This window comes from Nicotiana sylvestris, chromosome 2 (genome assembly GCF_000393655.2).
Source record: "Nicotiana sylvestris chromosome 2, ASM39365v2, whole genome shotgun sequence".
Classification (NCBI taxonomy): Eukaryota; Viridiplantae; Streptophyta; class Magnoliopsida; order Solanales; family Solanaceae; genus Nicotiana; species Nicotiana sylvestris.
The window spans coordinates 73,324,717-73,396,805 of record NC_091058.1 but is presented as its reverse complement, the minus strand read 5'-3'; the positions used below and the strand labels follow the sequence as shown (position 1 = coordinate 73,396,805).

Genomic DNA, 72,089 nt, shown 5'->3' with positions numbered 1-72,089 from the left:
TTTTGTTTTTTGTTATCATTTTTCTTTTCTTTTCTCTTTTTTTCTTTTCTCTTTTTTTTCTTTTTCTTTTTCTTTTCTTTTCTTATCTTTTTATGTTTGTGTTTCTACTCTTTTCTACTGATTCCGAAGGAGGGGTATGAAAGAAAACAAATAAGGCTCAAAGGGTTAACGAAGGATAAAGTGTTTAGATAGAAGAATAAAATGCCTTCGTCATTCCAATCTTCAAAACATGTCAAATGCAAACAAACACAATTAAACAAAGATTTGTAGCCTCTTCTGATGGTGCTGGACTTGACATTTGTCATTTCTAAAGCACCATTAGGCGACACTCTCACTCTCATTATCATGAACGACCCTCATGTCAATTTGGCAAATCTTCCTTTTAACGGTTTTCTTTGTGTTTTACTTGCCCTAGTTCCACATGACTCGAGCTCCGAATAATCTCAAACCGTCCTTATTTCCTTTAAATGTTCTGATCACCTTTCCGGGGTTTTATGATTAACTTTTAAGATTAGGCCCAAACTGTGTGCGCATGTCATGTCATTAGAATCGGCGCTGAACAAAATGATAAAAGAACTAAACGAAAAGATGACTGGAAATAATAAAAGACCGGATTTGCATTAGACTAACGGTGAAATGGTTTGAATAACAAAATAAACAAAACAAACCAGAATAAAATCCTAAAACAACCTGTACAAAACTACACAAACTGCTATGACAAAACATGGAAAGATAAGGGGATTTGACACAAGACAATGTCCGGACTACAACCCTACAAATAACCTGGACAACAGAAATGATAACAAAATGAACCATCAAAAACTCCACTCCGGCGGACCAAGGAATGGAGTGTCTTTCCAATTGCCAAGCTCGGCATCTTAGCCACCGAATTCGGCATCAACCTTACTGGGATCTCCACCAACTTTCGTCTCACCGTTCTTAACAAATTGCTTTTGGGTTCCCTTTGCGGGCTCGTTCTTAAGAACAACCCCTGATAGCACTGAAAACTTTGCCATGCGCGGACTTCCAAGGATCTCAGAAGAATTCTCATACCCCTTTTCAAAACAAATCATATTCGACCTATGCATCTCATTTTGAATAGGCGGTGGACTTTGGCTGGTATCTGTTGCATCCTAATTTTGCACGACAATGTCACCTGCATCAATAAGCTTCTGAATTTCTTCCTTCAGCCTCCAACACTTCTCTGTGTCATGCCCCGGTGCATCTGAGCAATATGCGCACCTTCTAGAAAAATCAAGCTTCTTTGACAGAGGGTTTGGCATGTTTATATGAATCGGCTTCAACATGTCCAATTGCTTCAACTTTTGGAACAAACCGGCATATGATCCTCCAATAGGGGTGAAAGCCTTTCTTTTCCTCAGCAACCTCTCATTCTTGCATGCTTGACTGGGCCAGAAACCTGATCCAGATGGATTTCGGTAGGCTTGTGAGGGTGGATAGGCATTTTGTGGAGCCGGGCACCTGGAAAGTGAAGTATGGTTTTTAGGGTCACTGGGAGAGAAGTGGTGTTGGGGATGGGAGAAGCATTGAGAAAACATAGCTGGAGGGCGAGTGATGGAGCTACTCGGGTGGCTGGGAAAGCTGTGATAGGCGGTTATATATGGAGAGTGTGGGGGAAAGTCTGGCCTTGTGCTCGGTGTTCGGGTAAGTACAGATTCCAGGAAGCTATGTGGTGGCGGGGGTGGTGCTATCCGAGCCACCCACGCCCGATACATGTTTGCCACATGGTGTCTCAGCATTTTCACTTCTTCTACCAACCCGTTGTTCCGTTCGACCAGTTGTTGTCGGTCGTCGGTACCGACCCACTCGGTTCTGAGGTTCTGTGCCATTGTCCTTTTTTGCTTTGCAGGGAGGAGTTACCACAACCAACCACTTCTCTATATATGAACACATCAAAGTGAAGCCATTACGTTAGTGTTAGAGCATTTGACAGATAATCATATATCAGAGATGCAACGCCCCTAGGCAGTTAAACCGTTCTATCAGAGATGTGATGCACCCGCGCTTTCCTTTATTTTTCTTTCTCTTTTTTTTTATTATCATTCCTTTTCAGTGGTGGTCGAATCTTATGGAGATTGCCTACGTATCATGACCCCGCATGAATCAGACCTGGCGTAGTTCGGCCACAATAAAAGATAAATAATAAACATTTTTTTTTTGGAATTTTCAATTTTCTTATTAAAACAAACTGGGTTTCAAAGGTTTAAAGATGACCTACAAACTCTAAAATCAAACAACCCACATATTCTAATCAAAAGATTTACAAACTCCAAAAACAAACGGCCAGCTTCCTTTCTCCGTTTGACAAATGCAACCAAACGGTTATTTTTGCAAATGTGGCCCCTTCCAAATTTCACGTGAATTTTGAGGCCGGGAGGATTATTTTCTGACACTCTACAAACTTGTCCGTTCTTTTACGAAAATAGTCTTTCGACAATTGAAAGATTCTCTAAGGCTATTTCAGCAAGAACGGTTTAAGACACTACCGAAGCTGGCTCGGCTTGTTTTGTCTAAAAATCCAAACGGTATTCACCTGACCGCTGACTCTTTGTTTTTTTTTTCCAAATTACAATAAAAACCTGGTGTTGTAAACACGGCCCTTCAGCGCCTCGGGGACGAAGATTTTTAAGGCTGTGTGGGTCAACTGGACCAAATCTGAAACAATGACCCAAAGGTGGCTGTTTACGCAAAGTCAGCCCTCCGGTGTCCCTTTCGGGAACATTCGGCTATTTTTGACAAAAACAGCATCACCCGACTTATTTATGACTCTTTTTATCGTTTTTCAAAATAGAAAACTCAATATTGCAAACACGGCCTTTCAACGCCTCGGGGATGAAGATTTTTAAGGTTGTCTGGGTCAATTGGACCAAATCTTAAACATGACTAAAAAAGGTGGTTGTTTATGCAAAGTCAGCCTTCCGGCGTCCCTTTCGGGAACATTCGGCTATTTTTGACAAAAACAGCATCACCCGACTTATTTATGACTCTTTTTATCGTTTTTCAAAATAGAAAACTCAATATTGCAAACACGGCCTTTCAACGCCTCGGGGACGAAGATTTTTAAGGTTGTGTGGGTCAACTGGACCAAATCTTAAACATGACCCAAAAAGGTGGTTGTTTATGCAAAGTCGGCCTTCCGGTGTCCCTTTCGGGAACATTCGGCTATGTCTTGACAAAACAGCGTCACCCGACTTCTTTATGATGAAATTAAAATTTGACATATATATATATATATATATTGCTATTTTTTGCAAAAGGGGAGGTGGGGCATCACCCGACTTATTTATGACAAAATTAAAATTTTGACATGTTTTTTTTTGTTTGGCTATTTTAGCAAAGAGGAGGTTGGACCCGATGAGGGTTGCTTACGTATCTCACATCCGGTGAGAATCAAACCAGCGTAGTTCGCCCGATCATGACTAAAGTAAATAAACTAACTCTTTTTTTTTTAAGGAAAGACTTATAAAGAAGAAAGGGAGCATTTTTGCAAGAAGGATTTCTAAAGAAAAAAGATTTTAATTTTTTTTTTTGAATTTCGAAATAAATATTTTCTAAAGAAGAAAGAAAAATATTTTTCGAATTTTACTTTCAATAAAGAAATGCTTCTAAAAATATTTTTGAATTTTGAATTTTCTTTTCAATTTTGAAAGAAAAATTTAAACATTTTCGGATTTTTTGGAAGAAATTAAAAGAAAATATTTTTATTTTTAAAAAAAAAACAATTAAAAAGACTTTCTAAAGAAATCAATAATGGAAAATATTTTGGTTTTTTTTTTTTTTAAATTGGGGGTCTAAAAAAACTTTTCTAGAAAGGAAATAAAGAAAAATACTTTTTGGTATATATATATATATATTGCAACAAATAAAACCACGTTCAACGCATGACTCTTTTTATTTTCATTTTTGGTATTTTCATAAACAAATAAATAAATAAAACCATTTTAAAAACAAGACTCTTTTTTATTTTCATTTTTCATGGCAAGACAAACTATTTTTCTTTTCTATTTTTGAAAACAAGACAGAATAACGACTCTTTTTTCTCTATTTTTCCTTTGCTTTTAGTAAAACAAACTAATAAAATATTTTTTTTTCATTTTCTCAAAATTTCGGCAGAGTTTCGACAGTATTTGGGCATTGGATTTTTTCAAAAATAAACAATTAACTCCCTAACCGTCATTTCTCTTTTTTTTTCTTTTCCTCTATTTCACAATATTATTCAAAAGCCAGTCAACACACAAGTCCGAATCAAATAAATACACCAGTAGCTGCAAGCAAGATGCCTCAAGATGGTCATTTTTATTTTTTGGTACACCTGTCCTAGACAGACCCAACCCTTGTGTTGAGCCTCCAAAGTCAAATGCACGTGATGCAAACAAACGTTCCTACTAGGGATCCGGCATGAAGCTGAGTTATTCTAGGTTCATAACCTGGGTATTTGCTCTAGACTGTGTACCCGAGCGGACAACTCGAGTCGAGGATGGGAGCTGTGTACCGGTAACCAAAAGGCCATCCGGTTTTGCAACTCCTCCGAATCCTCGTTCTATTTTGGTATATGACACTAACAGAAAGAAGTCACGACCAGCGTGCACTCCTCAAGAGAGAGAAGAGAGGGGTTTCGGCACAGTTTATATATACAGTCCAAGTAATATCAAAGCGATAAGAGCAACATTTTGCACATTTAGGCTAAAACATGTAATAAAATCAGATAATAAATAAAGCCAAATAATAACAATTATTCTAAGCTCGAATTCTTAACCCTGAACCAGAGATTTTGGGTTTCAAATCCCCAGCAGAGTCACCAGAGCTGTCACACCTCCTTTTTCCGCCCCCGCAAGGGGTGAAGGAGTTTTTCCAATTAAAGGCAATCGAAATGGAATTTGTTTGTTTATTTTAGAGTCGCCACTTGGGAGATTTAGGGTGTCCCAAATCCCCAATTTAATACCGAATCGAGGAAAAGAATGACTCTGTATTACAATCCGCGAACCAGAAATCCGGACAAGGAATTCTGCTAACCCGGGAGAAGGTATTAGGCATTCCCGAGTTCCGTGGTTCTAGCACGGTCGCTCAACTGTCATATTCGGCTTGTTTATCTGATTTTATACAATTATGAGCTCATGTGCAAATTTTAACTTTTAACCGCTTTTGTCATTATTATTATATATTTTTTTATCAAGAATTGCAATATCGTGGAAATACATCTCCAACCACGTCACATCAATGCACCCGTGGTTGTTGGCACATTTCAACTCTATTGAGATTTAGATTTGGGTCACATAAATGTGCACCCGAGTTTTAAGAGAATTAAATTATTAAAGGCGCGCCTAAAGCGACTAGCGTATCATTTACTTTGGGTAGGGCCGTGAAATTTTGCTAAACAGTCCATCCCGAAGTCTAAGCAGTTTTAAAGCAAATATTTACCGAGGGCCCCGCAATTTTGTATTTTTATTCGGCGAGGCTCATCTCATTCTTATTTTTTAAAAGGAATTTGCAACGTCATGGACATGCATCTCGGACCACGTCACAATCAATGTACCCGTGATTAGAGACACATTTCGACTCCGTTGAGATTTGGATTTGGGTCACATAAATGTGCACCCGAGTTTAAGAAAGTAATTTAATTAAATCGCGCCTAAAGAATCTAACGCGTTATTATCTTTGGGGAGGACAGTGAAATTCACTAAACGGTCCATCCCAAATTCTAAGTATTTATTATGACCAATTATTGAGGGCCCCGCAATTTGCATTTTTATTTGGCGAGGCTCGTCTCATTTTTTTTTTTAAAAAAAAGATAATCTTAGAATGACTACATTTTCTATTTTTTGTTTTCTCTAAAATAACCGAAGAAAAGGTCCTACTTTATTTACATACTTTCGAGTTATTATAGTTAAGTTTCGAAAGTGAGACATTTAAAGAGTTTACATGGGCAGCGCATAGAATGTTCTACATACAGACAGTAAAAGAAAGAAAAGACTACATTAAACTACAACTTCAAATCTTTCTCATTTTTTGCATTCATGCTTCGAGTAGCTTACAAGATGAACCAGTGTATCAGTTTGTGTACCTGGTATTTGGAAAGCAAGGAAAGAAGATGAAGATCAGTAGAAGCAGTAGTAGTGTAAATACACAGCAACAGCAGGTTTAGCAATACAGCAAAACCAGTAACGACCAGTAGAATAACCCAATAACAGATTGAAAAATCAGCAATACCAAAATGTAATCGTAGTCAAAGCAGGAGAGAGAGGGATACAAGATGCAGTAGTTTACTGATTTTGAATAACACTCAAGGAAAGACAAACGGAAATTATTCAAGTAAAAGTTCAAATTGTCTTTCTCTTTTGCTCTCAAATTCTGATTTCTCAAAATTCAGTCAACTCTCTCAACTTTTTTCTTCTTCTAAAAGTCTCTTCCTTTTTTTCCTCTAAGTCCGAGTCCCCCAAAAAATGTTCTCTCCAAATCGTCCCCTCTTTTTATGTGAAAGAATGACTCTATTTATAACAAGACTCTTGTCTTGAACCACTCCCCGAAATATTCCCCTCATTGCATGCTTTGTTTCCCACTACCTTAAACAAATGAATTATTTCCCACTATTTTGTGTCTTGTCCTCCACTATATTAAACTAAAGAATTATTCCCCCTCCATTATGTCTTGTCCCCCATGCTTAACTTAAATAATTACATTATTCCCCCACTACATTATGTCTTGTCCCCCACTATATTAAACAATTATATCATCTCCCCACTAATTTATGTCTTGTCCCCCACAATGTACTATTTTAATATTGTTAATGCCTAGTGGACAGAGCACTTAGATTAAATAATTGTTCAAATGTTCAATTCCAAAAATATCCCTCCGACTTACTGAAATTACCATTTTACCAGATTAGGAGGGGTTAGGTCATTTGGGGTTAATGGGGCGGACCGGGTCGACCCGGGTTGAAATGGACCGGGTCATGGGGAAAGTTGGGTATTATTTGGGCCTGTGGTATGAAATTGAAGAAGAGGCCCAATTCCGATTTTCTTTATATATTTTTTTTCTATTTTCTTCTACTTTCTAATTAATAAAACTAAAATTCTAAATTAAGTTATAAACTAAATTAACTTATCAAAAATACTAACTAATTCCTAGCAACATTTATCATACAAAATTAAACACCAATTAAAACAAAATTGCACAATTTGACATTGAATGTTAAAAATGCAAACGATGCATATTTTTGTAATTTTTATTCTGGTAAAACAAACTTAATCACTCCTAATTGTAGAATTAAATCCTAAATGCAAATGTGACATATTTTTGTATTTTTTATTAATTTAACAAATAAACATGCATGGACAAAATACAAATAATTATCCTAAAATGTCACAAAAATTCTCAAAATTGCACACCAAGGAAAATCGTTTTATTTTGAATTTTTGGGAGTAATTCTTTCATAGGGCAAAAATCACGTGCTTACAGATGTTACTTACTCAAGCGAACTCGCAATTTCAGAACTAACCCTATTAAACGAACATGCTGATTTCCATGAACTATTTGAACCTGTTTCGTGGCATAACCTATTTAAAACTATTACACAACTATTGAAAAAAAGAATTAACTACACTATATTTCATAACTAGTAATCACAAACTAAGATTAATTGCAATTGATATTCACATGTTTGTAGAAATAGATTCAACGGTCCAGTTTATGCATTCCAAAGTCATTCTAATACATGCTATGCGATATCAAGTGAACTACTGCTTATACATTAAATTAAACACAAAGAAACATGAGACATTCAGAAATCCATTCCAACAACTCTTTACTGCCTTTCCATTAAATTTGAGAGCTTTAGAACATGTACCTGGATAATGGAAATACAAGAAGATGAAGGAGCAGTCAGCAATAGTAGTAACACAGCAAAATAACAGCAACCCAACAGCAGCAGTTCAAACCAAATTCGAGGCTCAGAAAAATTTGAAGAAAACCAAACAAGCTCGATAGAACAGCCCCAAAAGTTTGTAAAAGACTAAACAGCAACAACCAACATCACCACAAACAGACTCAACCCCGCGTGTATTAAACCCAAAACTGAACTCGTAGACCACTGAACCAATTAAGCATTCAAAAAGAAATCAGGTTCACTGTCCCGAATTCGAGTTACTCCTACAGATGCAATGAAAAACCTTCTCTTTCTTTTTGTTTTCCTCTTTTTAAACTCTCCAGCACTCTTTTAAGATTTTCAGAATCTTTTTTCTCCTCTCAAAAACCAGCCCCTTTCTTACTCTCAAATTACTGAACTTTTAAAATGTTAAAAATCCAGCCTAGACTCTAAGAAAACTGGAAGAGAAACGATTTTTTTCCTCCCCAAAAAACCCGCCCCCTTTTCTGTCTTGAAATGACCCTATTTATCACCCAAAAATAGGTATAGGCAACATATTTTAATCAATCCTTTTTAAACTTTTTATACCATTATGTTTTATTCCTCACACTTGCATGTCTTGTCTCCCACTATATTAAATAAATGTATTAGTTCCCACTACCATATATCTTGTCCCCCACTATATTAAACAAATGTATTAGTTCCCACTACCATATGTCTTGTTCCCCACTATGTATTAAACAATATATTATTTTAATATTATTAGTACTTAGTGGATAGAGCACTCAAATTAATCATTTTTAAAACTTAAAATCCCGAAAATGCCCCTGAAACTACTGAAATTACCATTCTACCTCATCAGCTATATCTAATCCTCCTAAATCAATTAACCAAACTATAGCAGCTATAACCAATCTTAATTGAGAAATCCTAACAATTGACTAATTTAAACACATGAAACTAACTTCCAATCAATGACATTAAGATTCATCAAACTCAAATCACAATTTAAGCTTGAAACTCAAATCGGACAAAATATTATCAAAATAAAGATTCAGTGATTAAACTAACACACTTCTAGATTAAACCTACACAAGAACAAATGAGCACTGTCAACATATTGAATGAAAATAAACTGATTTCAATATGCAAGAAATGATGAACAACGACAAGAAAAGAAATAACACAACATAACTAAGAAAAGATAGAAACTAGAACGAGGCAAGATAATTGAAACAAATAAAAAGAACGACAGATTCATGAACTTGTACTGCTGCTCACTACGTTCGATCATGGAAACACGCAGCTCATTGATATCAGTTTAACCAAAAAAACAAGATGAAAAGCAAAAGGAAATGGACCTTCAGTGTTGCCAAAAAATGGATTTTTCCAAGTGATTGAACACAGAAAACTCTTTGAGCAGAGCTGTACAGCAAAGGCAAACAACGAACAAAAGCTTCAAGCTAATGTTCCAAGAAACTCGAGCAAATCAGGAAGGTCATAACAACAAGTTATTTTTTCCTTTCTAATTCCAATATACTACTCCTATTGAGTATTATTATAGTTGAAAGCCAATTCAAGGGAAACTATTACTATCATTATCATCCAGTGAAGTTCTTAGATATCAATTCCAGCAAATTACAACGATAGAAAACAAATAAAAGCAAGAAACACAAAATACAAAATTCAAGACTAAATCAAAATCATAATACAAACAGTCAATGGCAATAAGAGCAGGAATTGAGGTGAAGTGAATATAACACAATGCAGAAAATACCAATTCAAGAAGGATATGAACTTGACTGCTTTCGAACTTGACTGCTTTCGAACCACATTAACGACGCAAAACTCGGACAGACCTGACCGGGAACCTCGACGAAATAAACTCGACTCTTCAACGATAATTGAAACCGGATCAGACTGAATTCAACAACGAGTTCGACAGTCAACAACTGCAAATTTTCGACCTCAACAGCTTTTGGGAACCGATCGCGATTGAGATTTTCGAATGGCAGAATTTCGATATCAGTCGCTTCTGTCCGTCTTTTCTTTAAGTGTATTCGTTGCTTCCGGTTATTGTGAGAGATGGGCATTCCGTTTGGTTTCTATTGAGAAGATGAAAGGCGGTGTTTCATGGTGGTTTCAAGCCATGGCTGCTGGTTTACCAAACTCCGACGGAGGTGGTGGCTGTGGTCGTTTGGACTGAACAATGTCGCCGGAGGTGGTCGTTTGAAGGAGCAAGCTGGTTTGGCTGATTTGTTTTGGGTGTTGAAGGGGTCGTTTGGGGAAGATGAAGACGGGAGGGCAGTTATGGAGGGTGGACGTTTGGACGACGATGGGTGAAGCAGCAGCAGCAGCAGCGCCAGGTCTGCTGTTCGTCACTTGGTTGCTGCTGGACGTGAGGGACGATGGGGACTAAGAAGATGCAGAAGGGCAGCCATGGAGGTGAGGGGGAAGGGGGGGTGGCTTGGGGAAGATGAAGAGGAGAGGGGGCGGGTGGTTTTAGGGTTTTGTGGTTGGAAAAATGAGAAAAAATGAAAAATGGAAGAAGGGGGTGTTTGGGTTATGGGGCGGACCGGGTCGGGTTGACCCGGTGGGGGTTTGGTTCTTTGGGCTGGGTATCCGGGTTTCAAGGGGAAAAAATTGTTTGGACTTTAAATTGATTTGGCCCAAATATGACTTAACACTCCTTTATTTTGTCTTTCTTTTCTTAAACTAATAAAACTAAAAACTCCAAAAATCCTAAATTAGCTTATAGGACTAAATTAATTTTCAAAAGTACTACTAACATTTTTAATAACAATTAACACACACAATCAAATAAAAATGACATAACTTGGACATGAAATGCTAAAAATGCAGAAAATACATTATTTTGTGATTTTCTTTCTCTTAAAAACAAAACATGGTTCAATTAATTCCTAAGTGTACAATTAAATCTTAAATGTGCATGCAACACATATTTTTGTATTTTTCTTAATTAAAGTAAAAATAAACATGCACAGACAAAAATACAAATAAATCACAAATAACACCAAACCATTTTATTTTGAATTTTTTGGGAGTAATTCTCATAGGGCAAAAATCACGTGCTCACAGCTGCCCTCTTTGTCCGAAAACACAAAGAGTTTTCGTGCAAAGATAAAGTGAGCGGATATGAGCGATTTTTGCCCGTTGGAATACTCCGTGCGAAGCATTTTTGAAAAGATTTAACCGAACCTTTGCTTTAAAGGTTTCCTACATATCACTGGCTAAAAGGGAATCAGGTTAATGTAGTTCGGAAGTTTTGGTAGCTGGGCCTATCATGGGACTGCAATGTTACTGTTGTTGCATGTTGTTATTACTGCTTGCCGACCTCCTTATTACACCATGCTGAAAGAAAGCAAGAAGCTAGACTAAACTATAGTCTATGAATTACAAAATCTTATCTAGATCTTCAGCCGTGCTCTTGTATCTCTTGTTGCTTTGATGTCTCGGTGACTCCTCTGGTATTTCCTTACTTCTGATTTGTCTTGTATTCTCCCTTGACTGCCGATCTCGAACTGCTTATTTCCTTCTCATGAGCTTCGCATTATTTTTCCATCGAATCTTGAACTTCCTTCCTCTGCTGGGGATTTTTGTTGTTTCCGGGGGATTTCGGTTGTATTCCTCTGTTTACTAACTTCAACACCAAAAACTTCTTAAAATATAACACCTTTGCCATTTCTTTACTTCTGGCTCGACTTGTGGTCTTCCTTCTGATTTCTGCTGGATTTTTTGTTGTAACCCTTCGCTTTACTGACTTCAAACTTCAATGTATTCCTCTGTTATATGGGCGGGCTCCCAACTTCAAAACTTGAAATGTAAAGACTGAAATGTATTTCTCTGTTATATGGGCGGGCTCCCAACTTCAAAACTTGAAAATAAAATGTCATTCCTCTGTTCAGGCGGGCTCCTGACCTCAACAACAACTTCGAAAAATAAATCACCATTCCGTTCTTCAGGCGGGGCTCCTGACCTCAACAACAACTTCGAAAAATAAAACGCCATTCCTTTCTTCAGGCGGGCGAGACTTCAACAACAACTTCGAAAAATAAATCGTCATTCCGTTCTTCAGGCGGGGCTCCTGACCTCAACAACAGCTTCGAAAAATAAATCTCCATTCCGTTCTTCAGGCGGGGCTCCTGACTGCAACAACAACTTCGAAAAATAAATCGTCATTCCGTTCTTCAGGCGAGGCTCCTGACCTCAACAACAACTTCGAAAAATAAATCACCATTCTGTTCTTCACGCGGGGCTCCTGACCTCAACAACAACTTCGAAAAATAAATCGACATTCCGTTCTTCAAGCGGGGCTCCTAACAACAATTTCGAAAATAAAATGCCATTCCGTTCTTCAGGCGAAGCTCCTGACCTCAACAACAACTTCGAAAAATAAATCGTCATTCCGTTCTTCAGGCGGGGCTCCTGACCTCAACAACAACTTCGAAAAATAAATTGCCATTCCTTTCTTCAGGCGGGCGAGACTTCAACAACAACTTCGAAAAATAAATCGCCATTCCGTTTTTCAGGCGGGGCTCCTGACCTCAACAACAACTTCGAAAATTAAAACGCCATTCCGTTCTTCATGCGGGGCTCCTGACCTCAACAACAACTTCGAAAAATAAATCGTCATTCTGTTCTTCAGGCGGGGCTCCTGACCTCAACAACAACTTTGAAAAATAAATCGTCATTCTGTTCTTCAGGCGGGGCTCCTGACCTCAACAACAACTTCGAAAGATAAATCGCCATTCCGTTCTTCAGGCGGGGCTCCTGACCTCAACAACAACTTCGAAAAATAAATCGCCATTCCGTTCTTCAGGCGGGGCTCTTGACCTCAACAACAACTTCGAAAAATAAATCGACATTCCGTTCTTCAAGCGGGGCTCCTGACAACAATTTCGAAAATAAAATGCCATTCCGTTCTTCAGGCGAAGCTCCTGACCTCAACAACAACTTCGAAAAATAAATCGTCATTCCGTTCTTCAGGCGGGCTTCCTGACCTCAACAACACCTTTGAAAAATAAATCGTCATTTCATTCTCAGGCGGGGCACCTGACCTCAACAACAACTTCGAAAGATAAATCGCCATTCCGTTCTTCAGGCAGGGCTCCTGACCTCAACAACAACTTCGAAAAATAAATCGCCATTCCGTTCTTCAGGCGGGGCTCCTGACCTCAACAACAACTTCGAAAAATAAATCGTCATTCCATTCTTCAGGCGGGGCTCTTGACCTCAACAACAACTTCGAAAAATAAATCGTCATTCCGTTCTTCAGGCGGGGCTCCTGACCTCAACAACAACTTCAAAAAATAAATCGCCATTCTGTTCTTCAGGCGGGGCACCTGACCTCAACAACAACTTTCCTTCTAACTTGAATTATCTTTCGTCAAAACTACTTCCCTCAAAACTTGTACTGTCTACGAACTGCTGGGGATAACATTTTTTCAAAAATATGTTATCTTACTCCTTCAAAGACTACTTCCTTTAAGACTGATGTTTCATTCCTCTGCAAACCGTTTCCTTTTGCAAAACCGGTCTTCCTCTTTTATTTTTTATTTTTTTTGTTATCTTCTTCCTTCAAAGACTACCTCCCTTAAAACTCGTGTTATCTTCCTCCTGACATCGCTTTCCTTTAAAACTTGTTTTGCCTTCTCCGGAAAAACCGCTGGGGATACCGCTTTTCACCAACCTTGTGTTAGACTTCCCGAAAATTTTCTGCCCCAGTTTGATAATCTTTCTTATGGCGCGTCTTTCCATCATCAGTAACATTCCCTATCCCTGTTTCAAATCAAAGAAAATTCGGTCAGTTTAAAACGGGGTGGTTGGTTGTGATACTCCTGCTGGGGGTGCTATCAACCATTTTCCCATCTATGCGTTGTCTGACCATCTTGAACTGAGCTGATACCTTCCGACCTTCTTGACGATTCCTTATTCACAAACCTCTTAACCATTTTCCCAGTCTCCTTATCTGACCTCATGTATTTTTATGACAGCTGATATCACTTGAAGATCTTGCATGTTCATTGCAGACCCAATATCTTCTTTTGTGGTACTGTCCGTGAATTGGAATTTCCCCAACCATTGAGTCTCCTATGAATTTCCCAATTATGTCCATTGCTTTCCGCGTTGTTCTTTCTTGATTTTCCGCTGGCCTTGTCCTTATAACCCTCGATTTCTACTGGGGATATCCTTCTTTACACTGGTCCATCCTTCTGTCAATCTCATCATCGAGTATACCCTTGGTTCAATCCCCCTGGCCCTCTTTTTGTTGCGTTGTCCCTGAATTGATATGGACCAATCTTGGGTATTTTGTGCGAACCTCAAAGCACGTTGACTATTACCAGCTCATTGCGCTTGTTCTTTCCTGACTTATACCACTTTGATATACTAGTCAGATCTCGTCTTGCATAATTGGAAAGCTGATGGCAAATTTTGAAATCATTTCTCGCTTGTTCTGACCAAAGAGACTCAAGAAGAGGAAATGACAACGGTAAAAGGAACAGAGTAAAAGACAAAAGGAAAAGATGACTCCTAATCAAGAAAACTACAAAGTAAAACCTATCAGATATGGATACCAACTCTATTGGCCGTGACATGCACACATGGCCTATCCTCCGTCATTAATCGCCTTTCACAATCTTCGTCTGGTGCTTTCCTGTATGATTCTCAATCTTTATTCGACTTGTAGTGCTCGAAGGGTCTTCACTATCAAGCCTCTCTCATTTTGGTTTTTCTCTCAACTTATAGCCGCCTCAAAGTGCCCGTGAAGATTTTCACTGATAAGACTCTCTCATTTTATTACTTTTCTGTCGTGGATCAGAGTGTTATTCTCGACTTCCATTTGCCTGACTTGGCATCTTTCGAAGACTGGTCAAAAGGTCTTTCTTTGGATCGTAACGTGGGGTTTTGGATAGGGCTAGAAAGAAAGGTTATTAGCGGCTCAAAAGGAATCAATTTGGGTTCAAAATTTACAACCTTCGGAACCAGATTTCTTTACATCGAACACAACTTCTGCCTTAGTTTCTTGCTTGGGAATTTTTGATTTTTTGTTACACTATGACCGAGCCGTGAAGCGCCTATGTATCCTCTTTGAGGAATCAGGTCAAACGTAGTTCCCATTCCTCTTTTTCTTTTCTTTTTGTTTTCCTTTTCACTTATTTATTATTTTCTTTTCTTTTTCTTTCTCTTTCTCATTTCTCCTTTCTCTTTTGTTGTTTTGTTGTTTTGTTGTTTCTGTTGTTTCTATTGTTTTCTTTTCCTTTTTTTTTTTTATCTTCCATGCTTGTGTTTTCTAATCTTTGCTACCGATTCCGAATGAGGGGTATGAAAGAAAACCAATAAGGCTCAAAGGGTTAACGAAGGATAAAGTGTTTAGATAGAAGAATAAAATGCCTTCGTCATTCCAATCTTCAAAACATGCCAAGCACAAACAACACAATTAAACATTCGCCACATCTTCTGATTGTGCCGGACTTGATAACCATATCCACACATTTGCCTTTTCATTTGTCATTTTTAAAGCATCGTTGGGCAATACTCACTTTCGTTACCATGAACGGCCCCTTTTGGCAATATGGCTAACTTGCTCATATGGTTTTTTTTCTCTTTTTCTTTTTTTTTTCTTTTTTTTTCTTTATGTTTTACTTGCGCCAGTTTCACGTTGCTCGGGCTTCAAATGATCTCAAGCTGTTCTTATTTCCCTTAAGTGTCCCGACCATCTCCCAATGGCTTTATAATTAACTCTTAAGATTAGGCCCAAACTGTGTGCGCATGTCATGTCACTAGAATCGGTGTTGAACAAAGACAAAACAAAAAGATAAAAAGAACTAAACAAAGAAGATGACTGGAGGTAACAAAAGACCGGAATTTTCATTAGACAAGCGGTGAAACGGTTCGTATAACAAAACAAGCAAAACAACTGGAGTACAACCTTGGAACAAACCTAAAACAATCCCAGACAACACTAAACAAACAACTAGGACAAAATGGGAGGATAAGAGGGTTTGACACAAGACAATGTCTGGATTACAACCCTGCAAATAACCCGGACAATAGAAATGATAACAAAATGAACCACCGAAACTCCTCCTTGACCAACCAAGAAAGGAGTATCTTTCCAATTGCCAACTCGGCATCTTAGCCACTGGATTCGGTATCAACATTACTGGGACCTCTACCAACTTCCATCTCATTGTTCTTAGCAAATTGCTTTTGGGTTCCCTTTGCGGGCTCGTTCTTAAGAGCAACCTCTGATAACACTGAAAACTCTGCAACGCGCGGACCTCCGAGGATCTCAGAAGACTTCTCATTTTCCTTTTCAAAACAATCCATATTTAACATATGCATCTCATTACGAATAGGCGACGGACTTTGGCTAGTGTGTGTTGCATCTGGATTTTGCATGACAATGTCACCTGCATCAATAAACTTCTGAATTGCTTTCTTCAGCTTCCAACACTTCTCTGTGTCATGCCCCGGGGCATCTGAGCAATATGCGCACCTTCGAGAGAAATCAAACTTATTTAACAGAGGGTTTGGCATTTTTATATGAATCGGCTTCAGCATGTCCAATTGCTTCAACTTTTGGAACAAACTGGCATATGATCCTCCAACAGGGGTGAAAGCCTTTTCTTTCTTCAGCAACCTCTCATTCTTAAATGCTTGATTGGACCGGAAAACTGATCCAAAGGGCTTTCGGTAGGCTTGTGAGGGTGGATAGGCATTTTGTGGAGCTGGGTACTGGGAAAGTGAAGCATGTTTTTGGGAGTCATGTGGAGAGAAGTAGCGTTGGGGAGGGGAGTAGCGCTGAGAGAATATAGTTGGATGACGAGTGATGGAGATACTCAGGTGGATGGGAAAGCTGTTATAAGTGGGTAGATATGGAGAGTATGGGGGATCATCCGTTATTGTGTTAGGTGCTTGGGTAAGGACAGAGTTCAAGAAGCTAGGTGGTGGCGGGGGTGGTGCTTTCCCAGTCATCCATGCCTGATACATGTCTGCCATATGCTGTCTCAACATTTTTACCTCTTCTACCAACCCGTAGTCTTGTTCAACCAACCGCTTTCGGGCATCGGTACCAACCCACTCAGTTCTATTGTTCTCTGCCATTGTCTTTTGCCTTTGTGTTGCAGGGAAACGTTACTTTAGAATCACAACCAACCACCTTTCTGATTATTGAAAGAGGACAAAATGGAAGCAACCTGTTAGCGTTAGGGTTTTCAACAGATAAGAAGACACACATTAAGGATGCAATGCAACTAGGCAATTAACCCTTTCTATCATGCATTTGCTTCAGTTTTGTGCGTTATTTCGGCTTCTTGTAATTGTGCTCCCTTTTTCTTTTTTTTCTTTTTTCTTTTTTTTTCTCTTTTTAATGGTGGTCGAATCTTATGTGGATTGCCTACGTATCATGTCATCGCATGAATCAGACCGGGCGTAGTTCTGCCACGTAAATATGAAAGCAAAATTTTGGGAATTTTCCATTTTCTTTACTGAAACATTATAATTAAACATTTTTTGGAAAGGAGAACAAACCTGAAGTAAAACCAATTACGGACTAAAAACTACTAACACATTTTGATGAAAAAGAGAATATACAGACAGACAACAGACTCTAAAAATGAAAACACTGACTCGAACTATAAATATATTAAAGCTCCAAAAGTTGGTGCTCGTGAGGCATCATTTGGCCTTGCCGCGGGCTTAGGTGCGAGATCCCTTTCAAGTTGCTCCAGTTCGTACATTGTCTGCTTGACGAAAATCATTACTGCTGACATGAAAGTAGTGCGGGTCATGTCTTCACACATTCGGCATCTCCTAATGATGGCATGGGCAATAGTCCCAATCTTGTTCCGGGTTCGACCTTTTTCTATGAGCAGGCGCCTTATCTGATCACTACAACCCCCCAAAACCTGAGAATCCTGGAGATGCTGCCTTTGCAACTGCCGTATTTCATCTTCCATTCGAGCCAGTAAATCGTAACAGTGTCCCCTTTTGATTTCATAAGCTTCAGCTTGCTTAGCTGCCATGTCTTTGAGGGTGGTCATTTTCCTTTTTAGACTGGCAATGGTCTTTTCATAATCTTTCCTTGTCTGCTGTAGGTACTGTGTGCGCTCTTTCGTTCTTTTTGCCCATTGTACTTGGAGTTGTGCTATGGTACCCTCAGATTTCTTCAAATCATCCCGGCACTCACCGATTTCCTTCTTTAGTCCGTTAATCAATCTTTCATCTAGCCGACTCCTTTGCTGATTGTCAGCATCTATCCTCATTTGTCGGACCTGAGCCTTGAGAGCCTCATTTGCTTGGGCTAACTTGTTCTTCTCTCCTTCATCGTCATCAACTTGCACCTTGTTCTCAAATTTCAGATCCTTGATCTGTTGTTTCAGCTTGCCTACTTTGGTCCGGTATTCGCGCTCTTTGGCCAACCAGTCCCACGGTTCTTGTGATGCCTCAACGAACTCTTGAATGTGAGGTTTTTTGGTTGGCCGTTCTGGCTCGTCCCTTACAACGTCTCTCTTTCTGTACCAGGTGATATAAGCAGGTGAGACTTCGCCTCTGGATAAGTCGCGCACTCGAGTGTTTACCGTTAAATACTGGCATTCATTCCATATAAGCTGTGAGAGCTCGGTATATCTCGGACACTATTATAGGGGCCAGCGTGCTTTTGTTGTTGGTAATTAGGACCTTGACGACTCCAGCCACCTTCAAATCAATATTTCTGTCTTTCCAAGGAAACACCACAATGCCCAAGAATGCTACCATGAAGGCGAACCACCAATGTTCATCCCATTTTGTCCGATTCCCTCTGCTGCAAACCCCGCTTTCCAGATCGTCAAACCCTCTTATATGCCCATACCTCTGGTATATGAACTGTAAAGTAGAAAAACCCCTATCCAATTCAGAGTACGGGACTCCCTTGCTTATCTTCAGCAGATCCATGAACTTGTGCGAATTGACGGCTCTTGGAGCAATCAGATATTTGTGCCTTAGCCCCTCAGTAATGTCCATATAACCTGCTACCTCTTCTAAGGTTGGGGTGAGTTCAAAATCCAAGAAGTGGAATACGTTGTGGGTCGGGTCCCAAAATGTAACCAAAGCCTTTATGATGTCACATCTGGGTCTGACGTTCAACAAACTGGTGAGACCTCCCAGATATAGTTTGATCTTATCTCGCTCTGACTTTTCCAAATCCTCCCACCACAAGCGCAACTCCAAAGGGATCTTGCTCCTAACTGTTATCGGCAAACTTGGACCCGGGCTCATTCTGTATGTTTGTTTGGGGTGATTAACACTCATTGGACTCAAAAAAAGAATAAACTAAAATTGACACACCTTTAAATAAAACTCCGGTCTTGTCAATACGGCCTTTCAGCACTTCGAAGAAGATTTAAAGGCTGTATTTTACCAAACGGACAAAACCTTGAAAATGACCAAAAGTGGTTATTTTCGCAAAAACAGCCTTCCGGCGTCCCTTTCGGGAACATTCAGCTATTCTTTGCAAAAAAAATGGCATCACCCGACTTATTTATGTTGACAATTAAAATTTGACATTTTTTTTTGGCTATTTTTGCAAAAGGGGAGGTTGGACCCGACGAGGGCTGCCTACGTATCTCACATCCTGTGAGAATCAAACCGGCGTAGTTTGGGCAACGACAATAAACTAATTCTGACAACAAGACTTGCTTAAATAAATAACACTAAAAACACATTTTTTTTTATTTTTTATTTTTTATTTTCACGAAATTTTGGCAAAGTTCGTCGATAACTCAGATTTATCTTTAACACTGCTATTTTTTTCTTCTTTTTTTCCTTTCAATATTGTCAGAAGCCGGTCGGCATGCAAGTCTGTGGCAAACAAATGCGTAAAACAAATAGGATGCCGCAGGATGGTCTTTTTCATTTTAGGTTGCTTATCCTAGACGGACCCAACCCCTGTGTTGAGTCCCCTAAGTCAAGTGCACATGATACAAATAAGCGTTCCTACTAGGGATTCGGCATGAGGTTTTGTTATACTAGGTTTATCTTGGGTGTTTGTTCTAGACCTGGCTTACCCGAGCGGACAACTCGAGCCGAGGATGGGAACCGCGTACCGGTAACCAAAAGATCATCCGGTTTTGCAACTCCTCCGAATCCTCGTTCTATTTTGGGATATGACACTAACAGAAAGAAGTCACGACCAGCGTGCACTCCTCAAGAGAGAGAAGAGAAGGATTTCGTAGCAGTTTATATATACAGTTCAGATAATATCAAAGCGGTAAAAGCATCACTTAGCACATTTAGGCTAAAACACGTAATAAAATCAGATAATAAATAAAGTCAAATGATACCAATTCATCTAAGCTCGAATTCTGAACCCTAAACCAGAGATTCTGGGTTCGTTCCCCAGCAGAGTCGCCAGAGCTGTCACACCTCCTTTTTCACCCGCGCCATCGCAAAGGGGCGCAGAGGGATTTTTTCCAATCAAAGGACAATCGAAACGGGATTTATTTATTTATTTCAGAGTCGTCACTTGGGAGATTTATGGTGTCCCAAGTCACCGGTTGAATCCCGAATCGAGGAAAAGAATGACTCTGTTTAACAGTCTGCGCACCAGAAATCCGGATAAGGAATTCTGTTAACCTGGGAGAAGGTGTTAGGCATTCCCGAGTTCCGTGGTTCTAGCACGGTCGCTCAACTGTCATATTCGGCTTGATTATCTGATTTTATACAATTATGAACCTACGTGCAAATTTTAACTGTTTACCGCTTTGTTATTATTTATTCAAAGAATTACAATGTCGTGAGAATGCATCTCGAATTGTGCCACATAAATGTACCCGCAATTTTCGATACGTTCCAACTTCGTTGAGATTTGGATTTGGGTCACATAAATGTGCACCCGAGTTTAGGAAGATAACATTATAAAATACGTGCCTAAAGATACTAACACGATATTTTGAGAAAAGCCGTAAAGTTCGCTATGCGACCTGTCTCGAAATCTAAGCATTTTAAATAACCGTCCGTTGAGGGCCCCGCAGTTTGTGTATTCTTGTTTGTCGAGGTTCGTCTCATTCATTATTTATTTTTTTTAAAAGGAATTTGCAACGTCATGGAAATGCATCCGAACCACGTCACAATCAATGTACCCGTGATTAACGACACATTTCAACTTCGTTGAGATTTGGATTTGGGTCACATAAATATGCACCCGAGTTTAAGAAAGTAAATTATTAAAAGTACGCGCCTAACAATGACTAATGCGTTATTACTTTTGGAAAAAAGGCCGTAAAATTCGCTAAGCGGCCGATCCCAAGTTCTAAGTATTTAATATATATACAATCGTGAGGGCCCCGTAATCGGTGAGTTTTACTAGGCGAGGCTCATCTCGTTTATTTTAAAAGGACAATCCTAAAGTGACTATATTTTCTATTAAGTTCGTCTCTAAAATAAAAGAGAAGAGGTCCTAATTAGTTACATGTTTATAAGCTCGTGCCTCTTATCGTTTATTAGATTAAGACAAATGCAAACAGAAAATTGCAACAGAGCTTACTCAAGGGAGATTGTATTGTTCCTTATTCTATTAGTTAATAACACTAAAGTTGAGATTATGAATAGAACACGAGATTGACACCCAGTAATATCAAAACAAACTAACTATTCTTTTATTAATTTAAACTAACATTATTAGATGAATTGAACTATTGGAATTAACTATGTGTAATACAAAGCCATTTTTTTACACTTTTTACGACTTGTCGAAGAAATGCGTCAATTCTTAAAAAACTGACATTAGGCTAACATCAATCACTAACATTTGAGAATATTGGTTACTAACATTATTCACATTGCTATTTAAAATGATGTTACTTACTCAAGCGAACTCGCAATTTCAGAACTAACCCTATTAACCAACATGCTGATTTCCATGAACTATTTGAACCTGTTTCGTGGCATAACCTATTTGAAACTATTACACGACTATTAAAAAAAGAATTAACTACACTATATTTCATAACTAGTAATCACAAACTAAGATTAATTGCAATTGATATTCACATGTTTGTAGAAATAGATTCAACAGTCCAATTTATGCATTCCAAAGTCATTCTAATACATGTTATGCGATATCAAGTGAACTACTGCTTATACATTAAATTAAACACAAAGAAACAGGAGACATTCAGAAATCCATTCCAACAACTCTTTACTGTCTTTCCATTAAATTTGAGAGCTTTAGAATATGTACCTGGATAATGGAAATACAAGAAGATGAAGGAACAGTCAGCAACAGTAGTAACACAGCAAAACAACAGCAACCCAACAGCAGCAGTTCAAACCAAATTCGAGGCTCAGAAAAATTTGAAGAAAACCAAACAAGCTCGATAGAACAGCCCCAAAAGTTTGTAAAAGACTAAACAACAACAACCAACATCACCACAAACAGACTCAACCACGTGTGTATTAAACCCAAAACTGAACTCGTAGACCACTGAACCAATTAAGCATTCAAAAAGGAATCAGGTTCACTGTCCCGAATTCGAGTTACTCCTAAAGATGCAATGAAAAACCTTCTCTTTCTTTTTGTTTTCCTCTTTTTAAACTCTCCAACACTCTTTTAAGATTTTCAGAATCTTTTTTCTCCTCTCAAAAACCAGCCCCTTTCTTACTCTCAAATTACTGAACTTTTAAAATGTTAAAAATCCATCCTAGACTCTAAGAAAACTGGAAGAGAAACGATTTTCTTCCTCCCCAAAAAACCCGCCCCCTTTTCTGTCTTGAAATGACCCTATTTATCACCCAAAAACAGGTATGGGCAACATATTTTAATCAATCCTTTTTAAACTTTTCATACCATTATGTTTTGTTCCCCACACTTGCATGCCTTATCCCTCACTATATTAAACAAATGTATTAGTTCCCACTACCATATGTCTTGTCCCCCACTATATTAAACAAATGTATTAGTTCCCACTACCATATGTCTTGTCCTCCACTATGTATTAAACAATGTATTATTTTAATATTATTAGTACTTAGTGGACAGAGCACTCAAATTAATCATTTTTTAAAACTTAAAATCCCGAAAATGTCCCTGAAACTACTGAAATTACCATTCTACCCCATCAGTTATATCCAATCCTCCTAAATCAATTAACCAAACTATAGCAGCTATAACCAATCTTAATTGAGAAATCCTAACAATTGACTAATTTAAACACATGAAACTAACTCCCAATCAATGACATTAAGATTCATCAAACTCAAATCATAATTTAAGCTTGAAACTCAATTCAGACCAAATATCATCAAAATAAAGATTCAGTGATTAAACTAACACACTTCTAGATTAAACCTAAACAAGAACAAATGAGCACTGTCAACTTACTGAATGAAAACAAACTGATTTCAATATGAAAGAAATGATGAACAACGACAAGAAAAGAAATAACACAACATAACTAAGAAAAGATAGAAACTAGAACGAGGCAAGATAATTGAAACAAATAAGAAGAACGACAGATTCATGAATTTGTACTGCTGCTCACTACGTTCGATCATGGAAACACGCAGCTCATTGATATCAGTTTAACAAAAAAACAAGATGAAAAGCAAAAGGAAATGGACCTTCAGTGTTGCCAAAAAGTGGATTTTCCCAAGTGATTGAACACAGAAAACTCTTTGAGCAAAGCTGTACAGCAAAGGCAAACAACGAACAAAAGCTTCAAGCTAATGTTCCAAGAAACTCGAGCAAATTAGGAATGTCATAACAACAAGTTATTTTTTCCTTTCTAATTCCAATATACTACTCCTATTGAGTATTATTATAGTTGAAAGCCAATTCAAGGGAAACTATTACTATCATTATCATCCAGTGAAGTTCTTAGATATCAAGTCCAGCAAATTACAACGATAGAAAACAAATAAAAGCAAGAAACACAAAACCCAAAATTCAAGACTAAATCAAAATCATAATACAAACAGTCAATGGCAATAAGAGCAGGAATTGAGGCGAAGTGAATATAACACAATGCAGAAAATACCAATTCAAGAAGGATATGAACTTGACTGCTTTCGAACAACATTAACGAAGCAAAACTCGGACAGACCTGACCGGGAACCTCGACGGAATAAACTCATCTCTTCAGCGATGATTGAAACCGGATCGGACTGAACTCAACAACGAGTTCGATAGTCAACAACTGCAAATTTTCGACCTCAACAGCTTTTAGGAACCGATCGCGACAGAGATTTTCGAATGGCAGAATTTCGATATTAGTCGCTTTTGTCCGTCTTTTCTTTGAGTGTATTCGTCGCTTCCGGTTATTGTGAGAGATGGGCGTTCCGTTTGGTTTCTGTTGAGAAGATGAAAGGCGGTGTTTCATGGTGGTTTCAAGCCATGGCTGCTGGTTTACCAGACTCCGACGGAGGTGGTGGCTGTGGTCGTTTGGACTGAACAACGTCGCCGGAGGTGGTCATTTGAAGGAGCAAGCTGGTTTGGCTGGTTTGTTTTGGGTGTTGAAGGGGTCGTTTGGGGAAGATGAAGACGGGAGGGTAGTCATGGAGGGTGGACGTTTGGACGACGATGGGTGAAGCAGCAGCAGCAGCGCCATGTCTGCTGTTCATCGCTTGGTTGCTGCTGGACGTGAGGGACGATGGGGACGAAGAAGATGCAGAAGGGCGGCCATGGAGGTGAGGGGGAAGGGGTTGGCTTGGGGAAGATGAAGAGGAGAGGGGGGCGGGTGGTTTTAGGGTTTTGGGGTTGGAAAAATGAGAAAAAATAAAAAATGGAAGAAGGGGGGGTGTTTGGGTTATGGGGCGGACCGGGTCGGGTCGACCCGGTGGGGGTTTGGTTCTTTGGGCTGGGTAACCGGGTTTCAAGGGGAAAAAATTGTTTGGACTTTAAATTGATTTGGCCAAAATTTGACTTGACACTCCTTTATTTTGTCTTTTTTTTCTTAAACTAATAAAACTAAAAACTCCAAAAATCCTAAATTAGCTTATAGTACTAGATTAATTTACAAAAATACTACTAACTTTTTTAATAACAATTAACACACACAATCAAATAAAAATGACATAACTGGGACATGAAATGCTAAAAATACAGAAAATACATTATTTTGTGATTTTCTTTCTCTTAAAAACAAAACATGGTTCAATTAATTCCTAAGTGCACAATTAAATCTTAAATGTGCATGCAACACATATTTTTGTATTTTTCTTAATTAAAGTAGAACTAAACATGCATAGACAAAAATACAAATAAATCACAAACAACACCAAACCATTTTATTTTGAATTTTTTGGGAGTAATTCTCATAGGGCAAAAATCACGTGCTCACACCCCCTAGGCGAAAAAGTTCTACCTGGGTTAAGCTGTAGAAACAACCTGGGCGAATAGTACTTCTACCCGAAACTATGAGCTGGATCTCCCTAGGCGAAAAAGTTCTACCTGGGTTAAGCTATGTAAAAACAACCTGGCCGAAGAGTACTTCTACCCGGAACTATGAGCTGGATCCCCCTAGGCGAAAAGGTTCTACCTGGGTTAATCTATGTAAAACTAAGCCTAAGCGAAGAGTACTTCTACCCGGAACTATGAGCTGGATCCCACTAGGCGAAAAGGTTCTACCTGAGTTAAGCTATGCAAAACTAAGCCTAAACGAAGAGTACTTCTACCCGGAGCTATGAGCTGGATCCCCCTAGGCGAAAAGGTTCTACCTGGGTTAAGCTATTTAAACAAGCCTCGGCGAAGAGTACTTCTACCCGGAGCTATGAGCTGGATCCCCCTAGGCGATAAAGTTCTACCTGGATTAAGATATGTAAAAACAACCTGAGCGAAGAGTACTTCTACCTGGAACTATGAGATGGATCCCCCTAGGTGAAAATGTTCTACATGGGTTAAGCTGAGTAAAAATAACCTGAGCGAAGAGTACTTCTACCTGGAACTATGGATCTGGATCCCCCTAGGCGAAAAGGTTCTACCTGGGTTAAGCTATGTAAAATTAAGCCTAAGCGAAGAGTACTTCTACCCAGAACTATGAGCTGGATCCCCCTAGGCGAAAAGGTTCTACCTGGGTTAAGCTATTTAAACAAGCCTCGGCGAAGAGTAATTCTACCCAGAGCTATGAGCTGGATCCCCCTAGGCGAAAAGGTTCTACCTGGGTTAAGCTGCGTAAAAACAACCTGAGCGAAGAGTACTTCTACCTGGAACTATGAGTTGGATCCCCTTAGGCGAAAAAGTTCTACCTGGGTTAAGCTACCTAAAAACAACCTGAGCGAAGAGTACTTCTACCCGGAACTATGGAGCTGGATCCCCCTGGGCAAAAAGGTTCTACCTGAGTTAAGCTATGTAAAACTAAGCCTAAGCAAAGAGTACTTCTACCCGGAACTATGAGTTGGATCCCCCTAGGCGAAAAGGTTCTACTTGGATTAAGCTATTTAAACAAGCCTCGGCAAAGAGTACTTCTACCTGGAGCTATGAGCTGGATCCCCCTAGGCGAAAAGGTTCTACCTGGGTTAAGCTATGTCAAAACAACCTGAGCGAAGAGTACTTCTACCCAGAACTATGAGCTGGATCCCCCTAGGCAAAAAGGTTCTACCTGGGTTAAGCTATGTAAAACTAAGCCTAGGCGAAGAGTAATTCTACCCGGAACTATGAGCTAGATCCCCCTAGGCGAAAAGGTTCTACTTGGGTTAAGCTAATGTAAAACAACCTGAGCGAAAAGTACTTCTACCCAGAAATATGAGTTGGATCCCCCTAGGCGAAAAGGTTCTACCTGGGTTAAGCTATGTAAAACTAAGCCTAGGCGAAGAGTACTTCTACCTGGAACTATGAGCTAGATCCCCCTAGGCGAAAAGGTTCTACTTAGGTTAAGCTAATGTAAAACAACCTGAGCGAAAAGTACTTCTACCCAGAAATATGAGCTGGATCCCCCTAGGCGAAAAGGTTCTACCTGGGTTAAGCTACGTAAAAACAACCTGAGCGATGAGTACTTCTACCCGGAACTATGAGCTGGATCCCCCTAGGCGAAAAGGTTCTACCTGGGTTAAGCTGCGTAAAAACAACCTGAGCAAAGAGTACTTCTACCCGGAACAATAAGCTGGATCCCCCTAGGCAAAAACGTTTTACCTGGGTTAAGCTACGTAAAAATAGGAGGTGTGAATAATAGTGATGTATGCCGAAAGTAAAAGAAAAAGGAAGATTTTAAGGAGTTTACGTTTGATGACATTCGTTCTTTTAGAATCACCATTTTGCATGTTGTTTTCCTGCCTCAAACAAAGAAATATTTGTGAGTTTTCAAAGTGGTGGTTGGTTTTGTGGCCTTGATTGTTTTGATCACTTGATCTCGGCCCTTTCAACTGCAATTGGTTGCTTCTTGAATATCGAATGCCTTTCTGACTCTAGAGAAACTCTAGATTTTCTAGACTTTTTCATGATGATTGGTTGGTGGAACTCAACCTTTTCGACTTTATCTTGCCTTCGTAGGCCTTTTCCTTATGATTTCTCTTTTTTTTTCTTTTTTTATATTTTTTTTTTCATCATTTTTTTCTTTCCTTTCTTCGGAGCATTGGGGAACTTTCGGCTCCTCAAACTTTACTGCGACGGCTAGTTGCGTGGGACTTAACCTTTTCCAACTTTATTTCGCCTTCTTTCTTTTCTGGCTTTTTCTCCCAACTTCAAATTTAGAGCATTTGGGGTGCCTTGGCTTTTTTCAACTCTTTGACGAGATGGTTATCCACGTGGGACTCAACCTTTTCAACTTCATTTGCCTTTATAGGCGCTCCATTTGATTTTCTCTTTCAAAGAGTTTTGATTTCGAAGCATCGGCCGCCATGGCTAGTCGGGGTCGACTTGATGCCCGTGACGAGGCTGGGTGCCTTTCTGCACATTAGCTCGCGCCAAATGAGAACCCTATAAATCAGTTTTGCCATCCTTTCTTTGTCTTAGTTTCGGAACAGTGTTAGACCGAAATGGATTCAAAGAAAACAAACAATGGAATGGAGAATGAGTTTAGAACAAGAAATGTCCCTTTCGGGAAAAGGAAAGAAGGACTTATCGGGAGTACATGCGGACTTCAATAAACATGACATACCTTTTGGACTGGATGCCTGATCTGTGTAAACTGTCCGAATCTCAGAAATTCATCACAATTTTTCCTCAAAATCGAGAAACCTTGCCAGGACTCTGTCGGTGCCGATGGCTGTGAGGATCCTCTTTTCGATTAGGGGTGCCCTTTGCGGGTTTTCACGAGCTGACCTCTCTCATTTCTCTTCTCGCTTTATAGTGCTCTTTACGAGTTTTCACTAACAAGACTCTCTCATTTTTTATTTCTCTGCTTACCATCGCCTCATGGTGCCCGTGTGGGTTTTCACCAATAAGACTCTTTCATTTTATTTCTCTTGTTTTTATTGCATCGTATCCAAAAAGTCGTATTCTCTAATACTTGAACATTCTCACCGATTGATCGAAAGCACTTGAAAGGATTTGGGTAAAAATGATTTGGATCGAATTACAACTTTGGAATCATTCAGGCGGGATCATCGCCGGACCATTACAACATCTACCCCAGTTTCACTTTTGAGGGAATTTGAATTTTTATTTTGGTGTGACTGAACCTCAGAGAGAGGCTGCCTACGTATCCTTTTGGAATCAAGTCGAACGTAGTTCAGGACGACTTGAACTTGTTTTGATTTTTTTTTTCATTTTTCATTTCATTTTTTTTTCAATAACACCTTTAGGTTCCAAAGAGGGTAATCAAAGAAAAGTAACCGGCTCAAAGGGTTTGCAAAGGGGTGATAGTGTTTGGATAGTGAGAAATAAAAGCCTTCTTCATCCCAACCGGAGAACATTAATGCTATATAATGGATCCAACATAGTACCTTTTGACTGCATTTGTATTGACAGTTGTTTCAGGGATATTTTTTTTATGTGTCTCAAGTACAACGCACTCTTTTGGCAGTACTCTTGTTGTAATGTATGGACCTTTCTAATTTTGGAACCAATTTTGCTTCAGTTGTTCCAACTCTTTGTTTTATTTCCTTAAACTTTATCTTCATTGCGATCTAATCCTTGATTCATTATTTCGAGGTCTGACAGCTTTCAGGATCCGGGCATGAAGTCCGCAAGCATGTCATGTTATTGAAATCTGCATTTAAAATAACTAAAAAGAGATTAAGAAAGAAAAATGACAAGATTAAGAAAAGAGACATTCCTGGGAAATGAAATATTAATTTCATTTGATTTTTTTGATTTTTGATTATTTATTTTTTTATTTTTTTTGGAGATAGAAGGGTTTACATCGGAAAGTAAGACAATAAAATAAAATATCCGGATCACACCCTGAGATAATCCAAACGCATAAAGGATAGAAAGATTGGCTACCGAGACTCCCGTCTGATGGGGAACTTTCATGCTTGGCGACCATTTTTTGGCTTTTCTTCTGTCTCGGCAATGGCCTTCAGTGTCGGATCAAATTCCTCATCTTCAAAAATCATTCCGACTATTGGCCCGATGTTGTGGGCAGGCAATAGATTGTTCATCACATCAAGAGCTTCTTCATCCCGAAAAATAATTCTTTCAGCTTCAATCAAATCTTCAACTGCTCTTTTGAGGGTCCAACAGTCCTTCGTACTGTGTCCCACTGCTCTAGAGTGGTATTCACATATAGCATCAGCTCGGTGCGAGGGGGACTCGGGGTTTGGCCATTTCGAGGCCACTGGGTGCAATAGATCTAGCCTGATTAGCTTTTGGAAAAAGCTTGAATATGATTCACCAATATGGGTGGACTGATTCTTTCTTAAAGGCTCTCTTGGGCGAGGATTGTATTGGGGATCATTTGGTTGATGATTATATGGAGCTAGGTAAGGATGAACATTTCTGGGAGAAGGATCTCGGTTTTGTGTATAATATTGTGGCTGCGCGTAAGATTGCGCGCTCATCACCGCATAGGGAGGCAATGCCATGACATAAGCACCATCTTAAAAGGGATAATAGTGTGGTGGGACTATAGGAGGCACATATGACTGGCTGAATGACCTGCGGGCCCCCTCAAGCTTGAAACCATCATGGCTCCCTCCTCACTCCCATTTCTGTTCATCAAACCCTCCGAACAATTTTGAACATCTGATGATGTATCTTTAAAAGTAGCATGACTCAAGGTTCAACCCGTTTTTAGACCGTTTTCAACCATTTCCCCAATTTTGATAGCCTCAGTAAATGGCTTTCCCATAGCAAACATCATGTTCTGGAAGTAGTCCACCTCCTGGGCCTGTAGAAAGACCGTGAACATTTCAATTTCATCCATTGGAGGCTTTACCATGGCAGTTTCCTCACGCTATTTGACAGCATATTCGCGGAAGCTTTCCACAGTTTTCTTTTTCAAATTGGACAAAGTGTTTCTGTTGGGAGCGATGTCCACATTATATTGGAACTGACAGACAAAATCTTGGGCCATATCGTCTCACACGTGCCAATGAGTAACTTCTTGATCCGTATACCACTCAGAAGTGATTCCGGTGAGGCTTTCCCCAAAATAGGCCATTAGCAGCTCCTCTTCTCCACCGGCGCCTCTCAACTGGTTACAGTATCGTTTCAGGTGAGCGACCGGGTATCCATGCCGATCGTACTTTTCAAATTTTGGCATCTTGAAGCCAGCTGGAAAGTGGACATGGGGAAACATACAGAGGTCAGAGTATGAGACACTCTTTTGGCCACTCAGACTTTGCATGTTTTTCAGACTTTGTTCCAGGCTCTTCATCTTCCGAGCCATTTCTTCTTGCTCGGGATTTTTAACAACCTTTTCTTGCTCCCCTGATAAATCATATTGCGGAGGTTGAGTGAAAGAGTACGGGGTCACATATGTTATTACTGGTTGAAACTGTGGACCCTGAAAGATAAACGTTGGCGACGGTGCCCTTGAAGCCGGTGCCTGGAGAAGAACCACAGAAGGCATGCCAGGATCATTGGAGGGCATTGGAGTGTGCCCGCATGGGATGAGCGGGCTGGGCACAGGGGCATTGGTAACCTCACTTGACCTGGGGATCTACTCAGGGAACCCAGGGATTGCACTTGGCGGTTCCCTACCATTGGACCAGGCGTCCCACATTTTCAATATGCGGAGACGCAACATCTTATTCTCTTTAGCAGCTGCAGAATAGCCGATGTCGGGCTATCTCAGGACCGATGATTGGTAGATTGATTGCGGAGACCATCTGTGCCTTTGGATCTTGTGAAGAAGGGGAAGCTAGACTACCAACAAAACTAACCACCAAAACCTAGCTAATTTGCACACCCAACAACCTTGTTAGTTTTGAGACATTTAACATATAGGAAATCGTACATTGGGATGCAATGCACCTAACAGTTAAACGCTTCTACTATGTGATTGAACGGTTGCATGTTTCATCCCGGCCTTAACTAACTCTCTTTTCACTCAATATCTCTTTTCTTTTATTTATGTCTCTCTTAATCACCCTTGATTGTTTTCATTCCATTTTTGTCGCTCTTTTTTTTCATTTCGCTTTTGTCGCTTTTTTTCACTCTTTTATTTTTGTCACTCACTTTTTTTCACTCTTTTGTTTTTCACTCAATTTTTCTCTTTTTTCAGTTTATTTTTCACTCAGTTAATTTTATGGCGATGATCGAATTCCATGGGGATTGCCTACGTATCATGACCCTGCATGAATCAGATCTTGCGTAGTTCGGAAGAAATCAGGAATAAAGTACACAAACTAACTCTCGTTTTTTTACTCATATACAAATAACTCCACGAAAGCTCCTCACAAGGAAAATATTTTCGGATTTTTTTTTGGTAGAAAGAAAGATTTCTTTTTTGGATTTCAATTTTTTTATTGAATTGTTGAAAGTGAGACTTCTAAAGAAGAGCGATTTTTTTTGATTTTTTTCATTTTGTTTTTGGAATTGTTGAAAGAAAGAATTAAAAAAAAGATTTTTTTTCGTTTTTAAAGTTTCTTTTTTTTGGAATTTTATTTTTGGAATTATTTGAAATAAACACTTCTAAAGAAGAAATAAAATATTTTTGAATTTTGAATTTTTTTTCTTTCAATTTTCGAAAGAAAAGCTTCTGAAGCAGAAAAAATATATATTTTGGAATTCAACTATTTTTTTTTTGGAATTTTCAATTTTTTTTCCCTTTTCATTTATTTATTTTTTTGTGATTTTTGAAGAAAAAAAAAATCCTGAATTTGATTTTTTTTTGTGGAAGAAAGACTTATAAAAGAAAAAAAGAAGAAAATATTTTAGATTTTTTTTTGTTTTTTTTTAAAATTGGGGTCTCTAAGAAATTATTTTCTAAAGAAGGAAGTAAAGGGAAATATATTTGGATTTTTTTAAAAAAATATTGGGGGACGGAATCGATGAGGTTTGCCTACGTATCTCACATCCGGTGAGAATCAGACCCGCGTAGTTCGGTTAAATTAACTAAAAAAAACTATTTTAAAAATTATAATTTTAAAAATCCTCCAAAATTTTATATATAAAAAAAATGGGTACTTTATGAAAACTTGGGGGAAATTTTCTTTTTCTCTCTCCTCTGTTCAATCAATCTATCCTAAAGTCGGTCAACATTTGAGTGAAGCCTACCAAATAATGTTACATATAGCACATAAAGATGAACATGTTGGTCTGAAAAATAGGTACATGTCTAGACGGGCCCGACCCCTGTGCCGAGTCCCGCTAAGTCCAATGCACATGATGCAAATAAAGCGTAGCCTACTAGAGATATTCATTGTTTTGTTCTTCTAAATTTTCAAATCCTAAAGGAGATGGTATCTAGACCTAGCTTACCCGGGTGGACAACCCCAGCCGAGGAGAGTCAAGCATCACCAGTAGTAGAACAACACTGGCTAGCTAACGGCTCTCCCGCCTAAACATGTGTGATTAAATCCTTCACCAAAAGCTGGTAGGCTAACTGGCTTTATCTCAAGACAGAAATTTTGTGATGCTGGTAGACAAACACAACATAACTACCTATCAGAAGACTCAGAGGGGTGCGAGAGAGTATACAATTTATATTACAGTTCAAATAATATTAAAGCGGTAAATAGGCGACAAATAGCACATTATGCTCCCAAACACAATAATACCCAAGACATGATAAAAGCCAAACAAAAATCAATATACAAAGCTCGAATTCTTATTAATAGCCCCAGCAGAGTCGCCAGAGCTGTCACGCCCCTTTTTACCCCTCCAAGAGATAAGTGTAAAATGTTATGGATTGTGGGTTAAAGAGTTTTTCCAATTAAAGTGACAAATTTGAAATAAGGATTATTTTATTTACAGAGTCGCCACTTGAAATTGATTTTTGTCGGTGTTCCAAGTCACCTTTTATTTGAATCCCTATTAAAAGGAAGGTTTGACTCTATTATTATTGGTCTATGAAAATAAAGTCCGGGTAAGGAATTTTGTTGACCGGGGAGAAGGTGTAAGGCATTCCCCGAGTCCCGGGGTTCTAGCGCGGTCGCTTTATTGACTACATTTGGCTTGAATTAAACTTGGATAAACTGTGATTTATTTGATTTTTACACTTTTCTTATGTTCGCTTTTATTTATTAAAAAAAATTAAAGAAAAGATTTGAATAATAATCTACAACTTAACTAATGAGAGAAAATTATTGGTATGAGTACTAATTTAAAAGATGAGACTAATGAGAGAAAATTATTAATTGACATTGCTTAAAATTAGTAAGATGTGGGCTTGTCTTGACATTGAATGAGGCAGCCCACTATTGGGTTGATGGAGTCAAATGGGCGCATGTCCAAGACAAAATCCAAAAGCCCATATGCTTTTGGACTTTAAATCTGCAGATATGGCATCTTAAAGCTATGTTACAGATTTTGCCCTATCTTGCTATTTGCAATCTGTAGCCAACTATTTACAAAAATAAGTTTACAGATTGTCTTTCTAATCTATAACTTAACTACCTTACTAAATAAGTATTTTTAAAAGATAAAAAAAAGATTATTGGGACTCTAAAATATAATAATAATAAAAAATAAAAATAAAAACTTAGCTTGGTGACAACAAAGGGACAAACATAGCTACAAGTGTTCAAATTTTAATAAATATGTTCCTTTCAGACAACCAAATGCCTAGTAGAATTATATCTAATGTTTTGCAAAAAATAAAAATAAAAATAATTAAAGATGCTTAACACAATTTAATTAACTAACATATCGTTATAACATTATCAAACATTCAAGAGCATATAAAAATGAATTACAATAGAAGGATGAAGCTACTAATATTTCCAGCATCATTATCTTTCATTCCAACTCGATTTTATGAGTTTATATGGTCCGAAAATTACCTGGACAGCAGAAAGAAGAACAAATACATCAGAGTCAGCTATTTCCAAAATCAACAGCAAAATAATTAAACGGGCATCAACAACAGCAAAAGACAGTGACAACTGGCAGATTCAAACCCAAGAAAATAAACTAGAAATACCCCAGCAAAACAGTACAATTATGTAACTCCAGAAAATTCTTTCAAGACTACTCTATTTTCCTTAAACAAATTTTTCACTTAAGAATCAACTCACAAAAGCTGCTAAGGGATATTATAGCTACTGATTTTTTTCTTCTCTTTTTGTGTGTAGATCTCCCTCTAGTCAGATGGAGTGTCCTACTTTTTATATCAAAACAACCAGCTATTTCAAAAAATTAAAAATCAATCTTTTTGACAGATTTTTCTACAAAATCTGCTCTTAAATTCAAAAATCAAGACTTTCTGGTTCAAATCTTGTCAAGTATTTCAAACAAAATCTGTTCTCCACTATTCAAAGACAAACTTTTATTCAAACACTGTCCAAAAGTCTACATTTTCTTACCAAACAATTTGACTTTTGAGTGTTATACTCAAAGAGTCTTGAAGCAGTAAATAAACAACCAAACAAGTACCATATACTCTTACGTATTCTTCACTACCTCACTTTTATCAATACAAAACTATTTTACTACTTCAACAAGTGCAAAAATAGAAAATTTAACATTTCAAACTTCAAAAACTAGTGCTAAAATAATTAATAATAGACAAAATAAAATCTGGAAAAAAAAATCAACCACGAAAAAGAATAGGATTTTTAACATTTTACAATTCAAGTGGACGAAAAAATGGTGGTATGCCAAAAGAGGGTGTTCGGGGAGGTCGCCGGATTTTCAGGATGAAATTGGCATCAATAGCTAGGTCTTGAGGAGCTCTATCTATTGATGTAGGTATTGTGGGGTGGTAGTGGCCGGAGCTTCAAGAATTTGGGCAAAAAAGTGGCGGTTAAAACTTCCTAGATCTAAGATTCAAGGAGTTTGAGAGGGTTTTGAAGGATTTGGTTTGGAGATATGGAAAGAGGAGGTGTTGGAGATTACATGGTGAAATTTTGAGATGGTTTGGAGGTGGTCCGCCGTCGGTGGGCGATTTTCGGCGGCGGTGGAGGGGCGGCGGTTATGGAGAAAGAGAGAGAGAAGAGAGAGAGAGAGGAGAAAATAATTATAGGAGAAATGGGGGCAAAATTTCAGCATTTCTAAATCTTAAATACCTAGTTGGAAGATTGATTGTGGACCATTGGATGAGGGAGGGATGAATGGATGAGATTTAATCTTGATTCACTGAGAATGAAACGACGTAGTTTTGAGGCAAAACTACGTAGTTTCGGACCCTTTCAATGGCAACCCCTTATCTTGCACTCTTGGCCATTTTATCTTTCAAATTTAGCCCAATTTCTTCCTTATTCAAACTTACTAAACTAAATTTTATACAAACAAATAAAATAATTAAATAACTTATTCCAAGGATCAATTAACTAAATTAATTCACCTATTGAACATTTAGTTAATTTCTAAAATGCGCAAATGAAGAAAAAACTATTTTTGATATTTTTATGATCGGAAATACGTAATTAAACACACAAAATTGAAAAAAACTATTAAATAATAAAAACACTAATAAATTTAGGAGGTGTTAAAATAACGCAAAAATTAGGTATTCACAACTCTTACCGGTAAAACTTTAAATCACTTGAAGAATAAATTTAAATTCAGAAAGATGGATGTGAAACTTATATACCTGACGTTGTTCTATAGACAATATTAATTTATCTCTATACATTTAAAACTTTCCAAATTAAAAACAAAAATAATATACCTTTTGTGATTAGGCTTGAGGTTCCAAAGTATATTAAATCGTCCATAGAAATATGTTTCATAATTAGTCTCTTCACTAACTTTGCCTCAATACTTCAACATACCAATTTCTTAAAATCAAAACCAAGTCTTTGGTCATTTAAACATCCTATCAATACATAAAAGATAATATACTAAGGTTAACCAAACGTTTCCTAAGAAATAGATTATGAACATTTAGTAAAATTATTTCTGCCATATGGCTCGAATAAGTATCTCATTAGCATGCGAAAATCTAATTACTTTTAAGTTCTTTCTTAATGACCAACAAAAATGCAGCCCTTGTCAGTTTCAGGTACTATCCTTAATAAATTGGATACTATAATTTCTCAACTACATAAACACATGAAATAAATGTAAAGGAGAAAAATAAATGAGTATAATGCATGAAAAATATATCTAGCACATTAGCATCCAAGTCCTTTCATGTACTTGATCTGGATGTGGAGATTGGCTTCTATCTAGCACATTAGCATCCAAACAATTGACACTAAAATTATTTTTAGCCATAGTAGACCCCTTTAAAAATTAAAAGGACATACAAAGGAAAAAATAATATTGGTCTAGAGCAAATTAAACAATAGGGCAGTTAGCTATTCAAAAATACCATGATATGATGAAAGCCCTTACCAGAGAGTTTTGAGTCTCCTTGGACAATTCAGAATTTTGGGTGTGCCAACGACAAAGATACTTATAGTTTTTAAAAAAAATACATAACACTGTTAACAATTAATAATTTTCTCTAGTGTTTACTATCTACTTGGTGTACTAGTCCTAAGGCATGAAATAATATGGGAACCTATGTATCATGAATGGCATTAAAATGGCCGTCTTGTCATACAATTATTTTGAAGTTTTATTCGTTATAACGTTATTTTCTGTTGTGGTTTGATTTTATTTTTATTTTGGTTTTATTCTTTGTTGGTGTGTTAAAAAAAACATGCAGTATTCTATTGGTACGTCCAAATATTCAAGTCTCATTACTATATTAATGTCGTAATTTTTAGAAAAGTAAATTATTGTTTACAAAGTTTATAAAAAAGAAGAATGTTCAACCTGTCACAACGGTTGAAGATGGTCAATGAAAAGATCACCTTTTAGAGAAATTAATTGAACAAATTGTGAGCGAATGCACTGTGCATGTCGGGAGTATAAATATTTGAAAGATATCAAAAGATAGAACGACTGCTTTTAACCAAATATCTTTCTTTTTGTTGAGATAAATACCCTGCTAAACAAATCTCTTAAGAATGGCAACTTGACATAGATTTGTCTTACAAATTAGGATGAAAATTAGGTTCAACCCGTTCTTCTAAAGTTTTCAATTCAAGTATAATGCAACTTAAATGTATTAGAGAAAGTGACAGCAACATCAAATGTACCTGTGGTCTTGAAGTATAACAATGACTTCTAAATCGATCATATTGACTTCCACAATTTTGGGTTCAATTCGGGGTCACAAAAATGTCTCGAAAAAATGCATGATACCTTCATCTGCAAGTGAAAAAGGAAAAGTTTGGATATAGTAACTTTTGCTTCTTACACAAGACCTTTTAGCAGTAATGGAAAATTAGTGTAGCAAAACCAACAATTAAATGGAGATGACTGAACAATATTGAAGAAGGAACCTTTCTTCAAGCATTAAAAACAATGGCCTTTCAAGAAGGTAATGGTTCAAAAAGGCTACGGTTCATTCTTTTTCTCTGAAGACGTGTTGGTTCCTATGATAAGAGAAAGGAAAATAGGAGACTTTTTTATTTATTTATTAGTAAAATATTTAAGTTATTTAGAAGGGCATTTTAGTAATTCAACTTTTAACTTTTGAGCTTCATGCTTTTATAATAATTAGTTTTAGGGTACGCGCTTTATACGCGTATATATATATATATATATATATATATATATATATATATATATATATATCAGTGAGTGTTAAATTTTTAAAATTTTATATAAATATTATTTCCTCTATTTCAATTTACATAACACATTTTTCTTATTATAAAAGATAGATAGATATATTCATGTATATTATTTAGTTGTTGACGAAAACAATACATACATAGTAATTAATATTAATCAAAGATCCAATGTTATTTGTTTTTAGTCCTCTTGTATTTAGAAAAATATAGATTGACTTGCGATTTTGAATAATTTGATACAGAGTTTTAATTTTGTGAGTTAAAATTTTTCTTTTCTGTTTGTTTGGACAAATACCAATACAATTTATTGCCTTCAACTTTTAGAAAATACAATTCCACCGACCAAAATTTAATTAATTTTGCTAGTAAACTTTGTGACTTTATTGATTACTACAACTTTTGTACTAATAATCCGAAAGTGTAACATTTACCAATTGATGAGATTTCTAACATTAACCAGTTATTTGTTTGGTTGGAGTTACATTTTTGCTGTAAAACTAAATATTTCATAACACTAATAATTCATCATCTTTCTACCTATTTAAAGGCTCTTGAGTCTTGATTACTAATAAATATTTTTTCTGTCTTAAACTACTTGTCGTATTTCTCTTTTACACGCCTTTAAAGAAAATATTAATTAAAATGTATGTATTAATTAAATATCTTTTCTGTCTTAAACTACTTGTCGTTTTTAATATAATCTCTCTTCATTGAACATTTACTTTATTTATGTTTCATCTCCATCTTTAAGAATAATTACTACTAAGGACAAAATGGAAAAGAATAATTAATTTTATCTTGAATTTCTAAAATGATAAATAATTGAAACTTTTTGTAGACATTACGATAAATATTTTTGAGACATAGGGAGTAGAAATTAATTCTTCATATTAATTGTATATTGGCTTATTTTAACTCTATTCCCCATCTAACTTTACTTTTAGAAAAATCAATAGTACTGGATAAAAAAAAATGGAAGAACCAATAATAGTATTTCTTTTCTTCAAATTAAAAAGTAATAGCAGTTCTTCATTTTTTGACTTTAATGTCTTGAATACAAATATAATGTTTAGTGGGTAGATATTAAAACATTGAAAATTTGAATTCCTAAAACATAGTTCAACATCAAAATTATTTGTTATATTTGGTCCTAAATATTAAGATTTTGAATTATTAAAGGAAAATTTTAGAGGATAAAAAAGGCGAATGACATTTCGCTAAGGGTCTTCGTGCTTTTAATATAGTATAGATATAGATATAGGTAGATATAGATTAAATACTCATGAACCATTTTTTTAGTGTATAAAATACATATAAAATCTCTACTTTACTTCCAATTTCGTCTTCAACGTACCTATACATAAAATAGACTCAATTAAGCATAAGTATAACATTGTTTAGCATTAAAGCACCTAAATATAAAGTAAGTAATGCACTAAAAATATATAATTATAGTCTAACATCAACCATCCACAAAGATAGTTGTTTAGAAGAGTCCTCAACATTCTAACATTTTGGAAGTAAAGTAGACCTTACCTTTTCTAGAGAAATTTTCACAAACCACTATTGTTTAGTGGTTATTAGCTAGTTATAGCTATCATTTACTAAATTAATTCCTATAGATATGGTTTCAGTTGTTATAGAGTGTATTCGATATACTTAAGCTATTGTATTCATGAATACAGTAGCAAAACTCGGCGTGAAACAGGGTAGTCAGCTAAGCAACGGTTGTATTCGATTGTATTCGACTGTATTTGCGAGCTGTATTTGTGAATACAATAACGTAAATTGCATAAAAAATGATCTTTTCAGCTATTTAAAACGGTAAATGAATCAATTAACGCGATATACTCCTAATATAACTCAACTAACTCAATTATAACACGCAGAATCTATAATTCACGTTAAAGAAAAGATTTCCCAGCCAAAAAAAATCACAAAACAGAGCAATCTCTAGATTTTCAATCCCTTCTTTTTTCTGTTACTATCTTTCTGTAGATTTCAAAACATGTACTCTTTTTTGATGAATACATATATTTGGAATACATAACATATTCATAAGTGCAACAGTGAAAGCATTGTAAATACATCTAAATACAATTAAATACATCTAAAAACAAACAGTGAAAGTCATTGTAATAACTATTTATCAGTAAAATACAGATGAATACATGTATCTGAAATACATAACACATTCATAAGTACAACAGTTAAAGTCATCAAAATATATCTAAATACATCTAAAAACAAACAGTGAAAGTGTTGATTCTTTCAAATTTCTCAAATTAGACTCGTTTCGATGTGTCATTGCGTATTTTTGTTCTCTTTACTGCAACTGTATTTGTTGTTGAACCTGCAAATACATGTTCCGCTTGCGTGATTTGCAAATCGAAAGATGGCCTTTCGAAATTGAGTGCTTTGATCGATATACCTTGGATAACCCTCTTGTAAGGAGTTGAATCATCCATTGGAGAAGAAAATCCGAGTTTTCTGTAAAAGGATAACAATGGTGATTGTTTCTACAAAAACAGTACAGATATACAGAATAATACATGTGCCAGCGAAAAACTAATAAGTTTAACACTTACCACAACTTTTTAGGCAAACAATTTTGAAAATTGAGAGAGAGAATGGAGATGAATCAGTTGATAATGGAGGTTGTATTCGTGGGGAAGATACTGGGTTAGGAGAGAGTACGTGGGTTTAACAAAATTGTATACAATACCGGTGTTATTGGGAGAGAGAGAATAGAAAGCATGAGAGAGAAAAATATTTCAGAGCGTATTTAATGGCTTAACAATAGGAAGTGACTATAAATAGATAATTTGCTATAAAACCTAAAAGGTAGCTATAGAATATAATTTTATAAAAAGATATTTATTTATAATAAATAAGGTGTAAATATTTGCTATAGGAGTTAAAAATTCCAATTTTTTTCTAGCTTTAGCACATTAGTTCCTCAATTCTTTAGGAGAAATTCAAAAATAGCCAGATTTACAACTGGATGTTCAAAAATAGCCCAGTTTCAAAAGTAATCGAAATTTAGCCACTTTTCATGTAAAGATAAATCTGAGCGAAAATACTGTTCAAAACCTGGAAAATACACCAGTATATTATACTGGAGTTCCAGCATAAGTATGCTTGAACTCCAGCATATTATATTGGAGTTGCAGGATATGTATGCTGGAACTCCAGCATAATATGATGGAGTTCCAACATAAGTACACTAGAACTCCAGCATAATATACTAGAGTTCCAACAAGTATAATATACTAGAGTTTGGAGCACCGGTGCTCCAGTCTCCAGTATATTATATTGGAGTCAGCAAAATATACCGGTCCAGCATAATATGTTGGAGTTCATACACAGGTGCACCGAACTCTAGTATATTATGTTGGACCGGTCTCTGTTGCAGCAAAATAGTGATTATTTTTTATTGATTTCGTAAACGGTGGCCATTTTAGAATGACCAGTCCGAAAACTGGCTATACCGTGCTATTTTTACCAATTCTTTTGTGTTTAGTTCAACTCAAATATTGTCCAAAGCCTAATATTGAGTAAGCGAGCCAGAGCTGAAGAGTTGGTCCAAATGGCCCAATTTCAGTAACGAGCACATTTTCCGCACGCTTAATTAACGACCAACCACCGCCACGGGACAAACTAGTCAAACCACCACTACTCACGGCGGGTGACACCCAATTGTGAGCTGATGGCCAGTCTCATCGGCGTATCATCTTCCCCTTTTCCCACCCAAACCTCTCATCTCCCCCCATCTCGCTCTAATTCTATATCTTCCCTCATTCAACTCAAGGTACAGTCACTCTTCATTTCTTCAAGATTCAATTTTTTTTGCCAATATTAACATTTTTGTTGCTTCGTTTCTTAAAGAGAGATTCAGCTCGGCGATTGTTGTTGCTTCGAGTGAGCTGCTCATCGAGAAAGGTCGAAGATGCAGAGACAGAGTCAGAACCTAAGGTGGTGTTATCAAATACTTCTGCTGACACAAGCATTTCAGCATACAATTGGTGTGCAGCACTTGGAGGTGTTGGGTTTTTCGAAACTTCTTACTTGACGTACCTCAAACTCACCAACTCCGAAGCATTTTGTCCTGTTGGTGATGGTAGCAGCTGCGGCAACATCCTCAACAGCAGCTACTCAGCTGTGTTTGGTAATATTCTTTGCTATTTTTAGAAACTTTCTGCTTTAGAAGTATCTTTGTAACCTTCTATACGTATCTAAAGTTTTGTTAAAAGAAACAAACTTTTATAGTAATCTATATATGTCTTAAAGTTTTGTTAAAATAAACAAATTTTAGTCAGGCAATATAAACACTGCTGGACAAGTAAAATTGGTGGGAACCTGAAAAGGTGGTTGGATACAGTTTTATATTTTCGCATTTGATTAAGTCTTCACCAGACAAACAATACTAGGCCTCAACCACAAACAAGTTGGGGTCGGCACAGAATGTAAAAAACTTCACACTTCTCTTTGATGATTAGCCTCTTGTTTGATTCTCTATATGAATTATTTGCTTACCAGAAAGAACAATTTTTACTCCCTATTTCCCCAACTGAAAATGTCTTATTTTGACTAAAGAGTAGAAGGAACTCTTTTTTGTATTTATTGAAGACCATGTAGTGCAACAGGATCCCCTTACCATTTGGAGATAAAATTGTTTGTGAGAGAATAAAAGGAGGAATACAACTATTTATGTGGTATTATATCTGAAAACCTAATAAAATTGACGGACTAAGAAGTGAAAGGTGAATTTTTACAGATGGAGATAGTAAATTTTCTATATTGTTGGCATTCGTCATAAAATGACTATGTTCTATTTTGATCTGAAAGACATAGATTGAACAATCATCAAATTGAAAGCAGTATGTCACTTAAATTGCAGGTAATATGTTTTGGAAAGAGATTCAGTTTTCATCCTTTTACATTTGCCAGGTGTTCCTCTTCCATTGATTGGTATGATTGCTTATGGAGTAGTTGCAGTACTTGGGATACAATTGGGCCAGAAAAGGACGCCGCTTGGAATTGGTGAAGCTTATGGGCGTTTGCTTTTACTTGGAACAAGTACTTCCATGGCAGCGGCCAGTGCATACTTCTTATACATCCTAAGCACACAATTCTCTGGAGAATTTTGCCTTTACTGTTTAGCTTCTGCCTTATTGTCGTTTGGTTTGTTCATCAGCAGTATAAAGGTAATTTCCGCCACAGATAATATTGTTTGTTTAGCTTCTATGTCTATATGCAGTGCTAATGACAAAGATGTGGCTTTCGTTTACAGGGTCTGGGGTCTCAAGAGGTGCAAAAAGAGGTGGGTTTACAGTTACTTATAGTTCTCTTGGTGGTTTCCACCCTAAACAATTCATACAGTGCCTCTCAGCCAACAAATACCAGGTAAATAGTCTGTACGCCTTTACACCTTGTCGGTTAATATTAGCCAAAGTGTCTTTGGATTTAAAGGACAATAGGCAGGAGTTCTTCCATTATATAAGGAAGGTTTGAAGAAAAAAAACAGGAGCTTTTCTGTTTTATACTTCCTTGTCTATTCTTCCCAGAGTAGGTGTTGGATTGCTCGGAGCTATAAATTCAACTCTAACCTCTTCATGACAAGTCAGATTCTCCTTGGTTAAGTACAGAGGCTGTAATCTCCTTATATGATCGTAGACGATTCTCATCACTTGAGTTTGCTTTAGGTTGAATTAGGCTCAACATACATTTCTCAACCTAAGTTGCTCGGACTCGGGTGCGGGTATCCGATATGAGGACGGATCCGAGTATCGGATTCGGCAAAATCTAAATTTTAAGATTCGGGGGTGCGGATCCTGATATGGATACAGGCGCGGGGATTCGGCTAAGAAAATTCAAAATAATAAAAAATAGAGCTATAAAAAGATTGTAAATTTTAAGAGATATTATGTGAAATACTTACATGAATATTGTAGAATTCAATCTTTCATTCTCCAAAAACATGAGACAAAAATACTACAATATTGAAGGTATGCCATTTTCCATAACTTAAATCTGTTTTATTTTTGATTTTGAGAAATCAAAATCTCAATTTTTCTCCTAAATTTGTTGATGGACTCGGTCAAAGTGTCCGAAGTTAGTTGACCGAATCCGGGACGTATCCTGCTCCCGTCCCCGTCTCTTATTGGGACGGGGACGACACCAAAATCGAAGAGTCCGCACAACTTAGTTCTCAACTATTTCTTTTGGGTAAGTAGGCAATATCTTATCATAGTTCCTTCTGATTTTCGATGAAGTAGGTTTGCAACATTATGGACCTTTCTTCTCGGACTGAATTCAGTGAGCTTATTGGGTTGAAATTGCTTAGAATTTTGAAGTCGATGTTTGCTTGGCATAGATTACATCATTACACAGATAATACAAACCTTATTTAATCACTTCATGCATTATTTGAGCTATAATTTTAAGCAAGTAGAGAAGCTTGTTCAGTTTGTAGCTTTATCAATAGCAAGATATCTTGGTTATTTTAAGATAGAAAAGCTTTTGATGTATAGTCACACTTAAAACTCTAGTTTGTCTGAAATCTATCAGTTGGTGAAAAGATCGTGCACATTATTCAAGAGAACAATTACTCAAATCCCTTTTCCCATCTTTTGCAGTTCTGCTATGACTGAACTGGAATATTTCACAACTGAGATAACATCACCGTCGACACCTTTTGCTATTTCCCTAGCGAAGCACCTGCGTTCAATTGGAGCAAAAATGTATGGGGCTTTCTGGTGTTCTCACTGCCAGGAACAAAAAGAGGTCTCCTTCTTTTTGCAGTTGTGCTTTCTTAAAATTGCATTGATGGGCATAGAAACCATATCATCCTCTGCTTGTATTTATATAGAATATGAAAATGATTGTTTTTCTAATTGATGAATTATTTCAATTTTGGTTGCCTCAATGGCGTAATGACGTCTTTTCATTAGGCAAAAAAAAAAGAGCATGATTCTTAGAGATACCAGAAGAAAACATGGATAAGACTTTGGTTAAGAGTCAAAGGAAAACATGATATGGGTAGGAAAGAATATGAATGCCCATCAAATTACTTGGATGGAATGTTAACGTCTCCCATAAATTTGTAACAAGAGCATGACTAAAGGGGAAAAAAGAGGGAGCCTTATCTTTATTTCTTTCATATCTGTTATGTGTATTTACTGGTGGAGGAATTTGGGCTAAGAGCTTCAATGTATTTAATTTTAGAGCTCAGAAGCAGATTCTCAGAGCTGTGACCAAAACTGTTTTGTGTATGGCATCTCATCTTTAAAAATGTTAAAAAGTGCCTTAAAGATCCACTGAAATATGGAAACGTTGACAAAATAATTCAGTGTCTTTGCTTCTTTACTCTTCTCATCAAAAGCTTCCTCGTCAACCTTGCTGTTGCACTAGATACTCTGATTTGCATCATGCACTTAACAGCATGTATAAGAGATGTTTGTACTAAATTAGTTATTTCTGCTGTCACTGCAACAAGATGTTTGGACGAGAAGCATCAAAGCTACTAGACTATGTGGAATGCTTTCCTGATGGAGTCAAGAAAGGAATTTATATGGCCAATGCATGTCAAGAAGCAAAACTAGAAGGGTTCCCTACATGGATTATCAATGGGGAGGTGAGCAAGAATCTTCTTTCTGCTGGAAAATCTTTTATAACCTATATAAAGGCGTCAGTTATTCCCACGCTGGATGCTATTTGAACCTCTAGCTTTACATTGCGGCACCTTAATAATTAAAACTATATATTGTGGCAGGTGCTGAGCGGAGAGAAGAAGCTTTCAGAGCTGGCTGAACTGTCTGGTTTCACTATGAACGAACTCACTGAGGCTAAATAAGCTTCTTTGACTAACACAACCACATATTCTTAGGGTATCAAATTTTATGTCTTTATTATTGCCCACTGGTATTTATTTTGTTTCATACTGTAATTATCTTAGTATATTGTAAACTGAATAGATAGAGTCATAAATGAATCCGAGTGGATTATCTTCTGAGTATATATATCAACTCTATTACCCGCAAGTATTTGAATTTTGTGGTCCTGTTTACTGCTAATGTTGTACGTGTCCAATTTACCCCTGAAATTTTAATTATCTTGTTAAAATGGTTACTTCTAGATTTCTTTTTTTTGTGATAACGGTGATATTGTGTGTGCATCTCTTAGACTATTTCACCCGGTACTTATTATCTCTCACTAAGACATGTAGCGTGTAACTCTTGCCCATCAAGAAAATTTTGAAAATTATTTAGAACACTCTTTATGTTATAAATTGAACTGTATATAACTTAAAATTCTATTACATATTACAAGAGTAACAGACTTTCCTAACTTGGAAATCTTTTCTCTAAACTTATCATTACTATTCATTATTTTGTTACCAAGAACGTAAACAGGGACCTACTTTTATTCTATGTAATGTTCAAATCCATCAAGAAGTCAATTTTGTTTCCCTTTTTGGGTTAAATTCTATTTAAATATAGTAGTTATTTATTTTAAAATCTCAATAAACGTGTCAAACCCAAATAGAACACTTAAGCTGGGAGGGAAAGATAGTACTTATGTTTTACCCGCAACTTGTACGCAATTGAATGTTGAGTTTAAAACTCGGGTGAATTTATTTTTTTTTTTAAAAAAAGAAGCCAGATTTACAAAGTGGTAATTGAAAAATAGCCACAATTTCAAAAGTAATCGAAATTTAGCCACTTTTCGTGTAAAGATAAATTTGAACGAAAATACTGTTCAAAATTTGGAAAATATTCCAGCATAATATACTGGAGTTCCAGTATAATATAAGATCCAACATAATATGCTGGAAGTTCATACACATGTGCTTCAATCTCTAGTATATTATGCTGGAACTTTCCGTGTGTTGGAGTTCCAGCATAATATGCTAGAAGTTCATACACAGATGCACCAATCTCCAGTATATTATGCTGAAACTCAGGGGCGGCCCGACGAATTTTGTGGCCTAAAGCCAAACTTTACGAGGGGCTTTAACTTTTTTTTTTTTTAATTATTTATTTGAAGTCTATTTTTTTAGTTTTTCTTAGATACAAAGTTATTAATAATTTTCTTATAATCAATAACTCCTAATAAGTATTTCTCAATTGACAATATAGCTAATCCATTTAACCTTTCTTGTGACATTGTTGTTCTTAGGTAAGACTTTATCAATTTTAATTTTGAAAATTTCTTTTCGCTGAAGCAACGGTAATATGAGTTATGAACATTATTCCATAAGCAATTTAGGCATTTGAAAAAGAATTATATCTTTTTATTTGATTAGGTATATCAATTAAACTGTTATATTTTAATTATACTATTTTTCTTAATACTTTTAATTCGCAAAATAAATCTGAACCATCATTATCAAATTGATTATTATGCTTTAAGGAACATTCAAGATTAAGGTAATATTTTTTTCAAATTTCGGACATCTAGTGATCTTAGTTTTTATTGCCAAATAAAAAACCAAAAATATTTTCATATGATTCGAATTGTTCAAATCTATTTTGAAGTGAAAAAATAGTCTTGTCTATTATATATAAAAGTAATCAACTCTAAAGGACTCTTCGAAAAATTTCGAGATTTCATTATCAACATTTGCATCAAATTGTTACTTCCTATATATCACACGTTTTTTACAAAATTTAGGTTCGATATTCATTTCAAGTACAATTTCCTTGGTAGAATCATAACAATTGCAAATTCTTCTCCTTTATGTTTGTTAAAGAAAGAAATCAAACTTTTTCACTTTACAGAACTCTTTTTTAAACATATACATAGTCTACTAGGTGTAACAAAAAATGAGGCCCCCACAAATATGGGCATAAAGCGGTTGCTTTACTTGCTTTAAGAAAGGGCCGCCCTTGCTGGAACTTTTCATGTTGTAGAAAAATAATGACTATTTTTCAATGACTTTCCAAACGCTAGCTATTTTTCAATTACCAGTCCTAAAAGTAAAAATTACACAGGGCGTCTTATTTGGTCGCCCCCATTTAACATATATCCGTTTTTTTAAAAAGTTTTAACTTGTACCCGGTTTTTAAAAAACTTCAGCCCCTTCCTCCTCCTTCGTTTTCTTCTTCTTCTTCTTCTTCTTCTTCTTTTTCGTCTTCTTCTATTAACAACTGAAAGATACTATGATTAATTCTGTAGAATAGTAGTACTAACAGATCAGGAGAATAATATCAGTTTTTTTATTTAAGGAGAAGACTGAGGAGGAGGATCACAGTTCTTTTGCCTTTGTACTTGTCTGAATGGTAAAATTCTTAATGTGCCACAGTGTCGAATGACGCTATAGCAAAAGAAATTTTTAAGACCAATGATGTCAAGTTTGCTGCTAGGGAGAATTTGGCTCTTCAAAGTACCAAATTTACAAAGACACATTGTTTTCCACTTTGGACTATAGCAAGTACTGGATTTTTATGAAGAAAATTTGTATGACAAAGATTCTCTCCCCTCAACAGATCACTAAATTTGTTGATGTTAGGAAGGAGGAAATGATGAAATTGTTGGAATTTTTCGCCAAGTGACTTGAAATTTGTGAAATGTTTCAGTGCTGATTCAATTTTTACAGATAGAACTTAAGCTTTGCCATTTATATTTCACTCTCTCCTGCAAAATGTTACTTTAGCTTATATAGTGCTGAAATTTTACAAATGAACTAAATAACTTCAACATCTTTTGCTGAAGTTTTTGAAAAAACTTATTCAGGACAAAAAAACTTCAGCTTATTTAGTGCTGAAGTTTTTACAAATAAATTAAATAACTTCAGCATCTTCTGCTGAAACTTTTGAAAAAGGTTTATGACAAAACTAATGAATCCAGGACAAAAAAAACTTCAGCTATTTTAGCGCTTAAGTTTTTACAAATGAACTAAATAACTTCAGCATCTTATCCAGGACAAAAAAAAACTTTAGCACTGCCTTTGCTACTTCAGGCCTGTCTACTAGAATGCTGAAGTTTTGCGTGATTGTCTTTGCTACTTCAGCCCCGTATGCTGAAGTTACGCGAAAAAGTGGGTACGCTTGCATTTTTTTTTTTGCAAAGCGGACACAAATTAAAACGTGACCCAAAAAACGGGTATAGATGCAAATCACCCGTCCGAAAACTGGCTACCCGTACTATTTTCACTTAAAACTCAAGTCAATAAGTTTAACAAAACTGAATGTCGAATTCAGAATCTAGTCAACAAAACATAATAAAAATCAATTTGGAAAATGTAAACATTTTCGAACTAGCTATGTTTAGTTTTATATGTCATTGTTCTTTGTATATAACTTGCCTACTTTATTCAGACAACAAACTCTATTTCCAATTTAACATCTGACTTTGCTTAATAATTACTAAAAAAAGAGAACTGACCATTAGAATTTCACTTCCATTTAGCCCCTTCACGGAAGTGAGGCTTGATTCTCAAGTCATCCCTAAGAGGACTAGTTTCAAGTACTTGGGGTCGTTTATTCAGGGGTCCGGGGAGATCGACGAGGATGTCACACACCGTATAGGGGTGGGGTGGATGAAATGGAGGTTAGCGTCGGGAGTCCTGTGTGACAAGAAAGTGCCACTGTTACTGAAAGGTAAATTTTATAGGGCAGTAGTTAGGCCTGCTATATTGTATGGGACCGAATATTGGCCGGTGAAGATCTCACACATCCAGAGGATGAAAGTTGCAGAGATGAGGATGTTGAGGTGGATGTGCGGGCATACAAGGAAGGATAGGATTAGAAATGAAGATATTCGAGAGAAGGTGGGTGTGGCCCCATGGAGGACAAGATGCGGGAAGCAAGACTCAGATGGTTCGGGCACATCCAGAGGAGGAACACTGATGCACCGGTGAGAAGGTGTGAACGACTGGCGGTGGTGGGTACGAAGAGAGGTAGAGGGAGACCTAAGAAGTATTGGGGAGAGGTGATCAAGCAGGATATGGCGCGACTTAGGGTTACTGAGGACATGGCCCTAAACAGGGAATTGTGGAGATCGAGCATTAAGGTTGTAGGTTAGGGGAAATTGTGATGTCTTTTTTACAGCGCACTAGAGTGAGACTAGCCAGTTAGGAGTTAGTCTTAGGATGCTATTGATCAACTACTGATGATGGGCTTTATCTGCTGTGTATTAATACCTTATATCCTTCTCGTATTTCCTATATCTCTTATATTGCTGTTACTTTGTTTTTTATGGCATTTATGTTATGTTATGGATTTCATGGTATTTTATGTTGTTTTATTATGAGTCTATTGATAGTACTAATATAGTGTCTCTTGTTGCCTCTTTGAGCCGAGGGTCTCCTGGAAACAGCCTCTCTGCCTCTCGGGTAGAGGTAAGGTCTGCGTACATATTACCCTCTCCAGACCCCACTTGTGGGATTATACTGGGTTGTTGTTGTTGTTGTTGTTAGCCCCTTCATGCGATAATTCGACTGAGTATGAAGTCTAACATACTTATTTGGCTTGAATATTTTGTAGTGATAGGAGGAACATAGTATTAAAATAGTTATGAAAAAATAGCTTGATAGCAAGAACGTTATACCAAAGTGTAAATTTTTGAATATTTTAATTCTTGATAATTAATACTTAAAAATTAGTACTATACAAAAATTGAGGTGTAATATTGTGGAAAGTCATAAGTTTGCTTTTCAAGAAAAAAAAAATCAAAAGCTGAGTTTATAACTACTTCCTCTCTTGTTTTGGCACATTTTCAGTCTCTTCCTTTCGAGCGATCACAATGGTGACAGTAAATCTCAAGTCCCTGCTCATATTCTCAGCATTCCTTAGGGTATTTTTGATAGTTTACGGAGAATGGCAAGATAGGCATATGGAAGTTAGATACACAGATGTGGACTATCTTGTTTTCTCAGATGCAGCTGCTTTAGTCGCTGCTCGAAAATCCCCTTATCAAAGATCCACATATCGCTACTCACCCTTAATTGCTTTTCTTCTTGTACCCAATTCTTTCATTCATCCTTCTTGGGGAAAATTCATCTTCTCCGCTTCAGGTATGTGCCCTTTTTGGGTTCTTTTTACTTCCTTCATATACCGAAAAGGTCTGAGCTTTACAGTTTTTATAAGACTAGTTATTCATGGTTGAGTTAAGTTTTCTGTTTATTATTTGTTGGAAAGGCCAGATGCATGAAAGCTACTATAATCTTTTGATGATTCAAGATTTGTGGGTTATTCTTATAGTCAAATTTTGAATTTAGCTCTTATTGGATTTTCTGTAAAAGGGGTTCTCATTTCAAGGCAATTCAAAGTTGTCGTTTTTATTTTATCATTTAGCATTCTTGTTTTCCCTCATATAAATGCTTCTTGCATGTGGTGGTCAAGAGGTTTCAATTCTCATTGTTTACGTTTATAAGCTTAGGTGTCATTGGCAATCTTTGATATTGTTGTGGTCATATAACTTAGAAAGGGTGAATTGTTAAATGTGATAAGCACTTGCACTTGCACCTTTGTATCTGAGTTGATTGTTTCTTCTTATTGCAAACAACGCATATTTGGAATTCTTAGAAACATTACATCTTAATTATGTTTCCAAAACAGATATGCTTACTGAAACTTACAATTGAGTTCGTGCGGCAGATCTTCTCGTGGGATTTCTTATAAACGCCATTCTAAAGCTAAGAGGGGTGCCTGAAAAATTATGCACCTATTCTGTGATGGTCTGGCTTTTGAATCCATTTACCTTTACCATTGGAACTCGTGGGAATTGTGAGCCTATCATCTGCGCCATAATACTTTGGATTATTATATGTCTAATGAAAGGTAAAATTTTCCAGTACCTTTTTATTTCTGATGAAGTAAGTTTCCAGTACCTTTTGTTTACATCTAATATGGTTGTGTTGAGAATTTACTCCCATATTTTTCTTTTTCATTGTTAGTTTACTCCTCTACTGTTAATTTCTTTGTTATTCTCTCTTTCATAATGGTCCTTGTCTCCTCCTTAACCTGCTTTAATTATCATGGGGCAATGTAAACGACAGTAAAGAGGGGACATATGGGAAGGGGAAGTATTTAGACTATGAGCATCATGATTTAGGTGATGACACTGGTGGAAAAGAAGGTATTGTCATCAAATATCGGTCAAGATTGAGTCTTTCATGATTTAGGTGATGACACCGGTGGATAAGAAGGTATTGTCAGCAAATATTGGTCAAGATTGAGTCTTTCTCCCCTCCCACTCCACACTAGCATTAGGTGTATAATACACCAACCCAATATTACCAGCCACGGAATGAGGTTTTAGCGAGCAACTAATGTAAGCAGGATACTTATTCTTTTACTGTTAGAGCTTGGTTTATCCGATAAAGAGATGAAACAAGACTTGTCCTGAATCTGCCACCGTTTCTTTTCATAGCTCTTATACAATTTGAAACTATAGCGAGCCTCTAGTTTAAAGAAAAGTAAAACCAAGAATGTTAACTCTGGAAATTTTTAGGGTTAAACAGAAAACTCTTTTAATTGAGAGTCTTTTTAGGAATCCTCCGATATTTTGGGTCAGATAACTGTATTCTCACTTGGGTTAGTGCCACTGAAACTGTAGCTTCATATTTTTCTTTGTAAGTGAAAGTCATCACGCTCTCTTGACTTTGGTGGTGTTTCACTGATCAGGTCGTTTAGTACAAGCTGCATTTTGGTATGGGCTTGTCGTCCACATGAGGATCTATCCAATAATTTATGCTCTTCCGATTATTTTAGTTCTTGATCCTCTATTCTTCCAGTATGGTACAAAACCTGCTCTTGTGAATTGGAGTTCTCGAAAAAGCAAGTCACATCAGACTTCCAGCTGTAAAAAGCTTATGGATCCTTATTGTATATGGAACTTTTTGACAAGCCTTTTCACCTGGAGGAGGATAATGTTTGGGTTTATTTCTGGAGCTATGTTCTTTCTCCTTACCGGGGTTTTCTTCTATTTATATGGATGGGAGTTCTTGCATGAAGCACTTCTCTATCATCTCACACGTACAGACCCAAGGCACAATTTTTCAATCTATTTCTACCACATATATCTGCACTATGAACATGAGTTTTCAAGCTTGGAAAAGCTTGTCTCATTTCTGCCTCAGATTATGGTGCAGCTAGTTCTTGTTTTCCGCTTTGCACAGGATTTTCCATTTTGTTTCTTTGTGCAGACTGTGGCATTTGTAGCATTCAACAAGGTTTGTCAGCAATCCTTGAATCTCTTTGGGTTGAGAATCAGCTAATAATAGCTCGACTTTCCATTAGCAAATATAATGTTCTTTTCCTCTGCAGGTTATGACAGCTCAATACTTTGTTTGGTTCTTTTGTCTCTTGCCGCTAATCCTGCCATGGACCAACATGAAACTCAAAGGAAAAGGATTGGTCTGCATCTTGTTGTGGATGGCAGCTCAGGGTCATTGGTTGATGTGGGGATATTTGCTTGAATTTAAAGGAAAGAATGTCTTTCTTCAACTCTGGGTGGCAGGTTTGCTATTCTTGGCTGCAAATACTTTCGTTCTTATCAATATTATCCAGCAACACACATACAGTCCAGTCTTCCAACAGTCATCTCCTGCCGCTTCAAAGAAACACGTCAAACAGGGGTGAGGAATCACATCATATACCTCCTAACTCAATGGGGGAACATTTTAGAGCTAAAAGAGTATTTAGCCATGTTCGGGACTTGTCGAGCTTTTCATCATCAAGCAAAGCACTTGACATTTTCATAGCTAACACAAAAATGCCAGCACTGAAGATGTACCAAGAGATTGTAATGACTTTATTCTTGACCTCTTGTCCATTTTGCTTTAGAGGATACTTCACTACAAAAGCAATGTACAATTGTCTACGGCAAATTTTTTGTACGCGGGATGCTTGAAGTTTTCTTGATTATAGTTTACATCTCATTTAGTTTGATATTCATTTCCCTCCCTTGCTAGAGTTAGTTAGGCAGCTAGAGGAGTGACGTCACATCCTTTTCATGTGCGTTGCTTGCCTGTATATCTTTGTAAAACCAATATGATTGGGATGAATAAAGATATCTCTTTTTGCTGTTCTGTGTCACTGTTCTTTCATTTCTTGTTGCCTCGTTTTCTAGTGTGGTAACTTGTAGCTCATTGAATTATTGGATTTCCATGTGATGAAATGAAGATCCTAGGGTTGTTGAAGTGTCCATGAGAAATACTGTATGTTGGACTGATCTGATCGCGCCGCCAAATGCTACTATTGGGATAGTGTGTGAAATGGCGTTGGATGAGGTCGATAAATGACTCGCGTCAGCATTTTTTCTCTCTCGATGATTCATGCTATATAAATTTACAACATCATTTTGAATATTTCAGGTATGAGAAAATAGATGTTTTAACTTCTAAATTTTGGATATTGGTTATGCAAAGGTGGAAAAAAGTGTCAACTGTAGTCCCTAGAATGTATTACACTTGAGGAGGAAAACATCCTCAAAGAAGAAAATACTGTTAAATGGCAAAGCTATAAAAGGTGAAGTTCTTTTCGGTATTACATTACAAATGAGTGATTGTCAAGACACGTCTAGAGGGACAGAGCTAGGCATAAAAATAGCACGGTATAGCCAGTTTTCGGACTGGTCATCCAAAAATAGCCAACGTTTACGAAGTCAATGAAAAATAGTCACTATTTTGCTGCAATAGAGACCGGTCAAGCATAATATCCTGGAGTTCGGTGCACCTGTGTATGAACTCAGCATATTATGTTGGACCGGTATACTTTGCTGACTCCAGTATAATATACTGGAGACTGGAGCACCGATGCTCCAAACTCTAGTATATTATACTGGACAATTATATTATACTTGCTGGAACTCCAGTATATTATGCTGGAGTTCTAGTGTACTTATGCTGAAACTCCATCATATTATGCTGGAGTTCCAGCATTCTTATCCTGGAACTCCAGTATAATATGTTAGAGTTCCAGCATATGCTGGAACTCTAGTAATAATATACTGGCGTATTTTTCGGGTTTTAAACAGTGTTTTCGCTCAAATTTATTTTTATATGAAAAGTGACTAAATTTCGATTACTTTTGAAACTGGGCTATTTTTAAACGACCAGTTGTAAATGTAGTTATTTTTTAATTTCTCACGAGCTAGGCAGTTGTGTGGGCCACGAGATGATTTCTCCTTCTTATGCTGTCTAATGCTTACCAGTGAACCTTTCAAAGAGTGAATTAATTTGTTTTATTGGGACAAAGAAAATGGGTGGCGTGATGAAGAGAATATTGGTACTAGCTATGTGCCTACCACGATTACTACTTACATAGATATTACTGCAATGCTGGTTGGCAGTGGTAGCTAGGGGTGTCGATGGTTCGGTTCGTCCGATTATTTTATAAAATTTGTATTATATCAATTTTTCGGTTATTCTATTATGTATAATCAAAATTAGACTTTTCGAAACTGTCCCAATTATGTAGGTTTCTCTTCGGTATCGATACGGTTCGATTAATTTTCGGTATTTTTTTAATATTATGTAAAATTCACCAGTAGAAGCAGAATGCAATAACATTTCTTTTATAGGATTTAGCAAAATTCTCTAGATATTTTTACTGTTTAAAGAGTGATGAATTAAAAAAAGAAAAAAAAGATGGCTAGAGTATAGATCCATCAACTATTCTACAACAACGTAAAGAAATCAAACAAAGGCAAAGAAAATATAAATCATACGAATTGAAAAATATACCAAGTTGGGACTCAAGAATAAAGTTTATAGATGATTAAATATTCAAAAAGATAAATCTAAATTATATGAAAGGAAACATATTCAATACATTGTAGTTTGATACTCATAATAGCTAAAATACTTTGTGTCTTTGCTAATAAAGATACTTGAAATAACTTAGTTTCAATATAAGTATTTGTGTCTTGCTAATAAAGATACTTGAAATAACTTAGTTTCAATAGAAGTAGTATAATCGGTTTTAGGAATTAGTATTTTGAGTTTAATTACTTGTTGGCTTTTAATAGTTTTCATACTTCCGAGACCCAAAAAAAATTTAATGTATTATTATTTTTAAACTTATTAAACAAATATATTTTCAATCGTTAGAATATCCATTGACACCATTAGTTGTAACTATTCCACTGATTCTAAATGTTTCCTTCATTCCCTTCTAGGTTATCCTTTGGCCTCTTGTTATCATTCTTAATGTCAAACAATGACAACATTGACTTGTTGGGCAGCTTACGAAGGAAAAGTATTAAGACTGAGAATTGTAGGGCTTTACCCAGAAAGGGAAGCCCTTTCAAAAATTCTCAACGGCCAAGGCAGAACCCAGGCCGAAGAGGGGGTTTGGAAATAGTTTTCAACCAGCAATAGACGCGCCTCGGTTAGAACCTCACTAGCTGCGTCATTGCCCCAAGCGCAAAGATGAGTTTTCCCATCTTCTGCCATCCTTTTTTATAGTCCTCTTTCCTTGAATGTTGTCTTCATATCTCCGATGTGGGAGAGAAGTAAATAACGGACTGGCCCGTACCATACCCCAATTACGTACCAAAGTTAATAGAAAACTAGTAACTCATGACTATATATTTGATCCTGTCCCTTTCTATGTTTGCATAGGCAAAGACTTAGCAACTCGAGCTCGATAAAACTTGGACACGACATGAAAATTTTCAGAAAAAAATAATAGATATGTCACTGTTATGAACTTATGTTACAAATAAACGAACATATTGTATGTGGATGCATGTGACAAAATTCAAATATAAAATAACAAAACTTGATAAACTTATCTCATTCTAAAAGAAAAGGATATAAACCTTCAACGATAGAGATCAAATGTTGTCATTTTTTTTGTCCTTACGTAGTTAGTAGTATATTACTGAGTAGCAAAAGTTACAGTGCACATAGCACTAATCTAGTAGTGGCATTACGAGAATTAAAACCTCTATCTGCCACCAAATTTGCTTCCCTATAAGTATACTACATGATAGGACCACCCAACTGCTAGAGCATTGACCTGCAATCGTTTATAAGATTAGCATAATGTGGGTTATTGTTATGTATCAACCACATCCCAATAAGGATATCAACACACATATGGCTATTGGGCCGAGAACAAGTAATATGATCAGACTAATTTGGGATCCAGGTTGAGTAGTGAACCCAAAAACTATTCTATTAAAAGAGTAGAAGTCAGTGATTCTGGGGATTATGCGTATTGTTGAGAACTCTTCCCCTTCGTCTCTGTTCTTCTTGCTTCTCCCTCTGGACTATCTCTTTTTGTTCTCCCTCGACTTTCTCTATCCTTCTTCTCTGGATCTCCTTCTTGGTTCTAGTTATTGTTATTGTAATGATTGAATCTTTGAGTTTATGAATTAAATCCATCATTTTCCTCATTTATTTTCTGTTGTGAATTCGGGTTCATAACAGTTATTGTCATTTGTTAATTTTAATAAATCATGAACATACTAAAAAATATATGCATACATACTGGGAGATGTAAATAATTACACTGCCTAGTTAATCGTCGGGATTTTATTCCAACAATTTACGAAATAAACTGAACCAGACTTAAGCTTGAATTCATTAAGAGAGATTTGTTTCAGGAAATTTTCTTCTCCTTTTTGGTTTCTCTTTCTTCTCTTATCTTCTTTTCGTAAAGGAAAATTTGATACTTGTTTGGTTTAATAAACTGAAACTATTATCCGCAACTTTAATTGTGAATTTCCTTTTCTCTATCTTAATTTAGCTTATCTTTTTAAAAGATTTGTATTAATATATACCCCACTAAATGCGTATGCCAAGAGCTGCACAAACTTGGTTGAGATATATTATTCAAAACATTAAAAAATTAAAAGTACCAAAATTGACTAGTTATTCTAACTCTCCATTTGATGAGTTGTCAATATAATTTTGGCTACATTCCACATGGCGAAAATATTCCACTAAAAAATTGGCATTTCATAATTTTCCCTTTCTTATGTTGTAAATTTAAAAGCTTTTATATCCTTAGAGGGCTTTCTGCAGTTTTCTTTAACTATCCACTAGAATAACATAATTTAGAAAATGTAGGTCAAGGGACCAATTAGTCCAACGAGGCACAATCCTTTTCCACATTAAAATTGATCAACGTAGTGCGAATAGGGAAATTAGTGCTTACTTTTACAAATCATGTCTTGTTATGAATAGTTTGTACATTGGATACTACATTGGATGTCCATGTTGTGAATAACTTAAAGATTAAATTTCCTATTATATGTCCATCATCTTTACTTTTTATGCCTATAAAAGGCCATGTAATTGCAATGAAAAATTACACCAAAGTGAAAGAAGAAAACACTTCTCCATTCTCTCTATCTCTTCTTGTTTACATTTTACTGCATTGCTTTTATTTTATAACACGTTATCAGCACGAAGCTCTAATTTTATTCTTAACTCCCGCTAAGTTGAGCCATATTTTATTAAGGTATGTATCATTATAATCATTTTATTTATGGCAGTACATATCATATGCTCATTGTTTGCAGATTACTTGTGCGCTTGGGCATCTTAAATAGTTTAAGTACATTGCAGTGATAAAATAACTATTTCCTTCTGTGCTCAACTCTTAGAGGACCTCAAAGTCATCAAACTAGCTATGCACTAATGTCATACTTATAATATTCATGGACTCCCTAGATCAAAACATATCTTTAAGGCATTTTGAAGAACTGTGAGAAATAAATTGACAAGCAATAATTTTATAGTTTAATTACTTTATATTTATTGGAACATATAAATAATGTTAGTCACGTTCAGTTCTATTAACACATATATATCAATAATATAAAGTGAAATGAAACAAGTATGTAATTTCTACTTTATGGCAAGAATAAAATGAAATAGTAGATTGTTAACATGATATAGCTCTATTTTCATTTCTTTTACCTTAATCGTTTTGTTTTCATTAATTGTTTATTATTATAATTATTTCTCTAACTTATTCATCTTTTATGATAGTTTTCACTATGTCAAATTTATCAAAACTTGAATTTGTGACACTTGACATCACCGGGAGGAACTATTTATCATGGGTTCTTGATGCTGAAATTCACCTTGACGCTAAAGGTCTTGGAAATACTATTATACAAGGAAATGAAGCATCAAATCAGGATAAAGCGAAGGCCATGATTTTCCTTCGTCATCATCTACATGAAGGGTTAAAAACTGAATATTTAACCGTAAAAGATCCACTTGAATTATGGATTAATTTGAAGGATCGATATGACCACCTAAAACTTACGGTATTACCGAAAGCTCGGTATGAGTGGATACATTTAAGGTTGCAAGACTTTAAAACCGTAAGTGAGTATAATTCTGCTATCTTTAAAGTAAGTTCTCTATTAAAATTATGTGGAGACACTATCACAGATGAGGACTTATTGGAAAAAATATTTTCTACTTTTCACGCTTCAAATGTGGTGCTACAACAACAATACCGTGAAAAAGGTTTTAAGAAATATTCTGAGTTAATCACATGCCTACCTGTGGCTGAGCAGAATAATACTCTATTAATGAAAAATCATGAAACCCGTCCCACTGGGTCAGCTCCATTTATGGAAGTGAATGTTGTAGCAACATATGATAAGTTTGAAAGAAAACAAAATAATTACCGTGGTCGTGGACATGGTTGTAAACGTGGAAATAAATTGGAGAACAATAAGGGTTCTCAAATTAATCATTCAAAAGGTAAAGCTAGTATGTGTCACCGATGTGGTATGAGAGGTCATTGGGCACGCATTTGTCGTACGCCAGAACATTTTGTCAAACTTTATCAAGCCTCCCTCAAGAAAAAAGAAAATAATGTGGAGGCACACTTGACCTTTCAAAATAATGATGATGAAGCAGGTCCCTCAAATAAATATGATTCTAAGGCACATCTTGCATATAAAGATGATGATTTTGAAGGCCTAACAAATATTACTCATTTAGAAGTTGGGGACTTCTTTGAGGATATTGACTGAAGAACTAATCATCTTACTGGGGAATGAAGCTATAAAAGTTGTTATGTTTATGTTTGCAACTAGTTTATTTTTCTTGAGTGTATTTTCCTAATGCATCATGTGTTGCTAGTTTCTACATTTCTAATGTATTTCTTAATGTTTTTTTCCTGCTTGTCTTTCATATTTCTTATGATGTATTATTTGTCTTTTTTTTATGAAGAATATGAAAATTTCCCAGTCTTCAGTTGGACTCAAGATTAATAAAGATGATATATGTCTTCTGGATAGTGCTACAACACACACTATTTTAAAAGATAAGAGATATTTCTCTTATTTGGTAATGAAAGAAGCGAATGTTAATACAATATCCGATAGTACAAGATTAATTGAAGGTTCTGGAAGAGCCAATTTATTACTATCAGGAGGAACAAATTTGGCTATTGATGAAGCACTATATTGTAGTAAATCTCAAAGAAACTTATTAAGTTTCAAAGATATTCGCCAAAATGGCTATCATATTGAGACTACAAATGATGAAAATATTGAATATCTTTATATTACTACAATAATGTCCGGTAAGAAATATGTGCTTGAAATGTTACCTGCTCTTTCCTCCGGCTTATACTACACAAGTATTAGCAGGATTGAAACACATGCCGTAGTAAACGAGAAGTTTACTAATCAAGATAATTTTATTATTTGGCATGACCGGTTGGGCCATCCTGGTTCTAATATGATGCGTAAAATAATTGAGAATTCACATGGACATGCAATGAAGAATCAGAAGATTCTTCAATTTAAGGAATTCTCTTGTGCTGCATGTTCTCAAGGAAAATTAATTATTAGACCATCAACTATTAAAGTTAAGATGGAATCCCCTGCATTTCTGGAACGTATACAGGGTGATATATGTGGGCCCATTCACCCTCCATGTGGACCATTCAAATATTATATGGTTTTGGTAGATGCATCTACAAGATGGTCACATGTGTGCTTACTATCAACTCGCAATATGGCATTTGCGAGATTGTTGGCTCAAATAATAAAGCTAAGAGCACAATTTCCAGATTATGCAATTAAGACAATTCGTCTTGATAATGCTGGTGAGTTTACATCCCAAGCCTTTAATGATTATTGTATTTCAACTGGGATAACAATTGAGCATCCGGTTGCTCATGTTCATACACAAAATGGTCTAGCAGAATCATTGATCAAACGCCTCCAATTAATTGCTAGACCAATGCTTATGAGAACAAAACTTCCCATTTCAGTATGGGGTCATGCTATTTTGCACGCAGCAGCACTTGTGCGGATAAGGCCCACAAGTTATCATAAAGTCTCCCCATTGCAATTGGCTTTTGGTCAGGAGCCAAATATTTCCCATCTTAGGATCTTTGGTTGTGCGATATATGTTCCAATTGCTCCACCACAACGCACAAAGATGGGTCCTCAAAGAAGGTTGGGGATATATGTTGGATATGAATCTCCTTCTATTATAAAATATCTAGAGCCGATGACTGGAGATTTATTTACGGCAAGATTTTCTGATTGTCATTTTAATGAATCAGTATATCCAACATTAGGGGGAGAAAATAAGCAGCTGAAAAAGAAGATAGATTGGAATGCATTATCACTGTCTCATTTAGATCCTCGAACAAATCAATGTGAACAAGAGGTTCAAAAGATTATTCATTTACAAAATATTGCAAATCAATTGCCAGATGCATTCACTAACCTACCAAGGGTGACTAAGTCACATATTCCAGCTGCTAATGCTCCAATTCGAGTTGATATCCCAACAGAACAATTAATTAAAGCAAATGAGTCTAAGCCATGCTTGAAACGTGGTAGACCAATCGGTTCTAAAGATAAAAATCCTCGAAGAAGAAAAGGAGCAAGTGATCAAAGTGAACATAACACAGAGGTAGTGGCTCAAGAAGAGCCCCAAGACGTAACAAATGATAAGACCTTAGGGGAGGTCCAGGTACCTAAAAATAATGAAAATGAAGAGATATCAATAAGTTACGTCTCAACCGGGAAAAGATGGAACCGAAATAATATTGTTATCGATAACATTTTTGCTTATAATGTTGTTGTTGAAATAATGCAACAAGATGAGGATCTTGAACCAAAATCTGTCAATGAATGTAGACAGAGAAATGATTGGCCAAAATGGAAAGACGCTATCCAGGCAGAGTTAACTTCACTTGGAAAACGTGAAGTCTTCGGACCCATAGTTCGAACACCTGAAGGCATAAAGCCAGTAGGGTATAAATGGGTTTTTGTGCGAAAACGAAATGATAAAAATGAAGTCGTTAGATATAAAGCACGACTTGTGGCACAAGGGTTTTCCCAAAGGCCTGGAATTGATTATATGGAGACATATTCTCCTGTAGTGGATGCTATCACCTTCAGGTATCTCATAAATATGGCAGTGCAAGAAAAACTTGATATGCATCTAATGGATGTTGTTACAGCCTATTTGTATGGATCATTAGACAACGAAATTTTTATGAAAGTACCTGAGGGATTTAAAGTGCCAGAAGAATATAAAAATTTTCGAGAAACTTGTTCAATAAAGCTTGAGAAATCTTTATACGGATTGAAACAATCAGGACGTATGTGGTACAATCGCCTGAGTGAATACATGTTGAAAGAAAGGTACAAGAATGATTCAATTTGTCCCTGTGTCTTTATAAAAAGGTCTGGATCTGAATTTGTTATAATCGCTGTGTATGTTGATGATTTAAATATCATTGGAACTCCTGGGAAGCTTCCAAAAACAGTAGACTGTTTGAAGAAAGAATTTGAAATGAAAGATCTTGAAAAGACAAAATTTTGTCTTGGTTTACAAATTGAGTATATGAAAGATGGAATATTTGTCCATCAATCGACATACACCGAAAAGATTTTAAAGCGATTCTATATGGATAAAGCACATCCATTAAGTACCCCGATGGTTGTGAGATCACTTGATATAAAGAAAGATCCATTCCGACCTCATGAAAATGATGAAGAGCTTCTTGGTGCCGAAGTACCATATCTTAGTGCAATTGGGGCATTAATGTATCTTGCCAATAATTCCCGACCAGATATAGCTTTCTCAGTAAGCTTATTGGCAAGATTTAGTACTTCGCCAACACAAAGACACTGGAATGGTATTAAACATATATTCAGATACCTCCAAGGGACCATTGATATGGGTTTATTTTATTCAAATGAATCCAAGCCATCATTGATTGGTTATGCAGATGCAGGATATTTGTCTGATCCACACAAAGGTTGATCTCAGACAGGCTATTTATTTACAAGTGGAGGTACAACCATATCATGGCGTTCGATGAAACAAACTATGGTTGCTACTTCTTCAAATCATGCAGAGATAATAGCCATTCATGAAGCAAATCGAGAATGCGTTTGGTTAAGATCTATAACTCAACACATTCAGCAAATATGTGGTCTTTCTTCGAAAGAGAATATTCCAACAATATTGTATGAAGACAATGCTGCATGCATAGCTCAATTGAAAGGAGGATATATCAAAGGAGATAGAACAAAACACATTTCACCGAAATTCTTTTTCACTCATGATCTTCAGAAGAATGGTGAAATAGATGTACAACAAGTTCGTTCAAGTGATAATTTGGCTGATCTGTTCACTAAGGCATTACCAACCTCAATATTTGAAAAGCTGATATATAAGATTGGAATGCGTCGTCTTTGAGACATTAAGTGATTTTTCATCAGGGGGAGTAACTAATCGCTGCACTCTTTTCCTTAACCAAGGTTTTGTCCCACTGGGTTTTCCTGGTAAGGTTTTTAATGAGGCAGCAGGCAATGCATATTATAAATAACTATGTACATCCCAATATTTTTTTTGTAAGTTTTTAATGAGACTTATCTTATTCTTTTCGTGTATAACCGTGTAAGCAGCAATAGTACTACTCCATTAAAGGTTGGTCAGAGCAGATGTGAATTCACATTTTTATATGTAAAAAATAATAATAACGTCTCTAAACTTCAAGCGTCGATATAGTTAAAGAATTATCTGTCCGTCGTAGTCTTCCTTCCTTTGTTTTTCCTTTTCAGATTCTTTGATTGGGATTTAATAATCTTGGTCAAAACCAGATGTTGACTGAGCCCATGGATTGTGATCTTGGCTGAAATAGTATCTTATTAGATTACTTATAATATAATTCATGAAAAGAGGGGAAAACCTCGATTTTATTCGTTTTTGTTTTTTGTTTTTCCACTCGAAAGATAGCACGATTTTTTTTTCTTAATTCGTACATTGGGAATAAAGAAACACTATGCGCAAATCACATACCACTCTTGCTTTTGCCTGTGCAACATTTACCTATTCCCACTTCCAAATATTATAAGAACATTTATTACTTTAGTTCTTATAATAGATTTTTAAAATCAATATTAGTGGAAAATTTGATGATGTAACAAACTTATAGGCACATACCATAGGTTGGAAGAATTACAGAGATTGTCCAATTGGATGAGTAAAAAAATAAATTCGCACATACTTTTTGATAGGAAGTAATTAAGCTTCATTATACCACCAACCGTTGGCAATCAAAATCTTTTGTAATTTTATGGCTGAGAATTATTTTCCACTCTAATCTTTCTTTATCTCTTCCTTAAATTTGGAACAACAGACACTCTTCTTCTTCTATCTTAAGCGATGTCTAATTTTTATGCGATTTGACAAATACATGCGTGTGCATTATTGTTTCATATTAAATTCAATATAAGACAATATGAAAATTGTTGCATTGATAATACCAGGATTATTAATATTGTACTTTATTAATCAAATAATACATAATTAATACCCCTGTATTTTAATTTAGATGAGGTAAATTGACTTGATACAAAAAAAATTCAAAAAAAGAAGAAGACTTGGAAACACGTGGTCCTAAAAGCTTAAGAGACAAGAGTTTAGTGAGACCATGACATTTGTGTGACTATAAAAATTTCTCATTAAAAATAAATTAGAAATGAAAAGTTTAAAGTCTAATTGTTTTCAAATATAAAAATAATTTATTTTTTGAAAACTAATAAAGAAATTGTGTCATTTAAATTAAAACGAAAAGAGTATTAATTTTTCTCCTATTATGATAAGTTTAACCAAACTAGGCTAGCTGGCTACCGGCAGGTAAAATATTCTCCTGGCTATCTTATTTTTTTGTTTTTTCAAGGTTATGTAGGTAGTAAAATAAAAAAGAAAAAGAAAATCAAAGAAGATAGTATATCGGGTCCAGATCTGCAGTGAAATTAAGTAAAAATTGTACGGGACGTCCTATTTGGTCGCCCCCATTTAACCTATATCCATTTTTTTAAAAAACTTTTAACTTGTACTTATTTTTAAAATAACTTCAGTCCCCTTTCTCTTCCTCCTTCGTTTTTTTCTTCTTTCTTCTGCTGCTGTTGGTGCAGATTATTTCTTCTTCGTTTTGTCTTAATTAATATTCTTTTAACTGACCTAATAATGCAAAAAAATTTAATTGTTTGCTATTACAAAGCGTCCCCCTAATATCTTTTTGAACCTGTGTATTGAAAAAGTTATAGCAAATTATGATAGTCTAGTCATACTTTCCATTTTCAATTACTCATAGTGAGAGAAGCGGGAGCTGAATTGTTCATATAGTACATGATTGCCGAATCAAAGTAAATTTTTAGGTAATATTTGTAAACAGAAAGTTATTTTAATTGAAACAATTCACTTTCTTGCTTCCCAGAGCCTCTGAAATCTCCTAATATTGTAGAAATTCTTTTCTTTGAATGAAAGCCTCTAACTATGTCTGAATCTTTTAATGTTTTACTGCTACACAAGTTTTTCTTTTTTCAAACAGTTATCATCAGCTGGAAGAATACTTGTAATAGCAAATGATGGTGTTTGGGACGCTTTGTCTACATTACTAGCCAAGTAAAATATTAGTACAAATAAAAACTTCAGCTCTAGAGCTGAAGTTTGATAGTTACAAAACAAAAACTTCAGCTCTAGAGCTGAAGTTCGACAGTTTCAAAATAAAAACTTCAGCTCTAGAGCTGAACTTCAGGCCCGGCTACTAGAATACTGAAATTTTGCGTGATTGTCTTTGCTACTTCGGCCCCGTATGCTGAAGTTATGCAATTTTTTTTTATAAAGCGGACACAATTAAAACGTGATACAAAAAGCGGGTATAGATGCGTGAAATTAAAGGTAAAGACCCATCCATGATCCAAAAGAAAGGGTCCCACGAGTGATCCAGTAGATCACGGGGGAGTGTCTCAGTAATAACACAAGGATAGAAATTAGGTCCCACCTTCAAAACCGAAGATCCTTACGAATATTCCCCTAATATTCCTCTCCTCCCACCCCTCCAAAATGGATAACATTTCTCTTTACCTTCCCTTCCCTTCCCTTTAAAGTCATCCCCCATCTTCTTCTTCTTCGTCATCACTATATAAAGCCTTCGTTTTTCCTTCAGCTTCCTCCTCATCTTGACGTTGTGTTTTGCAAGTTATCCGAAATTCGATAACCATGTTTTCAGAAGTTGAACAAGAACAGCTTATTGAGAAACTCGAAATCTTCAAAATCCAAGGCAGAGATAAACGTGGCCGGAAAACCTTGCGCATCATCGGCAAATTCTTTCCTGGTACATAAATTTTAAAGATCCTTTATATTTCATTTTTCTGATTTTTCCTGTTGAATTTTTGGCCTAAAATATCGTTTTTGTTTTTATTTTGGGGCTAATCAGCTAGGAATCTGAGCGTTGAAGTGGTGAAGAAGTATTTAGCGGAGAAGATCTTTCCAGAACTTGAGAAACGGCCATTCGCCGTGGTGTATGTTCACACGGATGTGGAGAAAAGCGAGAACTTTCCTGGAGTATCAGCTTTACGATCCTTCTACGATGCGATTCCGGTGAAAGTCCGAGATAATCTGGAGGCTGTTTACTTTCTTCACCCTGGCCTTCAAGCTAGGCTCTTCCTTGCCACTTTTGGTCGCTTCATCTTCAGCGGAGGGTAAGATTGTCAATTCATATGAATTAGGCGCATCTTAATTTTTTAATTTAGAAAGAATTAAATTTTTGATTACTTAAAAAATGGATATGGTCCGGGTTTTGATTGGGTGTTTGTGCAGGTTGTATGGGAAATTGAGGTATGTGAACAGGGTGGACTATCTTTGGGAACATGTAAGGAGGAATGAGATTGAGATGCCAGAATTTGTGTTTGATCATGATGAAGATCTTGAGTACCGCCCGATGATGGATTATGGTTTGGAGAGTGATCATGCGAGGGTCTATGGTGCGCCTGCAGTAGACTCTCCTGTGTCAATGTACTCTATGAGATGCATCTCATAGACGGCCTTTGCACTCTTTTTGTTCCATAGTTTTAATATGTAGAAACCTTTTGTTTTTTTGGTTCTTTCCAGCCACTTTAAGAGCCTTTGTTTTGTCTGTATATACTACAAAATTAGGTGTAGGTTAGCAACTAGCAAGCCCTTTGGTTTTTGTTTTTTCCCTTGTTATATAGAGGAGAGAAGGATGATAGAGTCATCAACTAAGAAAGTTTTGATGATTTCCAAGATGAAAACCTGCTGCATAATTTGTGATTTGTAAATCGGATCTGGGATGTTCTTTTTTTCCTATCCAAGATGAATATCCTTAATGGAGAATGAAAATTTGTGATGTAGCTGATTAAGAAAATAAAATTACTACATTGTAAACGCACAAGGATCAAAAGACTAGACATTAATTTATTCAAGCGTATCTAGTGCTTCACCTCTTCCCATGATTAGCAGCAGATCAAATGTCTTGTTCGGAAAGCTGGTGCATCGTGCAATATAAACACGTCATATATGTTCAAATTGATCATTTTGTGAAAATGTGGAAGTCAGGAAAGGTATGGAAACATAGTTTCGACTGTAAACAGAAGATATGTATATTTTTTAAAGAAAATTATGATACGGCCTTAATCGAAATGATATATGCCTCTTTTATATATTCACATATTATCGAGAATTCTGATTATGTCAAAAAGGTGTTGGAATAAGTTCATCTTCCGCTAGATTCGATTTGAAAAATAAACTGATCAAATTGTCTAGTTGGAAAATTTGATATAGTTGTGAACCTACTGTTTCGGGATGGAGCTGCGGATTTCCAAGGCGTACAAATAGCATTGGAGTGACAATTTGTGAAAGTTTAGATTATCTCATTCTTCTTAGTGATCTAGCTTAGTGTTTTGGTTTGTTTCTTTTAGGTATTATGCTAATTGTTAGCTAGAATTCCAGTATTCTACTTTGTGCTTTGGTTTCACTTAAAAGTTTACATCTCCATAAAAATTTGTTGTTCTTCGTTGCCTTCTCCTTTCTTATTTTTAGCTTCCGAATCATCATTGTGTATTTTAACACTATGTTATTGGGATTTCTAAGGGAATACCCATTTTTTTCCTCTATCGGTGATGATCAAGAAGAAGACGACAAGAATTTAGAGATGATGCGTTAAACTGTAGCAATATATGGTCTCCAGATGTTAATTTTTCCCAGAGAATTTGTTCTGAATCTTCCACATGGTAAGAGGGAAACATGTGAACACTAATGAGTTTGGTAAGAGAAGTAAAAAGAAAGCAGTTTGATTAGGGATAGGACACGCTTTTCGTCCACATTTTTCCTGGGGCATTAAAGCACAAAGCATTACGCAAAGAAGGAATAGAGACATGAAACTTTCGAAGCCTGCAGCTTAACACTAGCGTTTTTGTGAAAGTCCATTCATACTCTACACACTTGTCCAATGACCCATCCCATCTGATTTTCTTTATGAGGGAAGACTGTCACTTCGCTTCCAAGAAAGTGGTTGGGTTAAACCACTAATGCCTTTGAAATGCAAGCTAATTCTTTTCTTTGTTTTTTATAGATCAGTTATGCCCGAACCTTTTTCCCTGGTTTAACTTTCTTTTGGGTATGGGAGGCCAATGGTCAAAATTGCAAATGGGAAGAGCAGACACATAACATGTTGAGAAAATACACGTCTATACTATAGCAACTATCAAGTAACAACTCAATGCTCCAGGCCCTTAATCTCAGTTCATATACTTTACTCTATTGGACTCTATTGGACCTTAGAGCTTGCTAATTACGAGACTAAAACGCAGTAAATACTCAATTAAACTAGAATGAGTTTTGTCTAGACAATTGCATAAGTAGTGCTCTGAACATACAAAATACTTTTCACTTTTCAAGATTCAATCTAACACATAAAATGGATGACGGAGTAGAATTTAACCATAACATTGGAGAGGAAATCTTAGTTGAGCCAGCTAGGTGGTGGCCAGAAAAAATCAGTGTAACCAGGGAAACATGCCATTGGCCCAAGAAATGCATTCTCCATATGAAATCCCCCAAGTGAGTAGCCTTTTTCATGTTTTAACGCATCCCAAAAATCATGAAAATCTCCATTCTCAGCTCTCCTGAATTGATCCTTGAAGAAAATCATATTTCCTCTACACCCTGTAAAATCTTTAGCAGACACACAGTAAGACCAAAAGGATGCATCATCTCCTACAAATATGACTTGGTCATTCAAGCTTGTAACCTTCCTCCAACTATGCTCCTCCTCATCAAGTTTATACACTCTGAATCTAACTGCCATGTCATAAACTGCTTCCTTTGTAACATCAGATGTACAATATTGTTCGTATTTTGTTTGCACCGAGGATTTATCCAAGTATCTGTCCACTAGAAATAGATCTGTATCCCTTGATGTCCTCACCAAGTATGACTTGTGGTTACCAAAAAAATCATCCCTGGTTGGGAGAAACAGAGGATTTGTAACTAGGCTCACGTTCAAAGAAGAATCAACTATAACCCCACGCCCGTATTGGTCAATAGCAAACAATTTGTTCTTGTACTTCACCACGTCGTGATAAACAGGCTTGTCCAGATTGTGGTTTGTAAGCGGACGGTCCATCAATTCATTTAATTCTACATTCACTCTTGGTTCACGTGTGAATAAATACAATTTCCCGCTCTTGGTAAGAATAGCAACCGCTTTTCCATTTCGTCCATTGCAGGTTCGGCCGCCAGCAGGAAGACAAACAACTTTATTGGAACGATAATCATTTGTATCGTGCCAAAAGAGGGTAGATTTATGCAGTACAGAGACACGGAATTTGTTCAAATGAATCTCTTTAGGGAAGTTTGATGGTGTTGAGGATATAGGAGTTCCAGTGATTGGGTTCAAGAGGCGGAGTTGGCTTTGGCCGTCTTCGCCATAGTGTTCCTCTACGGCTATCAAATAGCTGCTGGGTGGTGATGATGAAGATGAAGATGAAGGTGGAAGTTGTTGAAGTTCAAGCCGGTAAACCAATCTTCTGATGTATTTTCTATGAGGTTTCTTAGTGGGTTCAGTCGTGATTGCTGCAGATCCACTCGAGAGTTTCTTACAAGAGGGAGGTGGAACTGTGGATCTCCAAGAGGTACAAACAGCACGAAAATTACCAACTTGAAATGAGTATTTGAGGCATTTGCAGATCTTGACAAGTAGCTCATCAGGAAGGTCGGCCCATTTGGGCCATGAATACAAGTTCGTCTTGGTTCTTCTCTCATTCATCTTCAGGTAAAAGTTGGTGATATGGCAAGAAATGAGCTTGAAGATTTGCTTAAAAATGGAGTTGCATCAGAAAGTTGGGTGATGGTATGTGGTTTTAATCTTACAGTCCATGGCAGTACAAAAGCAGCTGCTAGCTATAAATTACTACGTAGTTGAGATTAAATGGAATAGAGAGATGCAACTTTTGGAGCATGCTGCTCAACTTACTACTTATGTGAAAGTCCTTTCACTCTTTTTTAAACGTTAACTTGCCTGATTCCCTTATACAGGAACTTAATAACAATACCACCTAATCTCAATTCTCAAGAACTCTTACTCCTCCCAAATAATTATAAAAATTTAATTGTTAATATGACTTATAGTACTTTTATAAATTTTGTATCAAAAGAATTAAAAAAATGCTATATTCGAATTTACGGTCAAAATTAAAAAAAATTGATTTGGGACATAAAGGAGTAAGTAGAAAACGAGGGGTTCCTTACTTCTTACATCCCGTGAAGACCAACAGGTGACATACTTTTGTTTCTGGAGGATGGAAATTGCCAAACATTCTCAGTCTCCACAAAATTGGCTTCATTGTCAAGTACTATAACTCAAATAAGAAAGCATCTTATAACGTAACAAATACGCTACATCTCATTGACCGAAAATAAAGTTCATGTGATATATAGATTGGACTTCCTAAAACTAGCATAAATTAAAATGTCAATGAAACCTTTTTATACGTTATTTGTACACGGAAAAGGAGTATAAACTATACAATAAAGAAACAATTACACTGCATATCACCCGACCCAATTCTATAACCTTAAAGAGCCCATATTTTGGAATCTTACATGCTGAGGCCCGTATTGTATATATATTGAAATAAAAGTTTTAATGCTTAACCCAAACAATCTTCTCTTCTCTTCTACATTTTCTCCTCTTCGTCTCTCCACTCCAGCTGATATGGTGTCCATTTCATTCAAATGATTTGGTAGCCAATTTTGTTGACTTGGTTTGGTTTGGTAGTCAACCTTGTTGAATTGGTATAATTTGGTAGCCAATTTTATTGACTTGGTTTGGTTTGGTAGCCAACCTTGTTGAAATTGTGAAAAGGGTGTGCAAATTGTCAAATATTGTAGGCTTTAGAGAGTGAAGTTTTGGCTATAAAATGAGAGCTTTAACTCTCATTTCTACACACTAACAAAGAGAGAAAAGAGAGAGAACAATGTATTCCATAAACTATACAAAAATAGTTTGTGAAGAAAAATAGAGTGTGAGAGATAGTGGTCTTAGGAGTATTTTACTCGTTACTACACAGTGTAAAATTCCTCGCTATAGTGATATCAGTTGCTCTTCTTGGCCGTGATTTTTTCCCTTATTCAGAAGAGTTTCCACGTAAAATCTTGGTGTCATTATTGTTGCATTTTTATTCTTGCTGATTTAACCATAACTTAGTGTTTCGTATTTATCACTAATACCGTGAATATTATTTTTACGGGGTTTATTCCTAATAAGTGGTATCAGAGCCAAGGTTCTGTCTGAGTATGCTCTGTGGTTGCAGCACAGTC

The 72,089-nt window shown here is 36.3% G+C and overlaps 4 protein-coding genes, 1 long non-coding RNA gene and 1 other non-coding gene across 6 annotated transcripts; 3 read left to right on the top strand and 3 right to left on the bottom strand.

The window, feature by feature from the left end:
• Positions 1–33,938: 33,938 nt before the first annotated feature.
• Positions 33,939–35,397, bottom strand: LOC104228525 (uncharacterized). Its single transcript, XR_711353.2, has 2 exons — positions 34,997–35,397; positions 33,939–34,210 (listed from the first exon to the last, which is right to left on the bottom strand). It is a non-coding gene; the product is annotated as an uncharacterized lncRNA (long non-coding RNA).
• Positions 35,398–41,558: 6,161 nt separating this feature from the next.
• LOC104228526 (thiol-disulfide oxidoreductase LTO1) lies at positions 41,559–46,041 on the top strand. The gene is made up of 7 exons (XM_009781007.2): positions 41,559–41,810; positions 41,888–42,167; positions 42,950–43,206; positions 43,293–43,405; positions 44,638–44,785; positions 45,498–45,635; positions 45,774–46,041. The coding sequence occupies exons 1-7, from the start codon at positions 41,709–41,711 to the stop codon at positions 45,852–45,854; spliced, it is 1,119 nt and encodes a 372-aa protein (XP_009779309.1). The 5' UTR covers positions 41,559–41,708; the 3' UTR covers positions 45,855–46,041.
• A 4,630-nt stretch (positions 46,042–50,671) lies between these two features.
• LOC104228528 (GPI mannosyltransferase 1) lies at positions 50,672–54,035 on the top strand. The gene is made up of 4 exons (XM_009781008.2): positions 50,672–51,017; positions 51,601–51,783; positions 52,630–53,177; positions 53,272–54,035. The coding sequence occupies exons 1-4, from the start codon at positions 50,747–50,749 to the stop codon at positions 53,584–53,586; spliced, it is 1,317 nt and encodes a 438-aa protein (XP_009779310.1). The 5' UTR covers positions 50,672–50,746; the 3' UTR covers positions 53,587–54,035.
• Positions 54,036–56,227: 2,192 nt separating this feature from the next.
• Positions 56,228–56,380, bottom strand: LOC138886668 (U4 spliceosomal RNA). Its single transcript, XR_011405715.1, has one exon. It is a non-coding gene; the product is annotated as a U4 spliceosomal RNA (small nuclear RNA).
• A 9,936-nt stretch (positions 56,381–66,316) lies between these two features.
• Positions 66,317–67,662, top strand: LOC104210536 (uncharacterized). Its single transcript, XM_009759463.2, has 3 exons — positions 66,317–66,585; positions 66,688–66,952; positions 67,071–67,662. The coding sequence occupies exons 1-3, from the start codon at positions 66,471–66,473 to the stop codon at positions 67,288–67,290; spliced, it is 600 nt and encodes a 199-aa protein (XP_009757765.1). The 5' UTR covers positions 66,317–66,470; the 3' UTR covers positions 67,291–67,662.
• A 1,569-nt stretch (positions 67,663–69,231) lies between these two features.
• LOC104210545 (F-box protein SKIP23-like) lies at positions 69,232–70,536 on the bottom strand. Its single transcript, XM_009759473.2, has one exon. It carries the CDS (start codon positions 70,534–70,536, stop codon positions 69,232–69,234), a length of 1,305 nt encoding a protein of 434 aa, XP_009757775.1.
• Between the last annotated feature and the right edge of the window lie 1,553 nt (positions 70,537–72,089).

What these genes read in the sequence shown, in the direction of transcription:
- LOC104228528 (XM_009781008.2), top strand. Translation starts at nt 50,747, where the DNA reads ATGGTGACAGTAAATCTCAAGTCCCTGCTCATATTCTCAGCATTCCTT. An exon ending in ATTCATCTTCTCCGCTTCAG is followed by an intron (nt 51,018 to 51,600) that starts GTATGTGCCCTT and finishes TTCGTGCGGCAG; the next exon opens with ATCTTCTCGTGGGATTTCTT. An exon ending in CATTTGTAGCATTCAACAAG is followed by an intron (nt 53,178 to 53,271) that starts GTTTGTCAGCAA and finishes TTTCCTCTGCAG; the next exon opens with GTTATGACAGCTCAATACTT.
- LOC104228526 (XM_009781007.2), top strand. Translation starts at nt 41,709, where the DNA reads ATGGCCAGTCTCATCGGCGTATCATCTTCCCCTTTTCCCACCCAAACC. An exon ending in CAGCTACTCAGCTGTGTTTG is followed by an intron (nt 42,168 to 42,949) that starts GTAATATTCTTT and finishes TACATTTGCCAG; the next exon opens with GTGTTCCTCTTCCATTGATT. An exon ending in TGTTCATCAGCAGTATAAAG is followed by an intron (nt 43,207 to 43,292) that starts GTAATTTCCGCC and finishes TTTCGTTTACAG; the next exon opens with GGTCTGGGGTCTCAAGAGGT.
- LOC104210536 (XM_009759463.2), top strand. Translation starts at nt 66,471, where the DNA reads ATGTTTTCAGAAGTTGAACAAGAACAGCTTATTGAGAAACTCGAAATC. An exon ending in CATCGGCAAATTCTTTCCTG is followed by an intron (nt 66,586 to 66,687) that starts GTACATAAATTT and finishes GGGGCTAATCAG; the next exon opens with CTAGGAATCTGAGCGTTGAA. An exon ending in CGCTTCATCTTCAGCGGAGG is followed by an intron (nt 66,953 to 67,070) that starts GTAAGATTGTCA and finishes GTGTTTGTGCAG; the next exon opens with GTTGTATGGGAAATTGAGGT.
- LOC104210545 (XM_009759473.2), bottom strand. Translation starts at nt 70,536, where the DNA reads ATGAATGAGAGAAGAACCAAGACGAACTTGTATTCATGGCCCAAATGG.